Here is a 72,089-nt window from a genome sequence, read left to right on the forward strand (position 1 = left end):
CCTATGTAATGAATGAGGAGAAGGGAGAATGCAGAGGTGATAGCAGGAAAATCAATTGTCCATTTCATCCTAATTTACTCCTAACTTTTGGTCCTCTTGATTCTCACTAAAATTATGAGAAAGAAAATAATAAGAAGGGAAGCACATGACTCAGGATTGCATATTGGTAGCATTTTCACATAAGGTACAATGTGTGTGCAATTTCATTTACTCATTCCTATTTTATCAGCAGCTATTATGTTCCCACTAGAGGTACTGAGATAGGCAGCTGCAATCCCTGTCTTCAAGGAACTCACCATCTAGTTGGGGGAAAAGATGAATAACATGTAAATTTCAAATGTCAGAGTGTTAGTCAGAACTTTGCTTTTTCAATATTCATCATAAAATGTCAAGTTAATCATTTGCTTATTTTCAAAGTATAAAATTCCACCCTTTTTCCCCACAATATAGAAATCTACTTTTCAGATTCTTATTATAGATTGTAATCTCAAAATTACTTTTATACTGAAATTTATGAAAGCCCAAATTAGCAACCAATGATTTGTCTAAACTGGGTGACTCTCTTCACTACTAGAAGAATCACGTGGAGGGAACTGACTTTGACCATGTCAGTCTAGACACTCTCTTGAATGGTACTTCAACTGCACATTGGTAGTTTTTCCACTTAATGAAATTGTTAATTTTTAAGGTCCAGCTAAACATGCCATCTCCTCCACTGAGTCCACGATGATCCTCTTCGGTGAAACTTCCCTAGTAGGTTGTAATTACCTCTGTTTCATATATTTAAAGATATATTGAATGCTTCCTTTTTAGGTAATCAATGGAAAACATTAATGAAGTAAAAGAGTTGCCCAGTTATACGTTTTGATCACCTACTGTGTGTTACTGTGTGTTACAGGAAAGACAAGGCTCCTGTATTTCCCTTAAAGTTAACAGAATTTCTTGAGAGATAGTTAATATTACATCCATTTATAAAGAGGCTGATGTTCAGAGTTTCTAAATGATTTTACCTAGAGTTACATAGTTAACAGTATAAGATCTAGGCTTCAACCTTAGTTGGGTTTGGCCCTTGTGGTACATTGAACAATGCCCCCCACCCCCATTTATGTCTACTTGGGATCTTAGAATGGGAACATATTTGAAATTAGTGTCTCTGCAGATGGAATTAAGATAAAGATAGAGATGAGGTCATGTTGGATAAAGGTGGGCCTGACATCCAATGACAGTTTCCCTCTAAGTGTTGGGGTGGGGGAAGTACAGAAAGACACAAATGGAAGGAGGTCATGGAAAGATGGGTAGAGACTTTAACTATTTTGTCCATAAAATGCTAGGATCCACCAGAAGCAGGAAGAGACTAGGAAGGATTTTCCCCAAGAGTCTTCAGAGGAATGGTGGCCCTGCTAACAAATCAGTTTGACACTTGTGGCCTCTAGGACAGTGATAGAACACATGCCTATTGTGTTAAGCTTCCCAATTTCTGGGTCTTTGTTATGGCAGCCCTAGCAAACTAATGGGCTTTCCTGGTGGCTCAGACAGTAAAGAATTTGCCTGCAATGTGGGAGACCTGGGTTTGATCCCTGGGTTTGGAAAATTCCCTGGAGGAGGGCATGGCAACCCATTCTGATATTCTTGCCTGGAGAATCCCCATGGACAGAGGAGCCTGGCAGGCCACGCTCCATGGGGTTGCAAAGTGTCAGACAAGACTGAGCAACAAAGCATACAGCAAATGAATACAGCCCTAAGGCGCATTCAGTTCAGTTCAGTAGCTCAGTGGAGTGAGCTTTGCGACCCCATGGACTGCAGCCTGCCAGGCTTCCCCGTCCCATCATCTTGTCCTTAAACATGTCCATTGAAGTGAAGTGAAAGTCGCCCAGCTGTGTCAGACTCTTTGAGACCACATGGACTATACGGTACATGGAATTCTCTAGGCCAGAATACTGAAGTGTGTAGCCTCTCCCTTCTCCAGGGCATCTTCCCAACCCAGAGATCGAACCCAGGTCTCCCGCATTGCGGGCAGATTCTTTACCAGATGAACCATAAGGGAGACCCAAGAATACTGGAGTGGGTAACCTACCCCATCTCCAGCAGATTTCCCAACCCAGGAATTGAACCAGGGTCTCCTGCATTGCAGTCGGATTCTTTACCAACTGAGCTATGAGGGAACCCCCCCAAAAAAAGTCCATTATCTTGTTCTTAAACCCATTAAAGCCTATTATCTTGTCCTTAAACCTCTTTCTATTCCAGGACTGCACTTTGATTTGTTCCAGGATTTTAGGGTAACCTTTTACCTTTGACTTTGGACCTTGAACAATATCACCTCCTGAAAAAAATGTAGGAATGATAGAAATATTTCAGGAAGATTGCTATTGCAAGTTGAAAACATTCAACTTAAACTAGAGTACTTAGATTAGGAAATTTATTGCTTCCTATCCCCAAATGGAAGAAGAGCAGGGATGCAGGGAGGCCACCATTAAAACAAGAACCAGGATTTGGAGCTCCACCAGGCTTCTCTCTGCATCCCCCATCCCCCCTTTCTTCTGCATCTTGCCTTCATCTCTCAGCAAACTGAGAGACAGACAGGACCTGTGGCTTGTGTGTGTGTGTTAGTTGTTCAGTTATGTCTGATTCTTTACAACTGCTTGGAGAGTAGCCTGCCAGGTTCCTCTATCCATGGAATCCATGGAATTCTCCAGTCAGGAACACTGGAGTGGGTTACCATATCTTTCTCCAGGATATCTTCTTGACCCAGGGATCAGTCCCGTATCTCCTGCATTACAAGCAGATTCTTTACCATCTGAGCCACCAGGGAAGTCATACATCTTGCCAAGTTAGACCACTGTGAGGAAAGGGACGTTTTCCTGATTTCCAAGTTGAAAATTCCTAAGAAGGGTTTGTGACTGGTTCCGAGATTCATTATTCCTCTAGGACCATGTGGTTACAGCAGGCTCAAGAAACCTTCCCCCAAGAATTAGGAAGCTATTATCAAAAAAGAAGTGTGTAACTGAGGCATATATAAACATAGATATTAGTGTAGTTCGTTTCTATGTAGATAGTAGTCAGCTGTGTTCTCAGATAAGACGTCTGCTTGCATAAGACCCAAAAGAAGTAAAGCCAAAATGCAGACTTAATGACTACAAGCTTCCAACCCACTCAATATGAGTATCAATAAAGATGTTAGACTGTAATATAAGGCTTTTTTTTTTTTTTCAAAAGAGCTAGTGACTGGTGAGAACTCTTTTGAATAGACATGGAAATGCAAGCAGTAGAAATTTCATTATCCAGATTATATCACAGAGACTTAGCTAGTAGAAGAGCAGTTTTAATAAATAATAGTGATTTGATCTTTTTTCAAATATTGCAGATTACAGTATCTTCAGAGGTAACTTCCCCTCTGATTGCAAAGAAAGCACTGAACATAACAAAAGAGAGAAATGAGGGGGTAAAGGACTGCTTTCCAGCAATGCCTGGTCCTCACAGGACTTGGCAGCCTGGCCTGGGCTGGAGACAGAATCCCTGCACCAAGGCATCTGCTTTCCTTGGAGGGTCAGGCAAGCTTCCTTTTCCCAAATGTTGGACAAATTCCAAAGCATTTGCTTCTAGGGTAGATTTGGTCATCTCTGAAGAAGAAGAAGATGGTTTGTGTCCAGAAATGAATCAACCTTACAAGGGCCTTTCCTCTAACCTGCACATACAGGTGCCCCAGACTAAAAAGCAGCAGTCATGCTTGATGCTATTTTGGAGCAGAAGTGACATCAGGCCGCCTCACATTATGAGCCGGAAACCATGTCACTTTCCCAGAGAATCTTTTCTCTTGTGATTCTGGAGTATGTCATTATACAGCTTAAACTGTAAGTGTTTACCTTTTTTTTCTTCCCATTAGTCTGACTATGTGTCTTCACGTTAGGGATCTTTCCTTCTTTAGGTTAATGTCACAGTCTAGCACCAAGGTCTGTACATAGGAATGACTCAATGCATTTGTTTCAGTAAAAAGCTGAAAGAGACAAGAAACTGGGGGGAGACAGAGAGAAAAAGTTGTCACTTTTTTTTTTTTTCTATCTCACTGGAAGGGGGGGGAAATAAGCAAAGAAGAAAGATTCATAGGAAATTATTTTATATCTCATTTTAGACATTTAGATAGGCGGTTTACCCTCTTTGCCTCATTGTATCATCCCCAAAGTGCCTCATTTCCTGAATTATTTCCATGATATTAATATATAACCCACTGGAGTTTGTAGTATTGTTTCTACTTTGCAGATGAGGAAACTTAGGCTCAGAGAAATTAAGAGAATAATAGAAGTTCACAGAATCAATACTTTTTTTGCTTTATTTTTTCAGTCTCTGGCCCACTAAGGATTTGAGATGACCTAGTGAGATTAATGAATATGTAACAGAAATATTGACCAATACTAGGAGCAGGGAGATGGCCTGTCAGTTAGAAGTGGGCCTGAATTTCCTGTCTGGCCTTGGAAGACTGTGAAGTCCCTTTTGTTTACCAGCATCACAGTGGGAACCGTGCAAATAATTGGACCCTACGTTGTGCAGGGCATCATTACAGACTAGAAACATATGAAGAGGATGCCAGGGGATATGAAATTAACCATGTGTTTACCCTGAATGAGTGACACCTACTTGGGTGTTTGAATGATTTTCAGTAACTTAGATTTGATTTGTATGTAGATGGGTTATCATAATGAGGAGTGTTAAAACATTAATCTAATGGCAGACACTACACCCTGAGTACTAGCTACAGTTTGCCATTGTAATAAAATAATCAGCCATTCCTTAAAGATGCCATGATTACAGTGGTAGTCAGATGAATGGCTCAGAGTCTCCAGGCTTCTAATAGGTGGTCCCAGCACTGCTGCTTTCTTACCTGAAGGTCTTTGCAAAGTCTAAACAGCTACCACCAGACTGAAGCCCTTTAGATGATGTTTTTCATGTTTAGGAACACTGTTCTCTGGCGGGAATAAAGAGAAAATTTTATATATGTATCCACGCACATACATATGGGCTTCCCAGGTGGCTCAGTGATAAAGAATCCGCCTGCCAATGCAAAAGCCATAGGAGACGCAGGTTCGATCCCTGGGTTGGAACGATCCCCTGGAGGAGGAAATGGCAACCCACTGCAGTATTTTTGCCTGGAGAATCCCATGGACAGAGGAGCCTGGCGGGCTACAGTCCCTGGGGTCAGAAAGAGTCAGACATGACTGACAAGTATGAAGCACCTAACTATGCATACACACACACACACACACACACACACACACACACCACACACAACACACATACACACACATACACACACACCACACACACATACACACACAACACACACACACACACACATACACACACACACACACAGACACACACACACACAGACACACACATACACACACAACACACACACACAACACACACACAACACACACATACACACACATAAATTCATATACACACATACGCACACACACACATACACACACACACATACACACACACACACACACACACACACATAAATTCCTATACACACATACCCACATTTACACATACAAAATTCTCCTGACTCCAGGCTCTTCTTTATTTCCCTCCCTGCCCAGGGCCACATCATGGGTCTTGGGACCAAGTACTATTCCACCTGGAAGGCCTAAAACCCCTATCACTGACTCTTTTGGTATCTTCCTCTCCTCGTAGCTCTGCCTCCAACACTCTGCTATGTATATCCCTGCTCTAGTAGTTATCGACTCCATCACTAATTCTAAATTTACTCTCTAGATGAGTGCCAGAGGACTGAAAATTGTCTAAAAAGCTGATTTCGAACCACACTATATAACTTCTTAAGTTTTGCTTTTGACATTTCATTGAGATGGATAGTGGGTGGCTGCTTCATATATAACTGTCTCATCCACTATTTTTATACACATTTCCACAGACCTTTCATTTCATGGGATGAGGTGATGATTGTGGTGAGGAGGATAATACTAGTGATCATAACAAGTGAAAATATAAAAGTTAATGAAGTACTCTGTGCCAGGCACTGCATGGGATACTCTTGATATTCTATGTCCCTCTATCTTCCAGAAAGCTTGTGAAGTGGTAATTATTATTCTCATTTTGATAATAAAATCTGAGGCTGTCAAAGGTTAAGTTACTTACTCATGCTGACTTGACCTTAAAGGTGAAGAGGTGGGATTTAAATTCATGAGATCTAATTCTAAGCATCAAATTCCTTCAGCATCCCCACACTTTTCTCTAAGGTTCTATGCATTTAATGGACATTTCCTTCTTAGAGGCTAGAATGAGAGACGGGAGTTTGTATTTCTTCCCATGGCTTATAGGAGTCAGGCCACTAGAACAAAATAATGAGCTTGATTGAGGTCAGGACCATGTCTTGGGCCCTGAACACTTATGTGATAATAAGAGACATGATGATGAAAAGAAAAGTCAGTGTTTCTGACATGATAGGCTTGCTCTTTAGTGAGGGAAACTCATCAATCAATAAATATGAAGAATTTCATTGCAAGAAGGAATGAATGTTAAAGACTGTGATGAGTGATCTTGACTAGTTGGAGAATCAGAAAATAAATGGATTGGGGGGAAATAAGTTTTAAATGTGGGAAAAGACAGGTGAATGGGAACTTGGTGGTTCCAAAGAAGGTGACTATCATTCAACAAGTAAGTTAAAGAACTTTTCAAGATAAAAAAGGATCTAGGTGGGGACCAGCTCATGTAGGGTCTTAGTATTGTACTCCTGAATCTAAGATCATTGAGAAACCATCACAGAATTTTAAACAAGGGAGGGATGAGGTCTGACTTTGGTGAGTATTTTATGGAGAACTGATGGGACATAGGAATTGACAAAGTAGAGGCAGGGGACAAGTTAGGAGGGTGTGATGATCAAGACCTCAGCTAACTTGATGGTGATAAGGGTGGATAGAATCTATCCTTAGTATTGGTAGTATGCTCAATGAATATTTGGCATGTGAATGAATAAATTATGGATGCATTCTAAGGTCTCAGTAAGCCTGCCAGCTCTCATTTTGCCACATATCTTTATAATTAGGGTCAATAATTATCAATTCAGTTGTCTTTATTAGCATCATTACTACTACTATAATTAAAAACTTGTTTATTTTATGTAAGGCTCTTGCAGTGCATGCTAAGCATGCTACATATGTAATTTGACTTAATCATTCAATAACTGGGTGTTTTAAAGCATTTTGTTCCCATTTTATAAATGAGGAAATCATAACTGAGGACAAGTTAAGAGCAAAATCTTATCCAGTCAACTATATCAGTCAGTAAGTGAATGCATACTTAAATTCAAAGAAGGTTTATGTTTAGGGAACTTATTATAAATGTATAGACAAAATAAGTTATTTGTTTTTCTGGTGGCTTAGATGGTAAAGAATTTGCCTGCAGTGCAGGAGACCCAGGTTCAGTCCCTGGGTCAGAAAGATCTCCTGGAGAAGGGAATATCAACCCACTCCAGTATTCTAGCCTGGAGAATTCCATGGACAGAGGAGCCTGGTGGACTATAGCCCATGGGGTCACAAAGAGTCGGACATGACTGAGAGACTTACAGTTTCACAAGGACAATGAGGAAAGCCAAGGGTAGCAGAAAAGGAGATATGATCCTACTTTTGAAAGGTTTAGGGGAGGAATGGATTACCAAGGCCTGGAATGAGACAGAGGCATGTTGAGCAGCCCATCTTGAAAAGTACTGTGAGCCTTGATCAAGGCACACAGGGACCCCAGAGGAGCTTTCTGAGAAAATAAACATTCTGACCTCATGTTACTCCCTCCCACTGATCTCCTCGTGGGGTTACTCACTGGTTGAACCCAATAGAAGCCAGAACACACAACAGCCCTGTTCATGTGGTCCATGCAAGACAGTCTCCTAGGACAGAGGGCAGAGTAGAAAGAAATGGAGGGTAGATATTGAAGAACAAACAGCAGATACATGGCGTATAAACCAATATTTGTTAAGAGTCTATTGGGATGGTTAGTTTTATATGTCAACATGGATAGGTTATGTTGCCCAGATGTTTGGTCAAACCCCAGTATAGATGTTGCTGTGAAGGAATTTTTAGATGTTGTGAACATTTAAATCAGTAGACGTTGAGTAAAGCAGATTGTTGTCCATAGTGTGGGTGGGCCTCATCCAATTAGTTGAAGGCTTGAAGAGAAAATTGGTAAGGTCTCTGGACAGAGAATAAATTCTGCTTCAAGATTATTTTCAGATTCAAGACTAATACATCAACTGTTCCCTGGGTCTCTTGCCTGCCAGCTTGCCCTGTAGATTTTGGACTTTCCAGCCCCTAAAATCACTTGAACCAATGCCTTAATATCATCTTTCCCCTTCCCTTCTCTCTCTCTCCCATTCTCTTCCTTCTTTCTGTCTCTCTCCCCACTTGTTCAAGGAGATGGTTTCTGTCTCCCTGGAGAACCCTAATACACCACTATATATCAAGTGCTGTGCTAGGCTTTGGTGATATAAACACAAATCTTCACAGCTCTGTCCTTAAGAAACTCACTTTCTGGTGCTGTGATAAATCACATTACAAGGGTAATACAGGATGTGTTATGAGCAGAAGGAGGGACCTCCTTACCCAGCCAGGGCAGTGGTTGGGAGGAAGGCAAGGGGAGGTCAGGGAAGGCTTCCTGGTGTTAACTCTATTGAAACACAAAGTTATTAATCAATCAGCAGAGCCCCAATACTAACCGTGATGGTCTAATTCTGAAACCAGAGCTATTTTCACCACTGTGATTTTTGCCCTTCTTCCCCACCCACCCCCTTCACCCTTGGCCATTTGAGCTAACATTTGATGTCCATGAACCACATGTGGTCTCTGCTCCATTTATGGTAGTGATGACTTTCAAATGGGTACAAACTTCTGCATCTAACATAAGAGGAAATCATAGTTCTTTATTCTTACGAACAGCAAGATTTTCTCCTACCCTACTAGTATAAACACAAATGTTCACAGGGGCCATGCAATTGGAATAAAAAGCTAACAATTTGGTTTAGGCGAGCTGGACTCAAGTCCTAGTTTTGCCACTTTCCAGCTTTGTAATTACAGGTAAATCAATTAACCTCCCTTGTTTTTATCAAGGACAAAAATAAGAAAAAAAAATAAGGTAGTATTTTGTAAACTTTAAAGTTTCTTACATGTGGAGTTAAAAATTAGTGTCGAATAATTTTTTTCTCTTTTACTTACTCCTAAAAGGCCCTCACTGTGATATTTCTATTCCGCTCATTTTGCCTGAAAACTACCTAAACACCTAAAATACTCATTATTTGATTCTTTGAGGCCTGGGATTTATCTGTGATTAGAAATCTTAAAGTAAAAATTTCTGCTGGATCTTTCCTGAGATGCTATTTCTAAGGGTTGATTTGCTTGGTTGGGAAAATGTGTTTTGTTAACCTACAGTTAGTCACATACTTAAGAATAATTTCCAGCAGAGAAAGAAAATAAATAAATAGATAAAGCATCCCACAATCTGGTGGGATGCTCTGGTCTAAGAAGAAAGTCATAGGCCTGAAGACAGCATATCAGTTGAATTCCAGTCTCTGAGTTTAGCCTCAGTCTCAGAGCTCCCTGCTCTTAGCTGGGACGTAGCTACCTTTCCAGAGGCGAGTCTATGAGGCCAGACCCAGGCGCCAGCAGCCCCAGCACCTCAGAATTACTCGGCACCAACTTGCCTCCCAGTTCCACTGCTCCAGGCCTTATTTCCGTATTGAGGCCGGTCTTACTTGACCTCCTACTGTTACACGGGCTTTGAGTCTCATGCTTATTTTGCTCAAATGTCATCATAGTGCGTTTTCTTTGTGCTCAACCACATATCTGGTTCCCTTCTTGTCCTGTTTCAACATCTGGGCCCTGGCCTCACGTTAGGAGCCTCACACTTTAGTTTCAGCCCTGATCAGCCTTCTCACATGATGTGATCAGAAGGTGACACTCAACATATGACCCGGTATGTCCTTCAACCCCCCTGCACTGAGCTTCCTCCTCCAGGTGGAAGTAAGTTCCTTCCATCTCTGAGCCTGTGAGTCTACTTTGCAACCATCCTCCTTGTGTCTCCCTGCATGGCTGTGTTCCTAATATATGGGGGCGGGGAGCTGGCCCTGATGAGAAGGTTATGCAGCCTGTGCCCCATGCCTGTTGTCATGGAGTGATGCTCCATTTCTGACTCAACAGCAGAAATATCCCATTTGTAACTGTGCCAAACTAATGCGTATTAGTCTATCTCATTTGAATGAGGCACTTGTTTGTTTTCAAACCAGGAAGGCAAAATGCAGGTAATAAAAAAGCCCCAACTACTGCTGTTTTACATTTTTTACTGTATCCTCTGCCTGCAAAGTCAAAAGTGCATTAAAAAGTAATATTGTGCTGAGCTCAGACATATGCAAACGTCTCTAGATATCTTGTCTCAATAAAGTTTATAGAATGCATTCCCAAAGGTCTGACAACAAAATAGAATAAATCGCAAGGCTCATAAAAATATAATGCATGCTTTTTTTTTTTTCCCCACTTACATAAACACGAGCAGATGCAATGAGAAAGGGACTCTCTGGGCTTAAGAGGCGGCCCTTTCTTATAACAACCCCTTTTATCATTAGCTCCCAACAAGGCATGAATTGGCTCTGAAAGACACACAAACATGGAAACATAGGAAAAGGAAGGGAAAGATTGAATATATTGTAAATGATTTGGATCCTCCAGACATTCTTCACTTCTTTCATTAAATCACCTAGTCAATTTCTTACTCAACCTTTAGACCAAGTTTTATTGACTATCTGCCCTGCCACACTTAACAGTAGGCACTCTGAATATGGGAGAAAACTATACTGTCTCTGTTCTCAAGGAATTCAGTCTTCTAATAAAAAGCACATACAGAAAAAACTAACCACAATTAAGTGCTACATTAGGAACAGAATTTCTTTACATTTTTCAATTCATTGATTAGACATTCATATTTGGATTAACACAAAAAGGATTCAGTCCAGTTCATCAAACTAAATTGTATTATTGCATGTCAGACTAGCAGGTGTCTAACATGTTTGAGACACAATGGACAATATGGATTGAGTACTTGCAATGTGCTGAGCTATTCTCAAAGCTCTTTACAGAATTAACTTCACACAACCCCAAAGATTGGGTACTATTATCTTGCCCACAATTCAAAATGAGAAAACTTAGGCTGAGGGAAATTAAATGACTTGTTCAAAGTTACATGGCTTCTAAGTGGCAGAGGTAGGACCTGAACCTTGACAGTTCAGCTCCAGAACCTGCACTGTTGGACAAACCGATCCACTGCTTCTCACGGACTCTTGGATGTGCCATGCAACATCCCGTTTGTGAGTAACTTCTCCCCCTTTCTTGTTCAGTCTCTTGGCTGATAAGGAATAGAGCCAGGATTTGATGAGGCAACTTTAGTTATGTGGGACAACACCTTCCTCTGTACTGACTCACTCTGAAATGGAGGGGAAGCCTTATGCATTCACTTATATGCTAAGTTGCTTCAGTTGTGTCCCATTCTTTGCAACCCTACAGACTGTAGCCCACCAAGATCCCCTGTCTATGAGGGTTCTCCAGGCAAGAATACTGGAGTGGGTTGCCATGCCCTACTCCAGGAGATCTTCCTGACCCAGGGATCAAACCCGCGTCTCTTATGACTTCCTCATTGGCAGGTAGGTTCTTTAACATTAGCGCCACCTGGGAAGCCCCTTCATCCACTTAATCTTCATTCTTTTCCTTAACAGGTTGACTCCGAGACAGAACTTGCCAAGGGAGAAATGTCACATAGCTTTATTATGTTATCAATTTCCCATCATGTTGTATCAGGATCTCCCTGTATTAGCATTACTTTTCTCTGAAAGATCATATTACTGCATGTTTCCATCAAACAAAATTCTGAGTGTCTTGTAAACCCAACTCCTGGGTTGGTTGCAGTCTTGCAGAAGCATAGCAGCTTCCTTGCTGAAAAAAATACATGGGCAGAAAGCCGTGGACTCTATTTGCCACAAGTTAGCATCATTTGTAAGGTTGTAGACACTTCTAGATTACAAAGACAATGAAAATAGTGTTAAAGGAGCATCGGCCAGTATTTCTATCCAATTAAAGGGAACCAAGCGTAAGTTCTTAATCTGCATTTCCTTATTTAATGCTGAGTATGGCTTCAAGGGGTTATTGAGCAAAACCCACTCCATAAATAAAAACTTAAGCTAATATCAAGAAAAAAGAGATTTGCCTACTGCCATCCAGCTACTAGTTTACAGACTCCAAGTTGTGCATTCATGTCCACAACAATCTATAACTTAGCTCCACCTCAACCTAAGCCCAATCTAATTTCTTAATGTAAACTTCAGCTGACAAGGCCTGAAACAAGTGTGAGGCCATTACCACTTATTCAGGCATCAGCGCCCCAGCATGGTGTGATAGGCAGACTCTGTAAGAGTGATGTACCAGTGTTGCTCCATATAGAGTAGCAATGATACATTAGAATGAGGATAGGCTTTCCTCCTCCCCTCCAAATATACCTCACTGGACAAAAGAGTTAAACACAGAAGCCTATCCATTCATTGTGCCGGCCTGTGTGCATTTCTCATCTTTCTGAGGACTTCTAAGAGAGTTCTGTGGGCCCGAGGGAAAAATGCCTGCTGGGAAAATCCAAACTGGCACTTCAGAGTCCTCACTGCCTGGAATCCTTGCACCAAAACCAGAGAAACTGACACCTTTCATTAGGGATCGCTGTAATTTTGTGTCCTTAATCTTCAAGTGTCAAGCAGACAGAAATAGATAAACGGAGAGTTAAAGACAAAAGAGATAGTGTACATTCTTTTGATTCCCTGAAATAAGTGGATAACTCTTCCATGTTTGGACAGGAGGAGAAAGATAAGGGGAAGGGCTAGCATGCACTATGTGTACTTTGGAGTCCATCCCATCTCATAGCAGAAAGCACATGTTTCTACTGGAACATTGAAGGTGCTGGAAGTTTTGACGAGCTCGCAGGCATACAACTGCCATTATCATCAGCAATGAAATCATTATACTGGATGGCAGTGTGATTTTTCACAGGAGTTTTAATTTGCATATTCTATAAATTCCCAGGCTCCTGCAGGTATTTAAAGCTGAATTATAGGGTAGTTGTAAAGGTCTCAACAGGCTGGTTGGGGCTGTCTTAACACCTGTGCCTGATAAGACACCTTGGCATAATTCAGTTTTGAGGGCTCCCACTGTTTGTTCGGAAAGGCGTATGAACACAGGAGTTGACAATGTGTAGACACGTTGGTTAATATTCCTAAATAGAGAGGCACAGCCAGATAAAGGGCTACTGGAAAGAAGTTCAACTAAAGAGAAGGAGAAAGAAGATATCTTGAATTACTTCCTTACATGCTAAGTGTCAAGCACTGCGGGGTGACAGGACCAGTCGTGGGTTTTGACATCAGACAGACCTCAGCTCATATGCCAGGACAGCTGTCCCCATCTTTGGTCCAGATATTTAGAGGTGATAAGCCTTAGTTTTCCTGTCATAAAAAGTATAACTGTGTCCTAAGTGTATTTTGCAGTTTTTGATGGTAGTGGGGATGGGGAATGAGAAATATATGATGAGTGTTAGGAAGAGTTTGAGAAATGTATATTCTATTCCTTTCTTTATACATGTAATTTAATTTACCTCTATAAAAATATTGATAGGTGCTTTAAACCCCATTTATAAAATAAGGAACCAAGATTTATCAGAATAGTTGACAAACTTATCCAAAGTTCACTTCAGTAAGTCCTGGGACTTCCTTAAGCCTCAAAATCTTCAACTGTTTTACTGGAGTAAGGATTTGGGCAGAAATCACTCTACTTTTCTGAGCCTCTGTTTATTCATTGGCATAGTAGATCACAGAGGTTATTGAAGATTATTTTCAAAAGCAAGGTAATTTAAGTACCTAGCATGTAGTACTTAAATGCTCAAGCAGTGATCACTGTTGCTAGTGGCAGAATCAGTAGAGATACCCTTCTTGTCCTCTTCATCAAGTCGTTGTGAAGATGAAACACATAATATTAATTGTGAGGGTTTCAAAAGCGCTAGACATTCATAAATCAAGAAATTCTGCCACTAAATTTTAAAGTATCTCCTCAAAATAGGTGGATAAGGACCTTTATTCCCTCAGTGTGATGTCAACCAAATTATGGTTGGTAAAGATCTCCACAGTCCCGAAGAGGATGGTTAGGATTCTGAAGGCAGCATTTCTCAAAGTTTGCTCTGGGGCAGCGGTGTCAACATGATTGACACCGGGAACCCATTTTGTGGAAGACAATTTTCCACAGACTGGAGGGGCAGAGGATGGTTTGGGGCTGATTCAAGTGCATTGCATTTATTGTGAGCTTTATTTCTATTACTGTTACATCAGCTCTACCTCAGATCATGAAGAATTAGATCCTGGAGGTGGAGGACTCCTGATCTAGAGGACACTAATCAGTCCAGTCACATCTTCCATTAAGTAAAGTTTTAAAAATGTGAGCTGCCAGATAAGCCCATGTAAAGGATCAGATAAGTTTGGATTATCAGTATATATAACGTACTGGCAAAAGAAGGAATACAAACTGAAAAAAAACGTTTCCAATCAAGGGACATTTACTTGTAAATCATGTTAGATGTTCTTACCACAAACAAGCAAAACCAAAGGACACAAGGAAACCCTGGGGCGTGTTAGTTTTGTCTGTTACTTTGATGTGATGTCAATGCTGTGGGCGTTTGCGTGTGTCCACACTCACCAAGTGTACCCATTAAATATGTCCAGTTCTCCATGTGTCAATTACACCTCAGTGAAACTGTTTTACAAAAGAAACATTTACATGAGTTTAGCTAAGACTCCAATTTCACTGAGCCTAGGAGTCACTCATTTATAGAATAGCCATCAAGTGCCAAAGGAACTTGTTTTTGCTTAAATGGATGGACTCAGGCTTATGCCCCACCCACCCCACAATGGTTCGAGCAGATACTCAGTAGAATGTAAGCATGTTATGTACCCATTTTTTTTAATTTTATTAAAGCCATGATGATTTTTTAAATGGAGAGGAAACCAAGAATTTCCTTGAATAGATATTTTGGAGGCTGGAGGAATAACAGCTCAGGAGATGGGTCTTGTAAAGAATAAGGACATGTGAGAGTCACTTGAGTATGACACCTGTCATCCTCTTCTCATCAGGACACTCAGATGTGACTGGCCAGGTAAGTGTCCTTACTCCAAATAGTAAAGAGAAGGAGGTAAGACAGACAGGGAAAAAGAAGGGAATGCACTGAACTTTGAGGACTTCTGCAGACTTTTAACACAATCATCATATTTCTCTGTTTGTTATTTAAAGAGTGTGTATTATCAAGTGTAGGTGATTGTTGATGTATTTTATCAGCATTAAAATATCTATTTAATCTGCTCTGTCTCACCCTGTTTAATGGAGTATCAAACAGTAAAAGAGAGAGGAAAGAAGAGCAGAGAAAGGAGAAGTGATAGAGAGGAGAAGATAGAGTATTGATTTTTGCCCAAGTGAAATTAGCCCACAGAATAACTGAGAAGAAAGGCAGCAGTGACCTCAACTCTTTCAAAAGATTTCCAAGTGTCTTTCTTCCCTACTGGCCATCCAGTTTTGGCCTTACCTTCTGAGTGACCCTAATCCCAGCTTTGCTACAGCATCACACCTTGGGCCAGACCTCCTGGATTTCAGTCTCAAATTTTCTGAATGTTGAGCATGCTTTGGAGATCTTCCAAACATCATTATTAAGAGGATAACTTCAAGGATTTGTTTTAAAATTTTACTTTTTTATTTGTTAAGGTAGTTCCAAATACTTACTGTAGAGCTTAGAAATATTTTAGCATTTTACATTGGGCAAATAGGAGTTAGAATCCTGACTGTTAACATATTTTAATTACAAGACACTGGGGAAATTGCTCAGGACTCCTCATCTTTGTAAAAGTTCTCAGGGCTTCCCTCATAGCTCAGTTGGTAAAGAATCTGCCTGCAGTGCAGGAGACCCCAGTTTGATTCTGGGTTGGGAAGATCCCCTGGAGAAGGGATAGACTACTCACTCCGGTATTTTTGGGCTTCCCTTGTGGTTCAGCTGGTAAAAGGATCCACCTGCAATGTGGGAGACCTGGGTTCAATACCTGTGTTGGGAAGATCCTCTGGAGAAGGGAAAGGCTACCCACTCCAGTGTTCTGGCCTGGAGAATTCCATGGACTGTATAGTCCATGGGGTCACAAAGAGTCGGACATGACTGAGTCACTTTCACTTTCTTTCCTGATCTTTACTTTCCTCATCAGTTGATCAGGATAATAACTACTTTATAGTGTGATGGTGAAGACTAAGGACTGATTTATATAAAGTGTCCAAGTTGGTGTTTGTTACATACTAGATCTTGTAGATATCAACTCCCCCCTTTCTGCAACTCACTGTGGATTGCTAGCATTTTCTCTCCTGCTGGTCATTAATGGCAGACAGCTTGTGATGATGTCAAACCGGAACTATGGAAGATTCAATTCTGTGTGCCCCATGCAGTAATCCCCAAAGATATTCCAATCTATTACTTTCCTCTTTTTCCCTTTCCCCTGCCTCTCTCTCTCTCTCTCTCTCTCTTCTCTTTATTTCTCTCTCTCCCAGCCTCTCTCTCTCTGTCTCTCTTTTTCTCTGACCCTCTTTCTCTCTTTATCTGTCTCTTTTTTGGTCCATAGCCTGAAAAGGGAGCTGGTGAGGCAAGTAACACAGAAGAGAACTTTTGCGAAGAGGTTGGGAACCTAATGTCCGAGAACTCCTGGCGCTTGTACCTGTTGGCCTCCTGTCCTTGTTTGTGACACCAGCCAGGGTCGCGCTGGCAGGAGTCCGCCCCAAGCTTCCCAGCTCTCTGAAGTCCAGACAATCCTGATTTTACTCCCTCACCCTTGCTGCCATTTGGAGGAACTTCCTGAAAAATGTTTGCGACTAAGTCATGAGTGGGTGGCCAGGGCGTATTTTCCATGCCAGATCCCAGGTGTGTGGAAATTGTAGAGCTGATCTGCAGAAGGAAACACCAAACCCAGCGCGGCCCTGAAGAAGGATGCGAGTCTGCCTTGCACGGCCTGGTCGACACCCAGCGTTGACTTCTATTTCCATCTGCCGTCTGTACAACAGCCACCGAAGAGGAAGTGCCCACAGAGGACACAGCACAGCCAAGCAAGCCCTAGCTTTCATTTCTACATGCTGAATGCGAGTAAACTCATCATAAAAAGCATCTTTTCAGTAAAAGAGCAATACATCCCCATGCGTTTCAGTAAGAGTAGGTGGCATTTTTACTTTGCATGTTGGCAGATCCATCATGCAAGTAGACAGCCCACATCACATAACCTGAAGAATAGAGGATGCATCTGATAGTTGGACCAGCTTCATTTGGAGCTAAGCAAGGGCTAGAAGAAGAGCCATAGGTATTTAAGAGCCTGTCTCTGGGCCACTGACAAATGCAATCTCTTTCTAAACCTTTATTCACTTGTCTGACATCCTACACTGCAATTTATCATACTTACTTACAACACTAAATAAAGGGAAAGTATCAGTGGATATCACCATGAAAAACAAGAAATAGAAAGAAGAAACCTTTCCACTTCTCAAATCTTATTAGTAAAGAAATACTGTGTATTATATTTTTCCACAGAGAGCCAACACACATATTAACAAAGGCACTCTTTATTCTGGCAAGATGAGGTGGAAGAATTCATTTGAGCTGCACTACATGAAAGTAACACTTTTAAAAACAACATTATATTGTACAAGAGTGCATTACTCCCCCAAAACAAAAATAAAAGAAGACAAAAGTAATATGTATTGTAGTCTGGCGTGGCAACTTGTTTTCTGCATTTTAGTGAAATGGGATATCTTAAAATCCTGTAGATGATCTTAGCATATGATCCTTAATGGAATCATAAACAAAATCTCATTTTTGAGATTTTGTGTCTAGCTAATTTGGTTGTACCTAAGTCTCTAACTTTGCCTTTTATCTCCTGTAACCCATGTCACCTATATCTGGTTAAAGGCTCTTAATAGGGTTTCTTATAAGAGAAAAAAGACAGACTTTGTGGGAAAAATAAGAAACTCTAAATCAGGATAAAAAGCTTTTTGGACTAATTGGAAATTGATAAAGGATGAATCAATGGTAGCAATAGCAGTGTCTATAAGTCAAGTCACAGAGTTCGAAAGAGATCTCTGAAAGACAACACTGAAGTATAGACAAAAAGGGCAGCAGAGGCTTCAACAGCCATGCCCAGGGGGCTGGCTTCCGGGTGACGGGCTGAAGGGGGTTCAGGGCCAGCAAGCCTGTGCACATAGAGTAGTGGGATAGGGCTGCGTGAGGACAGCGCTCAGCAGGCAAGGGGCGCAGTGGGTACACCAGGCCCCCTTGCTTGCATGGCACAGTCCTTGCTCTCTGGGCAATACCAGGTCTCATGTAACTGATCTCCCAGTGTCTCCACGGCTTCAGTGGTTTGTGGAGCCACAGTTCCCTAGAGAAGAGGTCAATGAGGAAACAGACCTCATCTCTAGGTGAAGATGCTCTTTCCCCTACAACGTGCCTTCTCCGTAAATGAATGATGAGTGAGACAGGGAATTCTACTTTCTAGGAACATGCATTTGTCTAACTTACAAATACAAATGGTGTATTTAGTAATAGAGAAGGAGCATATTTTAAATGAGCTTTTAAATTTTAGACCAGTTTTATTTTTACAGAATTATTGTGAAGATGTTGCAGAAATTCCCTGTATACCCCACACATTTCATACCCAGTTTCCTCCACTATTAACATCTTACACCAATGTAATATATTTATCACAATTCATGAACCAATCTTGATACATTCATTTCATGTGACACCCATTTTTGATATGACTTCCTCAGTTTTTCCCTACTCTTCTTTTTCCATCACAAGATCTCCTCTTGGTTGTGACAACTTCTCAGACTCCTTGTTTTAGATAAACTTCATAGCTTTGAGGATTACTGGTCAGGAACTTTGTAGAAAGTCGCTCATGTGGGAAGCTTCCCAGGGGGTGCAGTGGTAAAGAACCTGCCTGCCACTGCAAGAGACACAAGAGATGTGGGTTCAATCCCTGGATCCAGAAGACCCTCTGGAGTAGAAAATGGCAACCCTCTCCAGTATTCTTGCCTGGAGAATTCCCTGGACAGAGGAGCCTGGCAGGCACCAGCCCATGGGGTCACAAAGAGTTGGACATGACTGAGCACAGCACAACAGCAGCCTCGTGTGGGATTTGTGTAATTGTTTTTTCATGATCAGACTGGGTTAATATGTTTGGGGGACGGGGGGTGAAGAACACAGAGATAAAGTACCATTCATATCACATCTTATCAAGGGCATATACTATCACTGACTTATCTCTGTTGACGTTAGTCCTGACCCTCTGATTTAAGATGGTATTAGCCAGATTTCACCTCTGTAAAGTTACTATTTTTCTCCTCCTTTCCATATTTCACTCTTTAAAAGTAAGTCACTATATGTAGTCCACACTTAAAGAGTGAGGAACTCTGCTCTTTCTCTTTAAGTGGGGAGTACCTTTGTAAATTATTTGAGATGCTTCAGCCTGAAAAATGTGCCTATTATCTCCTATTTTCTATTCAATCACTTTTATCAGTATGGACTCAAAGGTATTTATTTTATACTTTGGGTTATAATCTAATACTACCTATTTATTTTCTTGCTCAAATTCTTCCAACTTTGGCCTTTGGGAACTCTTTCAGTTGTTTCCTGTATCCCTTTCACATATACTTAGTATTGGAGCTTATTTGCCTTTCTCCTTTTTTCCACTATAAGACGCTGTAGGCTCATCTTGTGTATTACCCACCCTAGTCCTAGAGTCAGCCAGCTCTCCAAGGAGCGCCGGTTCCTTTGACTGGAGTCTGGTATTAGAAACCAACATCTAGGTGTTGGTTTTACCATTGCTACAGAATATTGTTGCTTCTGGGCCCTGTCAACTGACAGATCAAAGAAGTATATGCGTGTATATCACTGTACCTAGCACTTACTAAAGGGCATGTAAAAATTATTGATTTTATTATGGTTTTAAAATTTTATCTAATAGCAAGAATTTCTAATTAATAGGCAGGATCCATGAGTAATTTCACATCCTAATTTATGAAAGGAAGATGACTTAAAGAGCCTCATTTATAAAACCAGAAAAATCACTGAATATTTGCACAGAGGACTGGAGCCTCATGTACCCCCCACATACACACACACAGTTGTCCTATTGTATGCAAATAACCTACAGATACATTAAATTTATAATTGCTTCATAATAATTATAGGCAATCCTGAAGCATTTCCAAACATTAATCAATGATAACCAGAAATTAATTCTCTTATGCTTATTATTGCTCAGGTGTATAAAAGGCTACTGATTTTTAAATATATAACTCTGACTTTTTTGTGAAACAAATTGTGTGTGTAGTCTTTTATCATATTCTTGACACTTATAGCAAGCTTCTATACTGAAAGAAATGTTTTTAAAATTAATATAGTGCTCTTTTTCTTTTCTGAATGAATGGCATTTGTCCTAGTAAGAAAGACATATCTATTTTCCTAGTGAAAATTTAAGACTCACTGTGGAAGAATGGGCTTCCCCAGTGGCTCAATAGGTAAAGAATTCACCTACAATGCAGGAGACACGGGTTTGATCCCTGGGTCGGGAAGATCCCCTTGAGAGGGAAACGACAACCCACGCCAGTATTTTTGCCTGGGAAACCCCATGGACCGAGGAGCCTGGTGGGCCACAGTCCATGATGTCTCAAAGACTCTGGCACAACTGAGTACATACATACACACACACAGTGGAAGAGTGATGAAGTAAAGAATGAGGAAACCAGAGAATAAGCAAAATTTCAGCCTCCAATATGCAAAAAAAACAGGATTTTGCTAAGTTTTATGAAAGAAGAGATTTTCCAAAATCTTTAGTTTCTATTAATGTAGCAAAAGCTGAGAGTGGAGGATGCAGCTCTAGTCTGCCATAATGAATGTTCTTTCCACCTGTGGCCAGAGGCAGGCATGAGATAAAGGAGGTAACAGAAAAGACTGCTCCTTCTGCCCCAGAGTGTGGTAAGAAGAAAAATAGAACATTTATTTCACCTTAACTCTCTCCTGGCTTTGGCTGAGAAAGGCATCCCTGTACCAGCTTCATCAAGGATCGAGATGTCACCCCCACTTAATGTTTGGCACTTTGGGAGGAAGTCACATTACAGGCTGAACCTTATCGGAGAGTGTGACCAGGAGGGATTTATTTTGAGGTTTAGATTTCACAGGTTGCTCCTGTTTTCCACGTGGTGTAAACTCAGAGCTATTGAAGCCAAGGCACCCTAACCACAAACGGGTGATTTCGCTTTATCATCATAAGTTTTGCTTGGGTTTTAAATGTTTAAAACTTATTGTCAGTATTGTAAGAATTTGAGTCAGTTGAGTCTTAGACCCATTCTTTAAGTTGCATGAAAGAAAGAATATGGGATTTCAAATCCAAAGGCCTAAGTGATGCTTGGGTTGTCACTTGTGTGTCGTGTGACCTTGAAGGAGTCCCTGAACCCTTCTCCCCAGCTTTGCCACTTGTAAATGGAAGCCATAAGGGTAATCATCTCTTATGTCATGAAGATTCAGTGAAATAAGGCATGTGAATTGATCAACACAATCCCTGAGCCCCAGATAAAGACACGATCAAGTAGAAGATATTTTAATCATTCAAAAATAACTGTTTAGCATGTGCCAGATACTATTCCGGTGCTTGAAACACCAAGCACCATTCCTATTCTGGATATGTTCTAAACTTGCAGTGGGAACAAACAATGGTAATGACAGCTAACTTTTGTTAAATACTGTGTCCCAGGCACTGTTCTAGCATTTCATTCATATTAACTCATTTAAATCTTACAGCGGTACTTTTGGATGGAACTCCATTTTATTTTGCGAAAATAGAGGTACAAACAAGTTACACAACTTACTTTAAACCACAGAAGCGCGCCGGCTGCGACGGACCGCGCAGAAGCGTGGCTGTGAGGAGCTACCCCTCGCCCAAGGTCGGGGGTAGCGACCGAGATGGCCAGGGGGCGACAGCCGAGAGGAGCTACCACGCCCGAGGTCAGGGGCGGTGGCCGAGAGGAGCAACCCCACCTCCAAGGAGCGGCTGCTGTGGGGCACAGGAGGGCTGAGAGGAGCTACTCCACGTTCAAGGTCAGGAGGGGCATCTGTGAGAAGATACCCCTCGTCCAAGGTAAGGAGGAGTGGCTGCGCTTTGCCAGAGCAGCCGTGAAGAGATACCCCACGTCCAAGGTAAGAGAAACCCAAGTAAGATGGTAGGTGTTGCGAGAGGGCATCAGAGGGCAGACACACTAAAACCACAATAACAGAAAACTAGCCAATCTGATCACAGGACCACAGTCTTGTCTAACTCAATGAAACTAAGCCATGCCGTGTGGGGGCACCCAAGACAGTTGGGTCATGGTGGAGAGGTCTGACAGAATGTGGTCCCCTGGAGAAGGGAATGGCAAACCACTTCAGTATTCTTGCCTTGAGAACCCCATGAACAGTATGAAAAGTCAAAATGATAGGATACTGAAAGAGGAACTCCCCAGGTCGGTAGGTGCCAAATATGCTACTGGAGATCAGTGGAGAAATAGCTCCAGAAACAATGAAGGGATGAGGCCAAAGAAAACTAATACCCAGTTGTGGATGTGACTGGTGATAGAAGCAAGGTCCGATGCTGTAAACAGCAATATTGCATAGGAACCTGGAATGTTAGGTCCATGAATCAAGGCAAATTGAAAGTGGTCAAACAGGAGATGGCAAGAGTGAATGTCAACATTCTAGGAATCAATGAACTAAAATGGACTGGAATGGGTGAATTTAACTCAGATGACCATTATATCTACTACTGTGGGCAGGAATCCCTTAGAAGAAATGGAGTAGCCATCATGGTCAACAAAAGAGTCCGAAATGCAGTACTTGGATGCAATCTCAAAAATGACAGAATGATCTCTGTTTGTTTCCAAGGCAAACCATTCAATATCACGGTAATCCAAGCCTATGCCCCAACCAGTAACACTGAAGAAGCTGAAGTTGAATGGTTCTATGAAGACCTACAAGACCTTTTAGAACGAACACCCAAAAAAGATGTCCTTTTCATTATAGGGGACTGGAATGCAAAAGTAGGAAGTCAAGAAACACCTGGAGTAACAGGGAAATTTGGCCTTGGAGTATGGGATGAAGCAGGCCAAAGGCTAATAGAGTTTTGCCAAGAGAACGCACTGGTCATAGCAAACACCCTCTTCCAAAAACACAAGGGAAGACTCTACACATGGACATCACCAGATGGTCAACACCAAAATCAGACTGATTATATTCTTTGCAGCCAAAGATGGAGAAGCTCTATACAGTCAGCAAAAACAAGACCAGGAGCTGACTGTGTCTCAGATAATGAACTCCTTATTGCCAAATTCAGACTTAAACTGAAGAAAGTAGGGAAAACCACTAGACCATTCAGGTATGACCTAAATCAAATCCCTATGACTATACAGTGGAAGTGAGAAATAGATTTAAGGGACTAGATCTGACAGACAGAGTGCCTGATGACCTATGGATGGAGGTTCATGACATAGTACAGGAGACAGGGATCAAGACCATCCCCATGGAAAAGAAATGCAAAAAGGAAAATGGTTGTCTGAGGAGGCCTTACAAATAGCTGTGAAAAGAAGAGAAGTGAAAAGCAAAGGAGAAAAGGAAAGATATACCCATTTGAATGCAGAATTCCAAAGAATAGCAGGAGATATAAGAAAGCCTTCCTCAGTGATCAATGCAAAGAAATAGAGAAAAACAACAGAATGGGAAAGACTAGAGATCTCTTCAAGAAAATTAGAGATATCAAGGGAACATTTCAGGCAAAGATGTGTTCGATTAAGGACAGAAATGGTATGGACCTGACAGAAGCAGAAGATATTAAGAAGAGATGGCAAGAATACACAGAAGAACTGTACAAAAAAGATCTTCATGACCCAGATAATCACAATGATGTGATCACTCATCTAGAGCCAGACCTTCTGGAATGTGAAGTCAAGTGGGCCTTAGAAAGCATCACTACGAACAAAGCTAGTGGAGGTGATGGAATTCCAGTTGAGCTATTTCAAATCCTGAAAGATGATGCTGTGAAAGTGCTGCACTCAATATGCCAGCAAATTTGGAAAACTCAGCAGTGGCCACAGGACTGGAAAAGGTCAGTTTTCATTCCAATCCCTAAGAAAGGCAATCCGAAAGAATGTTCAAACTACCGCACAATTGCACTCTTCTCACACACTAGTAAAGTAATGCTCAAAATTCTCCAAGCCAGGCTTCAGAAATAGGTGAACCGTGAACTTCCAGATGTTCAAGCTGGTTTTAGAAAAGGCAGAGGGATCAGAGATCAAATTGCCAACATCCGCTGGATCATCAAAAAAGCAAGAGAGTTCCAGAAAAACATCTATTTCAGCCTTATTGACTACTCCAAAGCCTTTGACTATATGGATCACAATAAACTGTGGAAAATTCTGAAGGAGATGGGAATACCAGACCACCTGACCTGCCTCTTGAGAAACCTGTATGCAGGTCAGGAAGCAACAGTTAGAACTGGACATGGACCAACAGACTGGTTCCAAATAGGAAAAGGAGTACATCAAGACTGTATATTGTCACCATGCTTATTTAACTTATATGCAGAGTACATCATGAGAAACGCTGGGCTGGAAGAAGCACAAGCTGGAATCAAGATGGCAGGAGAAATATCAATAACCTCAGATATGCAGATGACACTACCCTTATGGCAGAGAGTGAAGAGGAACTAAAAAGCCTCTTGATGAAAGTGAAAGAGGAGAGTGAAAAAGTTGGCTTAAAGCTCAACACTCAGAAAACTAAGATCATGGCATCTGGTCCCATCACCTCATGGGAAATAGATGGGGAGACAGTGGAAACAGTGTCAGACTTTGTTTTTTGGGGCTCCAAAATCACTGCAGATGGTGACTGTAGCCATGAAATTAAAAGACGCTTACTCCTTGGAAGGAAAGTTATGACCAACCTAGATAGCATATTAAAAAGCAGACATATTACTTTGCCAACAAAGGTCCGTCTGGTCAAGGCTATGGTTTTTCCAGTAGTCATGTATGGATGTGAGAATTGGACTGAGAAGAAAGCTGAGTGCCGAAAAATTGATGCTTTGAACTGTGGTGTTGGAGAAGACTCTTGAGAGTCCCTTGGACTACAAGGAGATCCAACCAGTCCATCCTAAAGGAGATAAGTCCTGGGTGCTCATTGGAAGGACTGATGCTAAAGATGAAACTCCAGTACTTTGGCCACCTCATGGGAAGAGTTGACTCATTGGAAAAGACCCTGATGCTGAGAGGGATTGGGGGCAGGAGGAGAAGGAGGATGAGATGGCTTGATGGCATCACCGACTCGATGGGCATGAGTTTGAGTAAACTCTGGGAGTTGGTGATGGACAGGGAGGCCTGGCGTGCTGCGATTCATGGGGTCGCAAAGAGTCGGACACGACTGAGTGACTGAACTGAACTGAACTGATAGATCGTGGTTGATGGAACTGGGATTCAAGCTCAGGCAAGAAGTGTCTTACAGGCATGGTCATAACTGCTGTGTTATGGTATATCCCTAAAACAAGATTATGCACCTATGGTGCTAGTGGTAAAGAATTTGCCTTCCAATGCAGGAGATAAAAGAAACACAGTTTCGATCCCTGGGTTGGAAAGATTCCCCTGAAGTAAGACCCAGCAGCCCATTCCAATATTCTTGCCTGGAGAAGCCCATGGACAAAGGAGCCTGGAGAGTCACAAAGAGCTGGATACAACTGAAGTGACTCAGCATGCACACAAAATGATATAATGACCAGAACGGATTTAATGTATTTTGATCATGATTTGGCTTAAAATATTTTCATCAGGATATTACCCCTAGATGATTATTGGAGGGGCTGCATGCCATGCAACTTGTGGGATCTCAGTTCCTCAACCACAGGCTGAACGTATCTCCCTACTCCCCTATCCTCGGCAATGAAAGCCCAGAATCCTAACCAGTAGGCAATGAGGGAACTCCCCTAGTTGACTATTTTATTTGATTCTTGGACTAGTTAAAGGTGTGTTGCTTGATTTCAAAATATTTGAGTTTTTCCAGATATATTATTATTAATTATTTCTAATTTCATTCAATATTGATGAGATAACATATACCATATGAATTCAATCCTTGCAAATTCATTGAGACTTATTCTAGGGCACAGCGTATGTTCTATTTTAGCAAACACTAAGAGTTGTCTTATGTATTACATCTCTGTATGTTATAATCTCTATAGCCTAATTTTTTTTTCTTTAAACAGCCATATGTATTTTAATGGAAATATAATGCTTTTTTATTGACCTACATGCTTACGCTTGCCAGTGGTTTTTTAATTCCTTTCTGAGCTTTTCATAAGTCTTAATTCCATTTCATTCTTGAAGAATTCTCCTCAGCATTTCTTGTAGTATAGTTCAACTGGCAGCAAATACTGTAATTTATCTGCTATGCCTATTTTCAGCCTCCTTTCAGAGTATACAGTTGTTGCTGCAATCTGGATATAGTTTTTAAAAATCTGTTTCCCCAAGTATCATGCTTCAAACAGTGTAGTTCATAAACTGTAGAAATGCTAGATTCTTTTATGTTCATTTGATGTGTATTTATTTGTTTAACAGACCATTAAGTTGACTGAACTCAAACTCCAAACTTTAGCTTCCCTCTGGTAGGCATCAAGTGAAATCTCTGCTTCATTTACCTTGTTTGGAAGCCAAGATCTACTCTATACCTTCATAGTTCAGAGGACAGCCAGAAATATGAATAGAGTTTTATATGCTTCCAAACTTAAGATTTTTATATGCTTAAGAACTTAAGATTCCTCTTCTTTGGCTTTTTCCTTTCTCAGTTTTTCTACTTCACTTTTTTCTACTCTTTTCATTACAGTAACTTCTCTCCACTGGTTCTTCAAGACATTAAGACCATGTATTTTACAACTGATATGATACCAACAGGGTACTGATCTTTCACAAAAAAAGAAAAAGAACTCCTTTTGGTTGCTCTTGTGTGCCTCCAGTATCCCTTACTCCAGAGTTTATAGTTGTCATCTAATAACTTTTATCTAACAACTTGATTAACTGCAATCAGAACTGGTCCTTCCAATGTTTTAATGTGTATGATTATTTCTAAATACATCTTATTATGATTTCCCTCCAGGGTGCATTTTGAAAAAGAGTGAGGATTTTAAAACACAAAGAGGAAAACAAAAGGAGTTTGAGTGGAGAGGTCAGGGGATTTTTTTAACCCTGGAGAGTGCAAAGGACTGTGTATATGTGCATGACCATGAGTCATTACAGTGAGATGCGTAGAATTCTGGCCCGTGGGTCTGCAGGCAGCAAGGACCATTAAGCTTAAGGCTTAAATATCTGAAATATCAGAGGTTCCTGTTGTACAGAATGGACAGAGGGTTATTTATGATAAAAAGATAAAAGATAAAGTTCATTGCATAGGCAAACTCTCAGACAGAGAGTGCAGAGATTTAGACTCATTCTGAACAGTTGCACTTATATTCACAAGCTTATGGATAAGTTAATAGCTGAGGAATAACATTATTTCATGAGTGTTTTAGTAAGTTCCTATAGACAGCTATACAAAATGAAAGAGACAGCATGAAACTCAGACCAAAGGCGAAGAAACCAGTTAGGAGATTTCTGCTATGTCGCCCAAATGAGCAAACTGAGTTCTAATGATAGAATTTGGTAATCCCAAGAAATAGAGATGTTAATTTTCTTGATAAGAATCAGGAAAAAATTCACAATAGATGCAACATTCAAACTAGAAGGAAATGATATGATATTATAGACTGAATTGTGTTCCCCCACCCATGACAAATTCATATATTGAATCCTGATGACTATATTCAGAGATGGGGCCTTGATGGAGGTTCAGTTCAATTCATTCCCTCAGTCATGTCCAACTATTTGCAACCCCATGGGCTGCAGCATGCCAGGCTTCCCTGTCCATCACCAACTCCTGGAGCTTACTCAAATTCATATCCATTGAGTCAGTGATGCCATCCAGCCATCTCATCCTCTGTCGTCCCCTTCTCCTTCTGCCTTCAATCTTTCCCAGCATCAGGGTCGTTTCTGATGAGTCAGGACTTTGCATCAGGTGGACAAAGTATTGGACCTTCAGTTTTAGCATCAGTACTTCCAGTGAATATTCAGGATTGATTTCCTTTAGGATTGGCTGGTTGAATCTCCTTGCAGCCCAAGGGACTCTTAAGAGTCTTCTCCAACACCACAGTTCAAAAGCATCAATTCTTTGGCACTCAGCTCTCTTTGTGGTCCAACTCTCGTATCCATACCTGACTACTGGAAAAACCATAGCTTTGACTAGATGGACATTTGTCAGCAAAGTAATGTCTCTGCTTTTAATATGCTCTCTAGGTCTATCATACCTTTTCTTCCAAGGAGCAAGGGTCTTTTAATTTCATGGCTGTGATCACCATCTGCAGTGATTTTGGGGCCCCAAAAAATAAAGCCTCTAACTGTTTCCATTGTTTCCCCATCTATTTGCCATCAAGTGATGGGACCGGATGCCATGATCTTAGTTTTTGAATGATGAGTTTTAAGCCAGATTTTTCACTCTCCTCTTTCACTTTCATCAAGAGGCTCTGTTGTTCCTCTTTGCCTTCTGCCATAAGGGTGGTGTCATCTACATATCTAAGGTTATTGATATTTCTCCCAGCAATCTTGATTCTTGCTTGTGCTTCATCCAGCCCAGCGTTTCTCATGATGTACTCTGCATATAAGTTAAATAAGCAGGGTGACAATATACAGCCATGATGTACTCCTTTCCCAATTTGGAACCAGTCTGTTGTTCCATGTCCAGTTCTAACTATTGCTTTTTGACCTGCATATAGATTTCACAGGAGACAGGTAAGGTGGTCTGGTATTCCAGTCTCTTGAAGAATTTTTCACAGTTTGTTGTGATCTACACAGTCCTAATGTGAAGGGCTGACTCATTTGAAAAGACCCTGATGATGGGGAAGATTGAAGGCAAGAGGAGAAGGGGATGACAGAGGATGAGATGGTTGGATGGCAACACCGACTCAATGGAGATGAGCTGGAGTAGACTCTAGGAGTTTGTGATGGACAGGGAGGCCTGGCGTACTGTGGTCCATGGGGTCACAAAGAGTGGGATACGACTGAGTGACTGAACTGAACTGACACAGTCAAAGGCTTTGGCATAGTCAATAAAGCAGAAGTAAATGTTTTTCTGGAACTCTCTTGCTTTTTTGATGATACAATGGATGCTGGCCATTTGCTCTCTGGTTCCTTTGCCTTTTCTAAAACCAGCTTGAACATCTGAAAGTTCACGGTTCACGTATTGCTGAATCCTGGCTTGGAGAATTTTGAGCATTACTCTACTAGTGTGTGAGATGAGTGCAACTGTGTGGTAGTTTGAGCATTCTTTGGGATTTCCTTTCTTTGGGATTGGAATGAAAACTTACCGTTACCAGTCCTAAATGAGGTCATATGGTAGGGTTCTAATCTCATAGAGCTAGCCTCCTTTTAAGAAGGGGAAGAGATACCAGAAATGTGCGTACACAGAAAATGAGGCCATGTGAGGACCCAGTAAAAAGGCAGCTAGGGAGAAAGGCCTCAGAAGAAGTCAATCCTGTGAACAACTTAATCTTGAGCTTCCAGCTTCCAGACTGGGACAAAATGTCTATCATTTAAGCCACCCAGCCTCTGATATTGTCTTATGGAAGCCATAGTAGACTAAGTCATGGATAGTTCTTAATTTTTAGAATTTTTCACCATCCATGCAGCCATCTCATCTACCATGCATTTGATAATTCTTTATTAAGGAGTCATTATTTGCCAGCAATAATGAATTGCTGTGTTCCACCCTAGGACACATAAATGAAGAGGACGTGGTAGCTGACATGTAAATATCCTGTCCCTTACTCTCTCCCTCACCATCCTTCCTCTTTCGCTTTCTCTTTTTCTCATCTCTCTCATTCCTCCTCCTACTCTCAGTAGTAACAGTAAGTGGCATTTGTGCTCTCCCTTCACTGATGGTAATCATTAGCACTGGCCCACAGTGCCATCCAAGGGGATAGAATCCAATTTAATTACCCCCGACCTGCAATTCCCAGTAGATACCTCAATCCATCTCCTCTTACAGCTGTTTGGGAAATGATCAAAGTTATCTGCTGAAATTCATGGGAAGATAGCATTATACCAGCACACTATCATTGTACTTCCCTTTTCAGAGGAGGTGTGTATTGAGGCTGTATACGAGCATTTGTAATCACACACCACGCTGTCATGGTACCAGCTGGCCATCTTAGCTGAATGGTCACAGAAAAAATAACAAGCCAAGCGATAACATTTCTTTATCTCAATCCTAGCTATCATCCACCTACGGTATTTTCAGGGAGAATGTGTCCATGTCAGTGCTATTTAAATAATAATGGAAATTTTTGATATCTACTTTTTTGTTGTTGTTTAATGGTTTACCTTCAGTGTGTGTTGCTAGGGAATCCAATCATGGAGCAAGGGATTAAAAGACAAACAATCTGTTTCAGGGGGGCAGGCTATTGCAATGTTCAGAACAAGGATTTTTCTATTAGAAATCTGGATTCAAATACCTACTGGTCCCACCTTGCAGTAGTGTATTTACACTTTTCAGCATTGATTTGCTCATCTATAGAACGGGGATCAATGACATATTATTTGTAGAGTACAATGTCTAACACATGGTTGTTATTGTTGTTCAGTAGCTAAGTCACGTGTGACTCTTTGTAACCCCATAGACTGTAGTCCACCAGACTCCATTGAATTCTCCAGGCAAGAATACTGGAGGGGATTGCCATTTCCTTCTCCAGGGGGTCTTCCCAGACCGGGAATCAAACTAGCATCTCCTGCATTGGCAGGTAGATTCTTTACCACTGAGTCCCCAGGGAAGCTCCTAGCATGTGGTAGGTGATGCAAAATTATTACTGTCCTTCCTCCTGCTTCCTTCCCCACAAGCCATTCCTAGCATGCCCTATGGTTGAATCTGTTTGAATTATACTGAGATTAGCTTAAGGGAACTTTCTCACCAGCCTGATCAGCAAAAGACCCAGGGGGCTGAGGTTAGCTCCATTCAGCAGACACGTGTTTGTTCATTATAAAGGCACCAACGCCTTGAAGGCACCTCAAACCTCTTTCTCTCTTAGAGAATTTGATATTCATGCTGCTACATCAAAAGGTTGGGGCAGCTATTATGTATTAAAATGTGTCATTTTAAATTGCTTTTTTTTTTGCTAGCACTAGCAATATAGATATTGAAATTTCTTCAGAAAGTGCTTATCTCATCAAGACTAAAATTATAGTATATGAAATACTAATTACAGTATTATGAAGAAGGTTGAACTTTTCTGTGACATTCTGTCTATTAGGAGAATACTAATTTTCTCTCTTTCTTAAGGCAGATAGAGGTACCCATTATGAGATATGTGATCCCCCATTACTTCTTCTATTCCCCAGTGCCGTTTTCACAGTGTAGCAGGATAAGGGTTCTGATTCTGGGTCTTGGCCGAACTCATCTGAACCTTTTCATCCGCTTCCAAAGAAGTACTGGAAATTGAAACCAAATATGCCCCAGACTGACTTCTCATGCAGTGGAAAATACTTTGGACAAGGAGTTTTAATCAATGTCCACACAGGCTGACTGTTTATAGCTCAAAATGTATTTAAAGTTACATGAGTTAATACTTTCAAAACACTTGCTACCTTGCCTGGCATAGTAAATGCTCACTAAATATTATCTGCTATTAGGACTTTATCAGCATTATTTTAATTTTATGCAACTTCACAGCACCTAAAACCTTTTATGCCCACTGATGTTGTTTCAGTTAGTCACTAAGTCATATCCGACTCTTTTGCAACCCCGAGGACTGTAGCCCACCAGGCTCCTCTGTCCATGGGATTTCCCAGGCAAGAATAGTGGGGCAGGTTGCATTTCTTTCTCCAACTCAGGGATCAAATCCAAATCCAAGTCTTGCGTTGGCAGGCAGGTTCTTTACCACTGAGCCACTATGCCCATTTGCCAACATAAATGACTTGTTTGAGGACAGAGAGCTAGCAAGCTGGGGAGACAGAGCTTGAGCGAGGATCCTATGAACACAACTTTATTTAGTCATTCATTTATTTATCAGACACTGTTCTTGCTGGGCACACAAAGATAAATGAGACTCAGTGCCTCTTCTCCTAGAGCTCCCCAGCCATGGAAAAAAATGATCCAGCAGCCATCTGATGGGATGCCATCTGGTTAGAGCCATAACAAGTCAGAGCAGAGCCACAAGCATCCATGTTTTCCTGCTTCCCAGGATGAGTAAGGACCACATGAGGAGGGGGCCCTTTCCTCTCTAGGTTAGGCAACTATTGGTCTGCACTCATTTTCTCATCTGAAAAACAAGGATTTGGAAATGGTTGATATTCATGGTTCCCCTTAAATCAAAAGTTTCCATTTCAATAAAAAAAATTATCTGCCCAGTGCAATGTTTTTCTCAGAGTGGTTCTGAAAAAAATTGAGGTATTTTGAAAATCGAAGGGTAAGAGGGCTGACTGACTTCTGCTTCAGACTGTGTTTCTAAGCTTTTGCACACCGTGGCATACACAAGTGATAATGGCACAAATAAAGGGAATGGGATCCACTTCCCTTAAGAACTGAACAGATCAATATCTTGGCACATCAGTAGCCCACTGAGGCACACAGCTGTGGCCACTGGACCCCAGGTAGAGAGAATGGAATTAAAGGATGATGGGATAGAAAAGCAACCCTAAGAAGGCTGAGAATATTTTGAATCTCTTATGAGACAGACTTAGAAACCACTGCCAGCCTCACCACTTACCACTGTGTGAACTTAAGTAGTTTATTAAACTCCTTGGTGCTCAGATTCTTCATCCCTAAAAAGAGGGCCATAATTTGTCTCACGCAGCTATTGTGAGGAGAGGAGTGGCAAGAATAAGCCTAGTACTTAGGAAACACTGGGTAAGTGTTACCCGGTTTGCCGTCTTCTCTCCCAGTTAGAAGCACGGGCAAGTGTTTTTCTGGACTCCTTTCAAGCCATTGCCTTATTTTGACTGATGTCACTACTATTATTTTGAGCAACTGATTTTCTTCTTATTCCCTAAAAATCAAAATAAATAATCCAAAAGGGAGAAACTATTCTGGCATGTAACCAAGATGAACAGCAATGATTAGAAATTTCAGGGTTCTCATTCCAATAAGCTTTACCTACTTACTTCCCACTGCACAGAGGTTTCAGTTGTAGAAGATTTATTTAAAACTCCCAAATGCTCAATGGTCTATGAAGGCACTGCTTCTGTGCATATATGATTCCATGATTCATGTGATATGAATAAGGCAAAGGTTTAATGACCAAGTTTTATAGTAATATACATTTTGCATCTCAAAAAGGGAAAATTTTTATTTTAATTTTTCTGTACATGTGGGCACGATTTAAGAATTTAAATAGTACTGAGCGGATTAAAATAAAAAACCTTATACCTGTCTCATATCCTCCCAAACTTCTCAAGTTACATGTATTTTACTTGTCTGTTTTCATTATTATTCTTACCAAACTGAACGTGAGTTTGCTTACCCAGATATGGCAAAACCAATCTACTGACACTGGATTCTGCTGAAGGAAAGTACAGCATTTATTTGTAGGGTGCCAGGAGAATGGGCAGCTGGTGTTCAAAAGACCCAAACTCTCAGATGACTTTCACTGAAGAGTTTTGAAGGGCAGTCTTTGAGGTGAGAGGGCTTCCCTGGTAGCTCAGCTGGTGATTGACCCTCCTGCAGTGCAGGAGACCCCAGTTCAATTCCTGGGTACAGAAGACCCACTGGAGAAGGGATAGGCTACCCACTCCAGTATTCTGGCCTGGAGAATTCCATGGACTATATAGTCTACAGTCTGACTAAAGAGTCAGACCCAACTGAGTGACTCACTTTCACTTGGAGGTGAGAGGTGCAGCTCATGGACTTCCTTCTGATTGGTTGGTGATGATGTGGCAGGGTGATGTTTCAGGAATCTCAATCATCAACCTTCTGATTCTAACCAGTCTAGGGGCTACAGGCTTGTGGTCAGTATGTACTCACTCCTCTCCCTGGGTGAGGGTTTTAGTTTCTGCAGAATACCTCATAGGTTTGCAGCAGATTGTTATGTATATCCCTTGAGGAGGAACTAAGACTATGTTTTAGCACCTAAGTGTTGTCTAAGATATTGTTGCTTTTCTTGCTTGACTGGTTTTTCTTTGTTTCTGCGTTCTCTCACTTCCCTAATTAGAAACTCTTTGGGTCTGCTCTTTGGAACTCAAGGAGGACCTAGGATACTAAAGCCTTTTATCTATATAATCAAGAAATGGGGAACCCAGAGAGGCTTTTGGACCCAAGAAGGCCCTGCAGGATCCTGTTTGATTACAGTACTGATCTGTATATACCTAAATAAATCACTTACATCACTACTTCTTGATTTATCATTTTAGATACTTTTACTCCTGTTATAGTAGATAAGACTTTGGCTCTCTTGCATATATAGTTCCTCATTTTTAAGCTCTAAAAATACTTTGTGACAGTGTTTTTAAAATAAAGTCAATTCAGTTCAGTTCAGTCTCTCAGTCATGTCCAACTCTTTGTGACCCCATGAACCGCAGCACCCTAGGCCTCCCTGTCCATCACCAAATCCTGGAGTCCACCTGGATCCATGTCCATTGAGTCAGTGATGCCATCAAACCATCTCATCCTTTGTAGTCCCCTTTTCCTCCTGCCCTCAATCTTTCCTAGCATCAGGGTCTTTTCCAATGAGTCAGCTCTTTGCATCAGGTGGCCAAAGTATTGGAGTTTCAGCTTCAACATCAGTCCTTCCAATGAACACCCAGGACTGATCTCCTTTAGGATGGACTAGTTGGATCTCCTTGCAGTCTAAGGGACTCTCAAGAGTCTTCTCCAACACCACAGTTCAAAAGCATCAATTCTTCAGAGCTCAGCTTTCTTTATAGTCCAACTCTCAGATCCATACATGACTACTGGAAAAACCATAGCCTTGACTAGATGGACATTTGTTGGCAAAGTAATGTCTCTACTTTTTAATATGCTGTCTAGGTTGCTCATAACTTTCCTTCCAAGGAATAAGCGTCTTTTAATTTTCATGGCTGCAGTCACTATCTGCAGTGATTTTGGAGCCCAGAAAAATAAAGTCAGCCACTGTTTCCCCATCTATTTGCCATGAAGTGATGGGACTGGATGCCATGATCTTAGTTTTCTGAATGTTAAGCTTTAAGCCAACTTTTTCACTCTCCTCTTTCACTTTCATCAAGAGGCTTTTTAGTTCCTCTTCACTTTCTGCCATAAAGGTGGTGTCATCTGCATATCTGAGATTATTGATATTTCTCCCGGCCATCTTAATCCCAGCTTGTGCTTCCTCCAGCCCAGCATTTCTCATGATGTACTCTGCATATAAGTTAAATAAGCAGGGTGACAATATACAGCCTTGACGTACTCCTTTTCCTATTGGGAACCAGTCTGTTGTTCCATGTCCAGTTCTAACTGTTGCTTCCTGACCTGCATACAGGTTTCTCAAGAGGCAGGTCAGGTGGTCTGGTATTCCCATCTCTTTCAGAATTTTCCAGAGTTTATTGTGATCCATACAGTCAAAGGCTTTGGCATAGTCAATAAAGCTGAAATAGGTGTTTTTCTGGAATTCTCTTGCTTTTTTGATGATCCAGCGGATGTTGGCAATTTGATCTCTGATCCCTCTGCCTTTTCTAAAACCACCTTCAACATCTGGAAGTTCACAGTTCACGTATTGCTGAAGCCTGGCTTGGAGAATTTTGAGCATTATTTTACTAGCGTGTGAGATGAATGCAATTATGTGATTTGAGCTTTCTTTGGCATTGCCTTTCTTAGGGATTGGAATGAAAACTGACCTTTTTCAGTCCTGTGGCCACTGCTGAGTTTTCCAAATTTGCTGGCATACTGAGTGCAGCACTTTCACAGCATCATCTTTCAGGATTTGAAATAGCTCAACTGGAATTCCATCACCTCCACTAGCTTTGTTCGTAGTGATGCTTTCTAAGGCCCACTTGACTTCACATTCCAGGAGGTCTGGCTCTAGGTGAGTGATCACACCATCATGATTATCTGCGTCGTGAAGATCTTTTTTGTACAGTTCTTCTGTGTATTCATGCCACCTCTTCTTAATATCTTCTGCTTCTGTTAGGTCCATACTATTTCTGTTCTTTATTGAGCCCATCTTTGCATAAAATGTTCTCTTGGTATCTCTAATTTTCTTGAAGAGATCTCTAGTCTTTCCCATTCTATTGTTTTCCTCTATTTCTTTGCATTGATCACTGAGGAAGGCTTTCTTATATCTCCTGCTATTCTTTGGAACTCTGCATTCAAATGGGTATATCTTTCCTTTTCTCCTTTGCTTTTCACTTCTCTTCTTTTCACAGCTATTTGGAAGGCCTCCTCAGACAGCCATTTTGCTTTTTTGCATCTTCTTCTTAGGGATGTTCTTGATTCCTCTCTCCTGTACAAATCAAGTCAAAGGCCTGATAAAAATATAGTTAGTATAACACAGAAATACTGTCACTGACATTTCAAGCTGTATATTGTCATTTGTTTTATATATGTTATTTTAATAAATTAGTATTTTATTTAGAATTTTCTATATATTTATCAACAGTTATTCAGAATCTCCTGGGGGCTCAGATGGTAAAGAATCTGCCTGCAATTCTGGAGACCTGGGTTTAATCCCTGGGTTTGGAAGATCCCCCAGAGAAGGGAATGTCTATCTGCTCCAGTATTCTTGCCTGGAGAATTCAATGGACAGAGGAGCCTGGTGGGCTACAGTCCATGGGGTCACAAAGAGTTGGACATGACTAAGTGCCGCACTTTGACTTTCCTTCTCCTCCACGGAGGGCTCTCTTTTGGACTCCCCTTTTTTCTTGGTCCTATATAGCTGATTGCATTCCCATTGGCCTAAACGTTCTAACTCCCCTGTTCCTGGGGGAGATGGCCCATTCCCTAAATCATGCACATCCTTCTTTATTTAGTTCCTTGTTTTTCTGAAGTGCACCCTCTAATTACTAGAGGATGCTTGTAGCTGTTAAATCAATTCCTAAGAGGGAAGTCATTTTAATTCTATTGTTGTACCTGATTGAAAATATGTCTGAGGACAGACATCCAGGTTAGAAATCATATTTCTTTAGCAATTGAAAACATTTCTCTGTTAATTTTAGAGTTCATTATTGCTGTCAGAAGCCTGATTCCATTCTGACCCCTGATTGCTGAGAGGTGACTTGCTGTTTGTTCTCTCTGGAAGCTTCTTAGGATCTTGCCTTCATTCCCAGTGACCTTGACGTGGGTGTTTCTTCATCTGCAGAGACAGGCACTCTGGCCCATAGTCTGCAGACTTTCCTTCTTTGCTTTTGTGACAACTTGTATTATTCTTATATAATTGATTTCTCTCCATTGACAAAGAAAAAAAAAAAAGAGCAAGTAAGGAAATTGATTTTTTTCACACTATAACAGCAAGAAGAGCACTCCAGATTTGAGAATTAGAGGGTCTTGGCAGGGTTTTCTGTTTTTTGTTTTTTTGCTGTATGCTTTTTTTTTTTTTCATTTATTTTTATTAGTTGGAGGCTAATTACTTTACAATATTGTAGTCGTTTTTGTCATACATTGACATGAATCAGCCATGGATTTACATGTATTCCCCATCCCAATCCCCCCTCCCACCTCCCTCTCCTCCCGATCCCTCTGGGTCTCCCCAGTGCACCAGCCCTGAGCACTTGTCTCATGCATCCAACCTGGGCTGGTGATCTGTTTCACCATAGATAATATACATGTTTCGATGCTGTTCTCTCGAAACATCCCACCCTCGCCTTCTCCCACAGAGTCAAAAGTCTGTTCTGTACATCTGTGTCTCTTTTCTGTTTTGCATATAGGGTTATCGTTACCATCTTTCTAAATTCCATATATATGTGTTAGTATGCTGTAATGTTCTTTATCTTTCTGGCTTACTTCACTCTGTATAATGGGCTCCAGTTTCATCCATCTCATTAGAACTGATTCAAATGAATTCTTTTTAATGGCTGAGTAATATTCCATGGTGTATATGTCCCACAGCTTCCTTATCCATTCGTCTGCTGATGGGCATCTAGCTTGCTTCCATGTCCTGGCTATTATAAACAGTGCTGCAATGAACATTGGGGTACACGTGTCTCTTTCAGATCTGGTTTCCTCGGTGTGTATGCCCGGGAGTGGGATTGCTGGGTCGTATGGCAATTCTATTTCTAGTTTTTTAAGAAATCTCCACACTGTTCTCCATAGTGGCTGTACTAGTTTGCATTCCCACCAACAGTGTAAGAGGGTTCCCTTTTCTCCACACCCTCTCCAGCATTTATTGCTTGTAGACTTTTGGATAGCAGCCATCCTGACTGGCGTGTAATGGTACCTCATTGTGGTTTTGATTTGCATTTCTCTGATAGTGAGTGATGTTGAGCATCTTTTCATGTGTTTGTTAGCCATCTGTATGTCTTCTTTGGAGAAATGTCTGTTTTGCCATATGCTTTCATTGGGAGGAGTAGGCAAGTTTTAGGTGTGCTGACTTTTAGTTGTGGTTGTTGGTGTAACCTGTGAATATCTCAGTCAGCTGAACAGAAAATATTTACCTCTGTGTCAGGCTAGTTTTGAGGTAACAAAGTTCTAATCTCAGTTAAATATCTATTTGTTGAAAGATAAATCACCTATTATCTCCGATGGTAACTTCCCAAATTTGCTTTTCTGTTCAACTACTGGAAGACATTTTGGAACTTTTGAAAAATCCATCTTTTTTTTTTAAAATTAAACAATCATAATTTTAATTTTCTGGAAAATTTTCTTTATCTTCAGTTACATTGTTTTTTGTTTTAAATTGCATCCTCTGCTTGTTCCAAGAGTTCATTCTTATGTTTTCTTATTTAGAATTTTCTCCAGCTTCTGATCCTTGGGATCTCTCTCTCTCCCCTCTCTCTCTATCTCTTCCATGGCATATTTAAAGCATACCTTCATTCAGTATATATTTCTTTACATTAAGCTATGAGACACTAATAGGTGGATTGAAGATTTTCCAGGCAGGGGAAAGGGAAGTGGGTAAGATTTGCCTTTGACTCTTGAGTTTCACTTTGGAGAAATGAGATGGCAACCACCCCTTCCCCCACTGTAGAACCTCCATATGCTATCATCTATATGTTTTATTCCTGGGTTTTCTCTTTTATTTTTTACAGACAGAAATCCCCCAGCCTCTAGCTTTGGAGAGATACACCTTTTTCCCTGCATTTAGGAGTAGCAAAGGGAAGAAAGCTGGGACTCTGATTGAAAACACAGACTCTCACTCCATCTCCCTACAATTGTGACCCCACGCCTCATCTCCATTCTGCCTGTGCCTGGTGTGAATGGTTCCAGAGCCTCCAGGGTTCATCTCCCTAGAATATGAAGTTCTAGCTTCATGGAGGTGAAGGCACGGCAGGAGCGGGGAAAGGGAGAGGAAATAAACCCTGATCACAGAAGCACAGAAGACAGAAGGCAGTATGAAAAGTAACTACTTTACACACCAACTTTAACAATCCACTTATTCCTATTTCTTTCATCACTGACACCTTCATAGGTGTTGCAAGCTACAAATCTTCCTTGGCATCCTAGTGGGGACTGCTGCATCCTCCTTGGTATAGCTCTTTAGGTTCAGAGGTGTTTTTTTTGTTTGTTTTTTTAACTCCTGCCACACTATGCTATGTATTACCTCCCCATCTACTTCCAATTTTTAAAAAAAATTTTTTTAGAAAACCCTTGTCTGCTCTTATTCCCTCCTTATTCTCTTTGTAATATTGCTTTTTAACTACTAAAGAATGCATTTAATTTTATTTTAATAGAGTTTTAGGAGAGAAAGAAAATAAATGTGTATAGCCATTCCATTCTGTTATAACTGAATTCAAGTATGACATTTATTATCTACTTACTTTTGCTCTTTCATTCTTTTTTTAGACACATTTAATAGTCTTTGAGTGACTACTATAATAGTAAAGTTATAAGAATAACATTAATAACTTTCATTCTTGAAGTAATATATTATTTTAGGGTTTTAAAAGCCCTTTAGCATTTAATCCTCTATGTGGAGTAAACGTTTTTATCCTCATAATACACAAGATAATTGAGGTTAATAGAACTTAAATAATATGTCTATAGCCACATAGTTAGTTGTTAAAGGGCTCAAAAGTGAACTCAGAATTTTGGACCCTTACTCTGGTACTCTTTTTACAACATTATAAACGCGTTTTTCTACCCATTTATATGAAACTTAAGTAGGAACAAGACCTAACTTTTCCCTCAAGGACTTCTTAATCTAAGGGGAAATCTGATGATATTTTAATTTTACTATAAAAAATAACAGAAAGAGTATTTCGATGTTAATAGACTGTGCTTCCTAGATAGCATCTTTGGAGAATGAAAGGAAAAAAAAGTCTTTTCTGGATAGAAAAATCCAAGAAAATGGGCATGTGAGCTCTGAACATGAAAGAAGGGTATGCTTCTATAAGCGGATAGAAGAAGGAATTTTCTGAATGGTAGAAAAGAACGAACAAATACATTTAGGGGGCAATCCTTAGGGTAATACGGGAATAGGAGCTCTAGCTGCCTACTGCAGGATGAGTGGACAGAAGTGGGTTGGAAAGGTAATTTAGAGCAATATCACAGAGGTCTTGAATATCTTGCTAATGAATTCAGAGCTGATTGATTTTTTTAATTAATTTATTTTTCATTGAAGGATAATTGCTTTACAGAATTTTGCTGTTTTCTGTAAAACCTCAACATGAATGATTTTTTTAAAAAGGAAACTAAATTAGTGACATAAAAATGTGATTGCTTTTTCTGTTTTCTTACCAATTTTTTTTCAAATGATTTCATACTTTTTAGATATAAACTTAATCTTCAGAACTTAAATAGAAAGAACTGGAGGTTTTTGTTGCTAAAGTTGCCTCTATGTGCTTAGAACTATGGGAAAGGTGAATAGAATAGACTGGGAAAGTATCAGAGAAAGAGGCTTTAAAAACTTCCCTCACATGCACAGACTTCAAAGATAAGGAAACTAAGGCCCAGGGAGGTTATAAGTTGTAATTCTTTCATATTTGCTATAATACTTAATTCTTACTTCTAATATAAAAACAATAAGAGTCAACCACTTGTAAAAGAATGAAACTAGAACACTTTCTAACACCATACACAAAAATAAACTCAAAATGGATTAAAGATCTAAATGTAAGACCAGAAACTATAAAACTCCTAGAGGAGAACATAGGCAAAACACTCTCCGACATAAATCACAGCAAGATCCTCTATGACCCACCTCCCAGAATATTGGAAATAAAAGCAAAAATAAACAAATGGGACCTAATGAAACTTAAAAGCTTTTGCACAACAAAGGAAACTATAAGCAAGGCCTCAGATTGGGAGAAAATAATAGCAAATGAAGCAACAGACAAAGGATTAATCTCAAAAATATACAAGCAACTCCTGCAGCTCAATGCCAGAAAAATTAATGACCCAATCAAAAAATGGGCCAAAGAACTAAACAGACATTTCTCCAAAGAAGACATACAGATGGCTAACAAACACATGAAAAGATGCTCAACATCACTCATTATCAGAGAAATGCAAATCAAAACCACAATGAGGTACCGTTACATGCCAGTCAGGATGGCTGCTATCCAAAAGTCTACAAGCAATAAATGCTGGAGAGGGTGTGGAGAAAAGGGAACCCTCTTACACTGTTGGTGGGAATGCAAACTAGTACAGCCACTATGGAGAACAGTGTGGAGATTTCTTAAAAAACTGGAAATAGAACTGCCATACGACCCAGCAATTCCACTCCTGGGCATACACACTGAGGAAACCAGATCTGAAAGAGACACGTGTACCCCAATGTTCATTGCAGCACTGTTTATAATAGCCAGGACATGGAAGCAACCTAGATGCCCATCAGCAGATGAATGGATAAGGAAGCTGTGGTACATATACACCATGGAATATTACTCAGCCATTAAAAAGAATTCATTTGAATCAGTTCTAATGAGATGGATGAAACTGGAGCCCATTATACAGAGTGAAGTAAGCCAGAAAGATAAAGACCAAATACAGTATACTAACGCATATATATGGAATTTAAAAAGATGGTAACGATAACCCTATATGCAAAACAGAAAAAGAGACACAGATGTACAGAACAGACTTTTGGACTCTGTGGGAGAAGGCGAGGGTGGGATGTTTCGAGAGAACAGCATCGAAACATGTATATTATCTATGGTGAAACAGATCGCCAGCCCAGGCTGGATGCATGAGACAAGTGCCCGGGGCTGGTGCACTGGGAAGACCCAGAGGGATCGGGTGGAGAGGGAGGTGGGAGGGGGGATTGGGATGGGGAATACATGTAAATCCATGGCTGATTCATGTTAATGTATGGCAAAAACGACTACAATATTGTAAAGTAATTAGCCTCCAACTAATAAAAATAAATGGAAACAAACAAACAAACAATAAGAGCAATGTGTGTGCGTGCTAAGTTGCTTTAGTCATGTCCGACTCTTTGTGATCCTATGGACTGTAACCCACCAGGCTCTTCTGTTCCTGAGATTCTCCAGGCAAGAACACTATAGAGGGTTGCCATGCCCTCCTCCATGGGATCTTCCTGACCCAGGGATCAAACCTGTGTGTCTTAAGTCTAACTGCATTGGCAGGTAGGTTCTTTACCACTAGTACCACCTGGGTAGCCCAATAATAGCAATAATTTAAATTTTTATCAGGCTTCCCAGGTGGCACGAGTGATAAAGTACCCACCTGCCAATGCATGTAGGTGTAAGAGAGGCAGGTTTGACCCCTGGGTGGGGAAGACCCCCTGAAGGAGAGCATGGCACCCCACTCCAGTATTCTTGCTTGGAGAATCCCGTGGACAGGAAAGCAGCCTGGCGTGCTACCGTCCATAGGGTCACACGGAGCTGGACGTGACTGAAGCGACTTAACACTCAAGGAGATTTTTATCATATAATACAACCATTAGGAATAGGTTTCTGCAAAACACCACAGAAGGGCGGGTCATATTCCAAGAACTTGAGACACTATGAAAATAAATATTTAGTGGGAAGGGGATTAGGAATAAAACCTACGAAAGACTTTATGTTTATGTTTAGCAAAATAAAACAGTAATGACAGAATGCTCAATAGATAGCACTAATGATATTTTATGCATGTTAACTTAGGAATGGTGGCTTCGGTGCAATTAATTTTCATTTATTACCTCTTCAAAATGTTCGGAGTTTTACTCCCCTGCGGTTTCTAGGATAGCCTTGTTATTTGTTTGTGTGGATATTATGCAGGGCAAGAGGCATTCGTTTCTGTGTTTTCTCTCCACATAAATATCTCTTCTGTTCTTTTTTTTTTTTTTTTTAAATTGAGGTACAGTTGACATACAATATTAGGTTTCAGGTGAACAACACAGTGATTCTACATATATACATTAGAAACTGATCACCACAAAGTCTAATAACTGTTATCATACAAACTTATTGCAATATTATTGACTATATTTCCGGTGCTGTATATTTTATCCTGGTGACTTACTTCTTTTATATAAGAAGATTGTAACTCTTAATCCTTTCATCCTTCCATATATATATATATATACATATATATATATATCTCCATAATCATGGGAGATAGTATTATGTAGCAGTTATTTGCACAGATTCAGTATGTTCTTGCGCTTGAATTTTGTCTGTACCATTTATTTACTTGTAACTTTGGACACCATCATGGTTATCCAGGTCATTAAACTCTTTTTTGTATAGTTTGTCTGTTTATTCTTGCCACTTTTTCTTAAGATCTTCTGTGTCTCTTAGGTCCACACCTTTTCTATCCTTTCTTGTGCACATCTTTTCATGAGATGCACAAAAGAACAATACAAAAAAGAGCTTAATGACCCAGATAACCACGATGGTGTGATCACTCCCCTAGAGCCAGACATCCTGGAGTGTGAAGTCAACGGGCCTTAGGAAACATCACTACGAACAAAGTTATTGGAGGAGATGGAATTCCAGCTGAGCTATTTCAAATCCTAAAAGATGACAGTATTAAAGTGCTGCACTCAATATGCCAACAAATTTGGAAAACTCAGCAGTGGCCACAGGACTGGAAAAGGTCAGTTTTCATTCCAATCACAAAGAAGCGCAATGTTAAAGAATGTTCAAACTACTGCACAGTTACACTCATTTCACATGCTGGCAAGGTTATGCTCAAAATCCTCCAAGCTAGGTTTCACCAGTATATGAATCAAGAACTTCCAGATGTACAAGCTGGATTTAGAAAAGACAGAGGAACCAGAGATCAAATTGCCAACATCCATTGGATCATAAAAAAAGCAAAAGAATTCAGGAAAATCATCTGCTTTATTGACTACTCTAAAGCCTTTAACTCTGTGGATCACAACAAACTGTGGAAAACTCTTCAAGAGATGGGAATACCAGACCACCTTACCTGCCTCCTGAGAAACCTGTATGCAGGTTAAGAGGCAACAGAACTGGACATGGAACAATGGACTGGTTCAAATTGGGAACAAAATAAGTCAAGGCTGTATATTGTCACTCTGCTTATTTAACTTTTATGTAGAGTGCATCACGCAAAATGCTTGGCTGGATGAAGCACAATCTTGAATCAAGGTTGCAGGGAGAAATATCAATAACCTCAGATATGCAGATGACACCACCCTTGTGGCAGAAAGTGCAGAGGAACTAAAGAGCTTCTTGGTGAAGGTTAAAGGGAAGTGTAAAGATCTGGCTTAAAACTCAACATTCAAAAAACTAACATCATGGCATCTGGTCCCATCACTTTATGGCAAATAGATGAGGAAACAATGGAAACAATGAAAGACTATTTTCTCGGGCTCCAAAATCACGGCAGATTGTGATGCAGCCATAAAATTAAAAGACGCTTGCTCCTTGGAAGAAAAGCTATGACAAATCTAGACAGTACATTAAAAAGCAGAGACATCACTTTGCCAACAAAGGTCTGTGTAGTCAAAGCTATGGTTTTTCCATATGTATGGATATGAGAGTTAGATCATAAAGAAGGCTGAGCACCAAAGAATTGATGCTTTCAAACTGTAGTGTTAGAGAAAAACGCTTGAGAAACCCTTGGACTGCAAGGAAATCAAACCACTCCATCTGAAACGGAATCGACCCTGAATATTCATTGGAAGGACGGATACTGAAGCTGAAGCTCCAATACTTTGGCCACCTGATGCAAAGAGCTGACTCATTGGAAAAGACCCAGATGCTGGGAAAGAAAAAAGGCAGGAGGAGAAGGGGATGACAGAGGATGAGATGGCTGGATGTCATCACCAACTCAGTGGACATGAATCTGAGCAAGTTCTGGGAGTTGGTGAAGGACAGGGAAGCCTGGCCTGCTGCAGTCCATGGGGTCGCAAAGAGTCAGACACGACTGAGTGACTGAACAACACTGACTACCTTGAGCAAATCTGTTAACTTCACAAACACTCTGTTTCCTCAACCAAAAATGTAGACAGAATGCATCTTACAGGGTTATGGTAGTTACTAGTGGATCCCTATTGCATATGCTTCATTTATTTATTTTTAATGCACAGAAAACACTCAAATGTTAACAATGACAAATATAATGATTTTTTAAATTTAATTTTACATACAAGCTTATGAAACATGACGGGGAGATTTTTGTTATTTTTATTTTGTAGGTGGAACATATTGTAACTGAGAATTTAGTGCTTAAGTAACTTTCCAAAGACCTGATTACTTCTTGAGTGTAGAAATTAGATTCCAGGTTTTCAGATTCTGAATTTAGCCCATTTGTAATATATTTCCTACTATCTAAAATAGAGCCCTACTGTTCTTTCTTTGGTTTCTACTCTTTGTAGCATCAGTCCTTGCTCACATTTAACGGATGTAAGTGAAGGGGCAAGGAGGAATTTGTGTTCAAATGAAACTAACCATTCATCCCTACTGAGCAATTTTGAAGGGAAGCAGTTTTCCTATTCTCTGCAAACCATTCCCAGTTACAATGAACAGTTGGAGAAAAAAATGTTAGTCTCACTACTTTATTAAACATCTTTTGAAAGGATATCAAAAGGGCTTCATTTATAAAATGTTGTAAAGGTATAAAAACATCACCAACTACAAAGATAGATGGTTGAAGTAAAACAGAAACCAATCCTTTTTGACAAGAATTTCTAGTCTGATGACCCTGTTCCTCTCTGAAATGTAGCTTCTGATAATTTTACATTAATCAAACTACACTTTAAACAGACTGTTACATTAAGGAATGCACATTTGTCCTCAGAGATAGTGCTGAATCCTTTTTACTCTTTATCGAATTGCATTTTAATTGACTAGCAAATTAAGAAATACATTCCCTGCATATAACAAGATAAAATGTTAGCAAACATAAATAAGAGATTCCTATCAAAAGGATATAGATTTGTCTAGCTATGGAGCTATACAGACCCTCTCTGTTTAAGACTACATCTAGGTTAGTATTGCTGGGATCAACTTTAGCAATATTATGACACTGTAGAGAAGTCATCAGAATTTTATATATGCATAAACATATGTTTGTGTGATATATGTATAAATGAATATATGTTGTATATATAACATATACTATAGCATTAATATTTTCTTCTTCTTTGACCAGGAACATTAGTTATGTCTGTATCCTGAAATGTGACATAGTAGCTCATGTCTATAAACAGTCCTCAACCTGTTAAGCCCCACTGATCTCAGTGAGTGAAAGGAAATCATACTTTAGTCTAAGACTTTTACTAAAATGACTCAATGTTGAAACTATGGTATTGTGCCTAATGTTTTCTAAAAGGGAAAAATGGCAGAAATAATAATGTGTGCCTCTTGCCCTTAAGAAACATAAATTTATAGTTATGTTGAATATGAAATAATAAAAATTTAAAATGGCATCAATAATTTATATTTTAAGGTACCTTGTCATTTTCAAAGTATATTTATAACCATTGTTCCAAGTGCTCTCTCACACCAACACCATTCAGTATGATTTGTCTCGATACTACTTTGCTAGGATATGACTAATGAAAGAAACTATTATTAGTTCCATTGTATATGTAAAAATTTTAAAGAGAAGTTTCACAGAGGTTAGGTAGGCTTGCCCAAAGTAAGTTTCTAATAAATATCACAGTTTAGATTTGAATCCATTGGACAATGGGATTGTTAATCCCACTGCTCTGGTTAGCTGGGAAAGTCTAGAAATCAAGAAAACCCATTTATCTTGTGAGTATAAATGGCACAGCCAGATCCTGACACTTTTCAAAATTAAATGCTTTTCTATGTTACCATAGTATATTGTTCATTTCTCTGCTATATAGCACCCAGTATAGAGTGACATGTAATATATTTAGTTAACTATCTATCTTTCTCCCTGAGACCTGAGTTTCTGAGGGCAAAGACCAAGCAGTTTATCACTGTGTTCCCAGCACAGATCCTAGACAGTACTTTCTGATCATCTTCCTAGTCTAACAATGGTACCAAGGCAGAAACTGACAGTTTTTCTACCTCTAGTGGGCAGTTTGCAATTTGTGCTCTTCCAGCCATTAGACACTGTACTGACCCAAGCATCACACTCAAATTTTGAGTTAGAGGCTCATTTTCAAAGCCGAGTGCTCCTCTCCTTGAGTTTTTCTACTTTTCAGCAAGGATGAGGGAGCCCTTGTCTACTGCCTTATCCCTTATTGAATCTTCTCCAAACTACATGTTTCTGTTCTATTAATCCCTTCAAGAATGAAAACCTCACCTTTCTCCTTTGGAATTATATAATGGTTATTCACCTGCAGGAATTAAGTTGGAAGTGCAAGCACTTTTTTAAGGTAAAATAACAACTTTGTTTTTATTATTCTTTTTAAGCCATTTTTGTTGATGTATAGTCAATTTACAATGCTGTGTGCATTTTTCAGGTATGCAGCAAACTGATGATTTATATACACATATATATGTTCGTTTTCAGATTCTTTTCCGTTACAGGTTGCTACAAAATACTGAATACAGTTCCCTGTACTACACAGTAGAACCTCATTGTTTATCTATTTTATATATAGTGGTATATATATGTTACTCTCAAACTCTTAATTTATCTCTTACTCCCTCCTCACTTTCCCCTTTGGTGACCATAAGTTTGTTTTCTGTGACTGTGAGTCTGTTTTTGTTTCATGTATAAATTTGTTTTATCACTTTTTAAAACTCTGCATATAAGTGTTACCATGTAATATTTGTCTTTCTCTGCCTGACCTATTTCACTTAATATGGTAAACTCTAGGTCCATCCATGTTGCTGCAGGTGACATTATTTCATTCTTTTCTATAGCTAATAATGGAGTAATAATATTCATACACACACACACACACACATCTTCTTTGTCCATTCATCTGTCAGTGGACATTTAGGTGGCTTCCATGTCCTGGCCGTTGCAAATAGTGCTGTAATGAACATTTGGGTGTGTGTATCTTTTCGAATTATGGTTTCCTCCCAGATATATGCCCAGGAGTGGAATTGCAGGACAGTATGGTAGTTCTTTTTGCTTTTGTCTACTGTTCATAGGGTTCTCAAGGCAAGAATACTGAAGTGGTTTGCCATTCCCTTCTCCAGTGGACCACATTTTGTCAGAACTTATGACCCGTCCATCTTGGGTGGCCCTGCACAGCATGGCTCACAGTTTCATTACAAAGGCTGTGATCCAAGTGATCAGTTTGGTTAGTTTTCTGTAATTGTTTCCATTCTGTCTGCCCTCTGATGGATAAGGATAAGAAGTTTGTGGAAGCTTCCTGATAGGAGGAGCTGGCTGTGGGGGAATCTGGGACTGACTAATTAGAAAAGACCCTGACGCTGGGAAAGACTGAAGGGGGGAGGAGAAGCAGATGACAGAGGATGAGATGGTTGGATGGCATCACTGACGCGATGGACGTGAGTTTGAGCAAGCTCCGAGAGTTGGTGATGGAGAGGGAAGCCTGGCGTGCTGCAGACCATGGGGTTGCAAAGAGTCAGATGTGACTGAGCGACTGAACTGAACTGGTGGTAGTTCTATTTTTACTTTTTAAAGGAACTCCCATACTGTTATCCTCAGTGGCTGCACCAATTCACGGTCGCACCAATTCACGGTCCCACCAGCAGTGTAGGTAATAATATGCATGCACTTTTTAAACATGCAGTTCTAAGTAATGTGAATCTCATGTGCATAATACAAAGAGGTATAATCAGAGGTTGTACCTTCTACCTTGTCCTTTAGCCATTCAAAATGGCAGCCCATTTCTGACCTATAGACCACTGATAACTTTGACTTAGCTCTAGTGCAATTCACTGTTCCTTTTCAACATTGAGTTCTTCATTTACCTGCTTAACTCTAGTCAAAGATTTAAAATTGTTTGACTTTTTTTAATAAAAAGTTTATTTTTAGATAAAGTTTAGGTTCATAGCAAAATTGAGTGGAAAGTACAGAAGTTTCCCATGCACTCTCTTTGCCCTCACGTGTACAACCTCCCCCATTATCAACATCCACAGTGATATATATGTTTGTTACAATAAGTGAACCTACACTGACACATCATTACCACCCAAAGTTCATAGTTTATGTGAGGGTTCATTCTTGGTGTTACACATTGTGTGGATTTGGAGAATTTTATTATGACATATCCACCAGGGTAACATTATACAGAATAGTTTCACTGTGCAAAAAATCCTGTGTTCTGCCTATTTATTTCACCCTCTTCCCTAACTCCTGGCAACCACTGATATTTTTACTTTACTGTCTTTATAATTTTGTCTCTTGTAGAATGTTCTAAAGTTGAGATACAGTATGTAACCTTTTCAGGCTGGCTTCTTTCACTTGTTGCTTAGTGTCTGTCATGTCTGAATCTCTTCAACCCCATGGACTGTAGCTCACCAGGCTCCTCTGTCCATAGGATTTCCCAGGCAAGAACACTGGAACGGCTTGCCATTTCCTTCTCCATGTTTCACTTAATAATATGCATTTAATATTCTTCCTTATCTAAAAGACTTGATAGCTCATTTCTTTTTAATGTTGTATAATATTTCATTGTTTGAATGTATCACAGTTTATCCATTCACCTACTAAAGGCCATCTTGGTTACTTCCAAGTTTTGGTAATTGTGAATAAAGACTGAAAAAGGAACATGTGATAGAGGCCTGACAGTCTGCAAGGTACTTTTACTTCAACAATCTTAATAATTCTCAGAACTACTTATGAATATTCTCCAAACATTTACCATCTGAGAAGTGAGGTGACATGTGGCAAGTCAGCAAGTTGGTGAATGTAACTGTCAGAACTCAACACAAAATCCACAACCCTATCTATTGCCCTGGCATGACATACATACCACTCCTCCACGCTCACTTACCCATGGCAGATATCACTGGTTGACTACAGCTAGCTTTATCTTGAAGCCCAATTCAAGCCGCCAATATTGATCAATTAGAGTTGGCATACAAGGCAAAGCTAGCTGACACCCCTACTATGAGAAGGATGTCATATGTCTCCTTAGGGCATAAACATTCAACTTTTGACAACATTTGACAGACAGCAATGAGGTATAGATTTCATTACCATTAATATAATGCCCTAATTCAGGAACAAATCATACATATTTTATGATACTTCTAATAATCTTATGATACAATAGTAAAACTGCCTTCATTCTGTTAAATCATTGATATTCAGTCCTTACCAACCTTCCTCACTTCTACCTACATGCTTAGCAACAGACAGAATGTTCTGTCTTGTTCTGATTTGGCCTTTCTTTCTTATATGTACAAACATTCCCCACACATGTAAGAAGGACTTGAGCTGCTGTTACCTTTCACACAGAACAAAGTCTCTGTCGTTGACAGGGCTGCACACCAGGAGACAGAGTCTGACAGATCACAGTCAGTCTAGGCCGTCTTGTGTTGGACACCTCACACTTTTCTATCTTGATTAAGCTGAGATTCTGATTATACCAAGGCTAAGTATTTTTTTGCCAATATATGTCTGCAGACTCATTATATAGTTTTACTATTTTGATGTATTAAAATTCCAGACATTTCTATAGGAGAACTATTATTTTAGGTGATGCGTCACAAACTGCCACACATTTAGCAACTTAACACACATTTATCGTCTCATGGTTTCTATGGTCAGGCCACCAGGCGTGGTTCAACTGTGGCCTCTGCATAGGGTCCCTCAGGGCTGGAATGAAGTTGTTGACTGGCTTTACTGTCCTCTACAGATTGAAAGAGGGAATTTGTCAGAAATTACAAGTAAGTCAGCTAACATGAGAGAGATACGAAGCAACTCAATCAAGGGAGTAATATTTCACAACGTTTGACATAGTCTGTTGGTTAAAAGTAGTTAATGGATCCCATGCACTCCAGGCAGGAAAGTGAAAGTTTTAGTCACTCAGTTGTGTCCGACTCTTTGTGATCCATAGACTGTAGACACCAGGCTCTCTGTCCAGGCAGTTCTCCAGGCAAGAATACTGGAGTGGGTTGCCATTTCTTTCTCCAGGGGATTTTCCCAAACCAGGGATGGAACCCGGGTCTCCTGCATCGCAAGCAGAGTCTTTACCATCTGAGCTTCAAGGCAGGAGGACTGCACAAAGACATGAATACCCAGAGGGGATAATTAGGCCACCTTAGTCTGCTCACCACCAGAAACTAGTTCAATATTATAGAAAGGAAACTGGTGAGAATTCAAAAGACCTGGAACCTCATTCTGCCTCTCACACTGAGTACCATTTGGGATGTGGGACAAATTAGTATCTCTTTATCTGTTGTATGCGTGGTTTGTTAGATGATCCCCAAGAGTTATATAAATTCTAAAATTCTGTAATAGAATGAAAGCCCAGGATGGTTAAAGCTTCTTCAAAGGTCAGTGACTGAATCCTGTCTAGTTTCTTAACACACTGGTCTTTATTAATATACTCACTTCAACAAAATGATTCAAGTGGTTTTAACAAAGCCATCACATAATGCCTGTACATCCAAGATAACAAGAATATGCATACTGTCAGAAGTTTTCTTCTCTATTGTTACCATGCTAATCACTCTTCAGTAAGGAATTTGAAACAGAGGAATGTCTCTGGTTGCTTCTTTTGATGTCCACCCACACCAGGACAGTGGTCAAAGCATAATAAGCATTTGGGAAATTCATTTAAGACCTGTTCTTGAATTATATGACTCATCAAAGGAAGTTTTAATGATTGTCTTCACAATTGTCTTATATGGAATCACAGAGGGGTTGCTTACACAACCTTAGACTCACCTCAATGCCATGCCAATATTAATTATGGCCAGGGAAATATTGGGAGATCTGACATATTACTTAGTGGAGTCTGAAACAGAATACATGGGGAAAACCAACGTGTGTGTGCAGTCTCATGAATGCCTGCTAGGTGCCAGCTACCATTTTGAGACAGAGCCTTCAGAGATAAACACATTATGTTCTCTGGATAACACAGTCTGGACAGGAAAATAAAGTAGTAAAGACAATAAGCAGGATGAAAGAAAGCTATAAGTGCCATGATAAAGGTAGACAAAAATTGTTCTAGAAGCAGAGAGGAGGGACGTATGATCAAGCTGAGGAGAACTGTAATAAAGGAGTTTCTGGACTAGGTAATGTGGAGCTAGATATACAAGAAGAGAAAGAAGTCAGTTCACAATATAAGGTGTGTGTGTGTGTGAGAGATGTATGGAAAAAGAAAATATGAAATAACTAAAGATCTAAAAGGAGTAACATGAAATGGGTAGAGATATGAGATAACTTGGTGACTTCAATGGAAAACTGTGATCATATGGCTAAACTATAGAGTGCTATGGGGAGGAAAAATAAGGCTTAAAGGGCCAATATAATTAGAGTAAGGAAGGGCCCTGCTGAAGAATGCCAGGCTAGTGTGGTCTGTACTTTCATCTTAAGGAAAATGGGAAATCTCTTTTGCCCTCTCCAAAAAATTGTCTTAAGGAAATAATTTAGATATTCACCCAAAAATAAATTGATGTAGAAATGTTCCTGATATTTTTTATGAAACAGTGAAAAAAGTTGAAAACAGTTACATAAGGGGCTTTTAAAAATAAAATATTATACATCTATTAGACAGACTGTTATATAGATCTTATGTTGATATGGAAAGATATAAACAATATATTATTATATAGGCAACATAGGTTATATGACAGTGTAAAGAGTTCAATCTCATCAATATAGGCATGTGTAATTTTATGAAGTGATAAATTCCAAACCACTTGGATTTGCACCTATTCTATACGTTTCTGTTTGGTTTGAAATCTTTCAATGAACAGAACAATAAAGACACTTTTTAATTAAAAAATTATATCTGGAGGATAACTGCAGCATCTCATAGGGATCGGTATGGAAGAATTTATTAGTTGGAACAAAAGCTCAAGTGTATGTAACAAAGATTCATAAGGTATAAATTTCAGACAAGGTACAAATTGATTTTGCTTTCATGTAACAGAGTCAGAAGTCTTTAGGTCCAGGAGCTGCCAAGGGCCTGAGCTAGCAGCAGCACTGTGCTGTCCTGAAAATTGGTATCTGAGATTTTCTAGGCCTTGCCATTTCCAGAGAGTGGGAAAGGAAAGGAGAAAGAAGCCAGGACCAGCGTCTTTTTTGAGTTGGCTTGGAATCTGCACACACCACTTCCTGTTACAGCCTGGAGTGAGGATTTAGTCATGGAACAGATCGAGGGTTGAAGGAAAGGTTACCATCCGTAGTGTGTGCCACAGGGAGCAAAGAATTCTAGATGAGGAACCTGGTTTGCAGACTGATATTGCCATCAAGCCACGAGAGGAGTTTTTGTTTTGTTGTCACTATTTATTTTCAAGTGAGTCTAAGGTGCATAAAATCGGATTAATTGTCATTTTAGGGTCACAGTATATGCTGTCATCATTGATTCATACAAGGTTCTCATTTGTTTGTTTGTTATCTGCTTATTGGGCTTCCTTTGTGGCTCAGCTGGTAAAGAATCCGCCTGCATTGTGGGGAGACCCAGGTGCTATCCCTGGGTGGGGAAGATCCCCTGGAGAAGGGAACGGCTACCCACTCTAGTATTCTGACCTGGAGAATTCCATGGACTGTATAGTCCAGGGGGTCTCAAAGAGTCGGACATGACTGAGTGACTTTCACTATCTCTTTATCATCAACTAAATCGCCCTTCTACATAAAAACTAATTTAGATGGATTTTGCCATCGAATAGAGTACCCCAAAACTCAGTGGCTTACAATGGCAATGCTTCATTAGTTCATAATAGATGATTCTGTGGTTAGCCATTCCCCTATGCTCACCTGGTGGTTGGTCCCTGTGATCTGGGACGGTTTAGTTGGATGGTCTAGGACAGCCTCACTCACATTCATCTGAGCGCTGCTGCTTGCTGTCGGTCAGTACTGGCTGTCAGCTGGGGCGATGGGACTGGCTGGACCTTGTTTCTCTGCCAGGCTAGTTATGTATTCACGTGGCAGTGGTGGTGGTGGTTCCAAAATCAGCAAGAGAGGGCAAGCTTAATGTGCAAGCTTAATCCAAATCACGCTCCATCATGTTTGCTAGTATCCCACTGGGATGGAGTTTGCCAAGCCTATAGGCAGTATGGGAGAGGACGACTCAAAGGTGTGCATATAGGAAAACATGGACCCCTTAAGACCATCATTGCAACTGTTACTACAGCATCCTTCCATAGTGAATAAAACCTACACGGACCTACATGGTCCTCAGCTACCCTGAAACTTGTATTTATCAGCCCCACATTTTACTTTATATGAAGTATTTTTTTTTACTTGGTTTTATTTCTACTTTAAAAAGGTTATCATAAAATGTGTCATCTTTTGGGATTACTTGCTTTTTAAAAAATGTATTTATTTATTTTTGGCTGTTCTGGGTCTTTGCTGATGCGCGGAGGCTTCCTCTCATTGAGGCGAGCGGGGGTGACTATGCTATGGAGCACGGGCTTCTCACTGTGGTGGCTTCTCTAGGGGTGGGGCACGGGCCCGAGGTGCAAGGGCTTCAGCAGCTGAGGCTGTGGGCTCTGTAGTTGTGGCTCTAGAGCGCTGGCTCAGTCGCTGTGGCACACAGGCTTAGTTGCCATGTGACAGGTGGAGTCTTCCCAGAACAGGGATCAAACCCATGTTCCTGCATTGGCAGATGGATTCCTAGCCACTGGACCACAAGGAAAGCCTTGGGATTACTGTCTTATGTAATATTATATTGCTAAAATACAACAGTGTTGTGTATAACCATAAGTGATCTGCTTTGATGCATATAACATTTCACACTATGAATATACCATAACCTGTCCTTTCACCTAAGGATGGCATTTGCGCCGTGTCCAACTTTTGCTACTATGAACAGCACTGCTGTGAACATGTTGAACATGTCTTCTATTATGCACATGTAAGTGTTTCTCTTGGGTAGGTCTGGGAGTGAATTGTGCAGACCTGTGAACAGGTCTGGAATTGTGAATATTCAATGCAGCAAAGAATTGCCAAATTATTTTCCAAAGTGGTTACAGGCCAATTTATATTCCTGCCAGCAAAGTATGAGAGATCCTATTGATCTTCAACCTCCTCACCTATTCGTGTAATAGTAAAAGTCTTGACTTGTACCATTTAAAGGGGTGCAAAGTTGTATCTCATGGTGACTTGGATGACAGTGATTGAGTAGACTGTCCCCCGTCATGGTGGTTGACACAGGACACCAGAGCCTAGTCCTGGGCCTGACTGGTACCCTGGTCCCAGGCCTACTCCTGCTCATCTCCACCTGTTCCTATTTCTCTGACAATCCCTGTAAGTGATGACTCACGAGGCCCCATGACAACCCTCTGTATTGTTATGACATCAAGTTCCTTCCACATCTAAGATCCTGCTTTTCTAAGTCTCTTGTCTTTCAAAGCAGTCTCTTTCTGGAAGCCCAATGCAGAGAAAAGAACATGAGATTTGGAATTGCACAAACCTGATATAAATTCTACTTCTTGTGCCTAACTAGCTGCTAGACCATAGACGAGTGACTTAACAATATCTCCACGCTCCAGCTCCCTCACATGTAAAACAAATGTATCTGTTCTCATTTAGGCACTAGCATTCTAGGTGGTGACATATGCAAGAGGACAGGCAACACGCAGTGTATAGTAAGTGCTCCCCATTGAAAGCATTGATGGCGACTCAGCAGACCTTCGCTCTGGATTCCAAACGGAAGGTCCCATCCCAGCGCAGCACCAAGATGCAATAGGCTAGCCTTGCCTGAGGTTAAATAGCTGTCTCAGGACTCATTCATATCAAATGGAACTGTGGTTTCACCGTGGCTTGGGAAAACGTAGTGAGATATGACAAATCCAATCAGCTACTTTTTAGGTAAAGTCTCAGTGATGATAATGTAGATCATTAGTCACCATTCCACCTGCACAGGACAGATTTCAGTGTCAGGCGTTTTCACCACGAGCAGTAACAGCAAGGAAACTAAGGTGATTAAGGCCCTCAGTGCTACTCTGCTCCAAGAGAAAGGGGTGGAGAGGTGCTGGGGGATGGGCCAGGCAGTGTGTTCCCCTGAGGGTCACAAGACATGTCTTGTAAACCCAGCTCTGTCATGAGCTCACTGGTTGATTGTGGAAATGTCTTGACTTACCTGGGACTCAGTTTCTTGAAATAGTTGATATTCGAATACCTATCTGATAAACATTTGCTGAGTTGAAGTGACTAAGATCCTAAAAATGGCAATGCTGGACTAAGTCACGCCCAGGATCCCTATTGCCCTGTTGCTCCCCTACACATTGCCCACACCCCAGGTGAAGCAACAGTCCCAATTCCATGAAGTTTTCTCTGACTTCCCCCAGCTGGCAAGTCCGTCCTCATGAGCTTGCAGCCTCCTGGTGAAACCCTTTTCACAGGACATTGGGCCATAAAATGGTCCATTGAGGCCTGAAAGGAGTACAAAGGTTATAGTCTCAGAGGAGTCCACACTCCTTTTACAAGTGATGTTTTGAGGCTGGGATTACCTGGATCCCATCAATGGATGTTCTTGGTGAATGAAACTCAAGCCTCTTTGAGACAGCCTACGGCTCTCTTTCTAGAGTCTCATGGGTCTGCCTTACGAGAGACAGGCATTTCCCTAGAATAATCTTGTTATTTGAAGCTAAATCAGACATTGCTGCCACAACAACCTTGCTTTGTGTTTAGAATGTGTAATTGGTTTAGAGGAATTGTTTGAAGGCCTGTCATTTCAGCTCCCCAAGACTCAGATAGTATGAACAAGACAATAAAGTGCACCTATATCTCTTCAATTTAATGCGAGGTAATAAGGTCTAAGGTGCTTCCCTGGTGGTTCAGCAGTATAGATGGGTTTGATCCCTAAGTAGGGAAGATCCCCTGGAGAAGGAAACAGTAACCCAGTCCAGTATTCTTGCCTGGGAAATGCCATGGACAGAGGAGCCTGACAGGCTACAGTCCATGGGGTCGCAAAAGAGTCGGGCATAACTTAGCTACTTAACAGCAACAACAATAAATAAGATCTAAAACTGTATCCCAAGACTTAGGGCAAAAAACCCAGCTTATCGACTGATAGTCCATTTGATTTTCAGTGAATACCCTATGTTTTCTGAGCTTCCATTCCCTTATTTAGAAAACAGGGACAATCATAGTGGTCCTGCGTCTTTTGCAGGACCATTGAGAGGCTCAAAAAATATAATGTGTGCGAGACCGTCCTGGTGTTACACAGAGGGTGGTTATTACCAGGGACCGTCTCCATCTGTTTCTGCGGTGGCCCCTGGTTCCCAGCTCCCAAGAGCCCTCACTAATCCTTAGCTGACGGGAGGTGCTGTCATAACCATCACGCAGATACTTTGTTTACAGAGAGCTTACTCAGAGGAGCTAAAGGCAATGGGGCTTCTCTTCTGCACCGTCCCTTGGGGACGCTCATATTAGACCATCTCAGAAGTTGCACATATTTTGCAGGATAATCATCTCCAATCCTCTTCTGGTTGGTTTCAGCCCATTTCCCTTGCTGCATTCCTTGGGACCAAACTTCTCTCCTCAACGGGGGGAAAGCAGTACCAGAGCCAGATGATCCAATTACAGAGCTCGGAAGACAACTGCTGCTACACACCGTGCAAATATATCTTGCTGATACTGATACTGATTTCTGGGACGTCACACCGCATTAGTGGGAGGTGTTTTCTCCACTGCTTGGCACCTGGCTCCAGCCCTCCTAGTGGAATGGAGACAGGCTGCACCCTAACTGGGATGTCAAGGACACAGTTTTGTCCCTTTGCAGCCATGTATCACAGTGATTAAAAGCATATCTTTCCAATCCTAAGGGAACAGAGGTTGAAATCTATCTTTGCAATTTACTACTTCTGTGATCTTTCACAAGTCACTAACCATCAGCTTCCTCCTATGTAAAATAAGGTAATAATATATGCCCTCACAGGGCTGTAGTGAGTATGAATTATCTATTTAAAGTGTTTAACATAGGGCTTGGTACATAGTAAGAACTCAATATTAGTAGGTACCATTATTACTGTATCATCATTTAATCTGTGATCTCCTTCCCAAGTTCTGCCTCGGTTACGTTCATTTACAATTTAGCAGTTAACTGAACAAGTACTGGTGTGCCTTTTTGACGAGAAGTCTGATATTATCCCTTGAGTTCTTTCCTGATATTCCACATCTCCCCGATGGATTGTCCAAGAACCCTGGTGTCTACCAACACCAAGAGAGAGGACCGGAGTCTGATGGGTCCCCTTCTGCCATAACTTCTTGCTGCCACATGGTGGCGCTGTGGAAGATGTGTTCTGCACAGCCTGAGCTTGCCCCCCAAGGTGCCCTTGCAGCCAGGTTTATTCCGTTTGCCTTCTGCGCTGTTCTCACCTTTTCCTCTGCTCTGCTCTGAACAGCAGGCTGGAAGGACTGATTATAGCAGGTGGGAATTTCCAGGTCTCTGTGCCTGCTGCCTTCTAAATGGCTTCAGCCAATGGAAAGTGCTAGAAAGGAAGTAGCCCGAGAGCTTCTCCCCCTTTCTCTCTGCCACAGGCTTCTCCGTCAGATGACGCCTCCTGCTCACCCTTCTCTTATTCTCTCCACAGTTGCTCATCTCTAGGTTGCCCCACGGTGCTCTGCTTGTCTTCTCAGGACTCCATCATCTGCATAACCAATCTCTGCATTAAGACTTGGAACGCTGTCCGTTTTCTGACGAGACCCTGACTGGTACAGTGTGCTGACCCCCTGTTAGTATGGTGCGGCTCGCCTGTATGAACTGCGGGGTTACAGGTCCCATCGCCCACGTGTTGACGCTCACCTATTGCTTTTACAACTAAGACCCTGAGTCAGGGTGACAGGCCTGAAGAGCTCCCAGCCTCAGCCCTGGGCAGTGCTGGGCCCGGGATTCTCCTATATCCCTGGGCCCTGGGCCAACCGGCTTCACCAGTCACACTCCCCTGCTTTCCTGGTGAATTCTCCTTAGCAAATCTTGGCCAAGATTTTTCTCCTTTTAATTTCTGAAACAGGGTCATGTCCCCTCTATCCTTTGAAGGCTTTGAAATCCTTTTGCAAATTAATCTGTCAGCTCTCCAGCACCCAGCCCACTGTGACAAAGGCCATGCAATTTTCTATTCCAATCATCCCCCTGGACTATGGATGCCAAATGCCCTGCCTTATAATTGCATGACTAAGCACAAAGCAGAGAGCGCTTCTCAGGGGCCTGATATTCACTGAAGATGAAACTGGAGCTCAGCTCCTTGAAGCATGTCTTGCTTCCCCCAGGTGGTGTTTAATCACACACCCATCCGTGTTACCACAATCGCCTGTTGCTGCGTCTGTGGTAGCACCCACCACCATGCTGATAATTGTGTGTACATATGTGCACATGCGTCTTGTTGTACCGTGGAGCATGAACTCTGAAGACTAGGATTGGGTCTGTATCTCACATACAGATCACAGGGCCTGCCCCGGAGGAGGTATTCATCACATGTTTAGTCAATGAAGGAGAGAACACATAAATATTCAAGTGAGACACTCAATAATGATTGCATAAATGAATGAATGAGTGAGTGAGTGAAAGTCAAGGAAGCAAATGAAAAGGGAAGACAGGACTGCAAGATGCCTAGAGCATTAAAAACAGGCAAGTTCTAATCCTGAGACGGTACTCATTCTTTACAATCCAACACCAGGGACTTGCATTGTAAGTCTGTTTGAAAGAATGAATGAGAAATATGGAAACCTTCTAAAATAGTTATGAGAGCTTTCCAAAATTTGAAGACTGATACTCAAGTCTTGGTCCTCCAGACTGCATTTCCTGTTGTCTCCCAGCCCTCACCTAGAGATCAGCTACTAAAAGCCATTCAGTGCTCCCAACAGTGGTATTCCTGGCCAGGGATGGTCTTCCCAGTTTATAGATAGCAAATCATTTGTAGATAAGAAGCACGGAGTAGATTTGTTCAAGATCCCTTGACTGGTTAAGGGGTATAGTTTGAATTTGCACCCAGACCTTTGCAAAGGCCAGGGTGGCCTTTTCTACTCTGCCAGGCTGCTTGTACTGAAATGTGCTATTTACCATTGTAGGCAGGACTGTGATTTATCTGTGCAGCTGAAGGGAGGGAGGTGGCTGGCCTCATGGAAGACGCTGGACAGGGGACACCGCTTTGGATAGAATGTTTTTGTACATGAAATGGAAAATGGGGGGAAAACATAAACCAGAGGTTTCTACCAGGTACCTGTTAAAAGCCTCAATAACAGAATTGTATAAGCACACACTGTCTTTTAAGATTTTAATCCTCTTTTGAGATTTTTTTTTTTTTCAGGTCAATTGATTTTTTTTTTTCCCATGAGCAGCAATTTGAGTACCATCTGTCACTCACTACATTCTCCGTCAGGTTCTTAGCATCTGTCTCAGAAAAGTACCCTATGCTTGTCACTTCCACATCCACCAGTGGTCACAGGTCAGAGCAGGGAACCAATCTTTGTCCCACTGTTAACTCTCTTCTTCATTTCTCCCCTCTTACACTCACTTGTCCTCTGTGCAGACCTTGCATCCGAGTGTGGGGACAGAGAAGTCCCTTGTTCTCTCCCCTGCTCTCTCACCCATTCATTCATTCATGCCAGAAATTCTTCCTAAGCTCAGGAGGTGCATCCTGTCAGCAGAGCCTGGAAGCTTGGACACAGATGATTACGTTAGCACGTTCTAAGAACCTTCACAAAGTCAGGACGGAACAGCCAGCCCAGCTCAGTGGAGAGCAGAAAGCAGTTATGAAAGAAGAGAATGACAAGTGACTCTTAAGAGATGAACTAAGAGTGCCCCCAGTGCAGAAGAAGAGAGAAAAGGGGGTGCAGGGGAAGGAAGGCTGCTGTGGCCAAGCTTGGAGGGTTGGGAGAGGCTCATCACCCCCGTGGGGCCGGGAGGAGAGCCTGGGATGATTCTCACTCATGAAGGAGCCCCCACACCAGGCTCGGAAAGGAGAACATCATGCCATAAACAAAGGCAAGCCGCTGGAGTTTTAGGCATGATGGTGTTACCTGGAGTGCCAAACAGGAGCTCTTTGAAGACACCCAGTGGAGACAGCCCCCTTCCTTCCCTATCTTGTCTTTTCTTAGCCCGGAATTCCTGCTCCCTGTCGGTCATGGAACCTGGCACAGTGGTGAACAGCCAGCCAGAGCCTGGTTCTGGACCTCGTTCAGGGTAGTTGTGGCATCTGCCCTGAGCACAGAGGCTCACACGAATATTGCTTTCAGATACAGCAAAGCCCAGGCTAAGAGTAAGTCAGTCCTTACTGTAGTTTTTATGAGAACCACCTTCATACCTTTAGTCTCAAACATCCTATTGTGTTTTTGATCAAACAACTAATTCTCTCCTCCTAGAATGCCCTAGATTCTCCAGGTCCATACAAAGTTTTCCAATGAGTGTAAATGATGTGAGAGCATCCTTTAAGTTCTCAGCACACTTTACTCAGCACATAGGAAGTCATTTCTGCCTGGAGATAAAAGTGGAAAGTGAAAATGTTAACCACTCAGTCATATCTGACTCTTTGTGACCCCATGGACTGTAGACAGCCAGGCTCCTCTGTCCATGGAATTCTCCAGGCAGGAATACTGCAGTGGGTTGCCATTCTCTTCTCCAACGGATCTTCCCAACCTAGGGATTGAGCCCAGGTCTCCTGCTTTGCAGGCAGATGCTTTACCATCTGAGCCACCAGGAATCCCTGGAGATAAAGTCACAGCTAAGCAAGAAGCAGAGTCTTACTTGAAATGCAAACTCCAGGCACCAGAGTTCCCACCTCTCTATTTCTGGTTCGGGATAGTATCTGGCTTTTGGTGGCTGCATAAACCTCGTGCTCTGACCTAAACCCAGACTCGGGGACTTGTCAGGACTGAGTTTCAGTCCTGGCAGGAGCACTCCCTAAGTGTTATGTAATACTTGGTCACATCATTTGACCTGACAGATTAAGAGATCACGGAGGAAAAGCACCCAGCCCGGTATCTAGAACACAGGATGTGCTCCAGCAGTGGCAGCTACTCACAAATGCCCTTTCTTTCTCTTCTCTCCTCTTTGCCCCTTGCTGCATGGGAGCTTTTTCTTTTCTGCTACACTCAGTGCCTGTAGGGAAAAAAAAAATCTAAAAATCAAAACTCTAAATAAACTAGATTACAGAACTCTAACAGATTCCCTCCATCCCCATGAAAAATGATCACAGGGAACAAAAGTACATAATCAAGGGGAGAGATAAATATCACACAAAATTGTCATCTGAAAATAAGAGGCGAGCCACGCTGTACTTGTCCTTATAATCGCTTCGTGGAAACAGGCGCAGCGCTGAGCCGAGCCTGGAGTATACTATGAACCCCTGCAGACACAGAAATTTTGTGAGCTGTAGGTTGCAGGAACCCACAGAGCTGGGAACGCAGAGGTTTAATGGTATTTTAAATGTTTTGACTATGCAGAAGGCAGAATCTGCAGTCTAATCACTTTCAGAATACTCGATGTGCTTGCTGTTAGCATCCCTAGGTCCTGCGAACGCCCCAGCCATCCACCCTCAGAGCGAGGCAAGTTCAAGGGAAGGGAAGGGGACTTCAAGTGTATGCTGCACCCACCATGCGCCTCGTGCTTTTCTTCACTCATTTCCCTTGACTTCACAGCACTCCTGGGAGGCGGGTGATCTGGTCTACACCCCCAGGCCTGGAAGGTGACGGATACTCTCCACCACTTGTCCTGTTATGCGCCTGTAATCCACACCCACAGGGTTTCACAGAGGACCTGAACTCACACCAGCCAGTGTCCAAAATTGAGTTATGATAAAAATGCCCCTCAATTGACTCTCCTTTAAGTGTTAAAATTATATCATTCAGCACACCCATGTTCACAGCATTATTTGTAACAACCAAAAGGTGGAAGCAATGCAAGTGCCCACTGATGGATGAATGGAAAAGGAAAATGCAGTGTATGCCTACAGTGGAATAGTGAACATTGGGTGTGTCAGTCCCTCAGTTGTGTCCGATTCTTTGCGACCCTATGGACTGTGGCCTGCCAGGCTCCTCTGTCCATGGGGATTCTCCAGGCAAGAATACTGGAGTGGGTAGCCGTTCCCTTCTCCAGGGGGTCTTCCCTGCCCAAGGATAAAACCCAGGTCTCCTGCCTTGCAGGAAGATTCTTTACTATCTGAGCCACCAGGGAAGTAAATGGAATATTATCCCGCTTAAAAGGGACAGAAATTCTGACACAAGCTACCACATGAGTGACCCTTAAAGACATCATGCCAGATAAAATAAACCATTCACACCCATACACAAAAATACTCTGTGATTCCATTTATATGAGATACTTAGAGTAGTTGTAGTTATAGAACTGGAAAGTGGAATGGTACCCAGCCAGAGCCTGGGGAAGGGGAAAAGGAGGAGCTGCTTAATGAATGGGGGGTTTCCATTTTGCAAGGTGAAAGAGTTCTGGAGATGGATGGGACAGCACCATAAATAGACTTAGCTGTACTGAACTGTACACTTGAAAATAGATAAGATGGTCAAATTTATGTTGTGTATATTTTACCACAAGTTAAAAATAATTAAACCATTCTAACCGTTGGTGCTTCATTGTGTCAAGATAATTTACTGAGATATTTATTGTTCTTTGTTCCCTCTGAATGGAAAATGGATGGAAAGAATGGGGCTTCAGAGAGATTGTCTTACTCTGCTCCTGTCCCCATTCTAAAGAGGAGCCTAAGCTTTTTTGTGCCCTAGCCCCAGAGGAAACTGTTGTTCCTGGCTTTTATAAAAGCCAATTCTTTAAGGTGATTACAGTCATTGTTAAAGACAGAGAAACAGTCAAAGGCCTTTCAGAGTTGTCACTGGAGTAAAAGGAGAGGAAGAGGCAGAGACAGAATTACGCAGAGACAAGAGCGGGTTCTGGAAGGCCATGGAGGAAGGTCAGAGAGGTCTCAGTCTGCAAGTCCTGGGTAACTGCAGAAACCCTTTCTACGGGAACAGCCCACACTGAAGGCAGCAGAACCTTTGCCAAGACTAGGAGACAAGGTACTTGGAATGACACTACCACGTCTTCCAGTCTTAGCAAAGACCCAGGTGCCCAACACAATACAGAAGAAGTGGATTTGCTTAAATCCGAAATGTTATGAGCCCTGGGCAACTGCCTTTCTTAAGCACGGCTGGTTGGCCTGAACTCCTGAGGGCTCTCCTCAAAGGCTGTCCTCTGCAGAAGGGTGCTGGGAACTTTGCAAGCACTGAGGACAACAAATTCTAGTATTTACTGAGATTGGATGTTCTATCAGCTTTGAAAGATCAAAGTTGTACTTAAAATAATATTCAAAGCTGGTTTAATTTGATTAAAAAGATTAAGTGATGTGACATTTTTCTGTAGACTTCAGTTTGTGGAAATACATTCATATCCACTAAAATTTGTTACTTTTATGACCAACACCATACTTTATTTGTAAGTATATTATACTGTTGACAATAATTACGTTGACAACACTTTATACATTTCATTGTATAATATTAACATCATGCCAAAAAATCCACAGTTATAGTCTTGGTAATTTAAAATCTTTAAATACAAGTCATATTTGAAATGCTGAACATAAAAGAGAAATAGAAATGACAGAAAAAAAATAAAAATAACTAGAAGAAATCACTATCCCCCCAAAAATAAATAAAATCATCTGGTTACATGCTTTAAAAGAAAAAAGGAATCAAGAAAATCAGATGATCATATATATTTTAACAACATAAAGTTATAATTCTTTAGACCTATGTGAAAGGTAAAATTGTACCATACTAAATTCTATGTCCTTTTTAATCTAAAATTTATTCTCAGCAAATTATTTGCATACAACATTCTGTTGATTGTCTAGATGTGCCTCAAATCTTGATAATTCAGCTGCTCTGAATTAAGTACCCAGGCACCCCTTCTAGACACCCGACTTTGCTGTCTCCTCCAGAGCAGGTGGACCTTGCCTGCTCAGATGGAACTGGCTCTTGCCGGACTGGTTCAGGCTCTTGATGGTAGGTTCAGGTGTCTTGATGGTAGGACACTCAGGGAATTGCTATTCGCTCATCGGCAGGTTTCTTACCAGCTGGCTTCTCCTGTGTTCTCTCCTGAGAGCATTCCCTGCTCTAGACTCCAGCCCTGGAGACTCCAACTCTTGCTTTGTCCCTTAGAAGTCTCTTCAATTTGATCAATCCCAAGGGGGGTTCAATTTGATAACCTCCCTTTGGGGGAGGAGATAGAGCTCTTAAAGGATATCAAGGCTCTAGTAAGTTGGGACAGCAGCAAAGCCAGGACTGTAACGCCAAAGTCTATATGACTCCAAAGCTTGTATTACTTGCTTTTGTACCAAGCTGCCTCTGCAATCCCATACCCTACAAAGAGCCATAAAATCAATGTGTGTTCCTGCATTTTTAAAATTTTATACTGAAGTATATTTGATTTACAGTGTTGCGTTAGTTTCAGGTATATAGCAAAGTGATTTACTTATACATAGACATATATCTATTCTTTGTCGGCTTCTTTTCCCATATAGGTCATTATGGAGTATCGAGTAGAGAGTTCCCTGTGCTATACAGTAGGTCCTTGTTGATTATCTGTTTTCAAGCAACGTTGATTAAATAGTTTTAGGTTTCTTAGTGTAAAATATGTCAGAAATGCATGAAGAATGAGCTTGTGTCCCTTCTATGTTGCAGAGAAAAGCACTTGGGGGTAGAGAGGATAAATCCTCACCTCTTACCCCGGGTAGCATGACCTTGAGCATTTCAGCTCTCTGGTTTTCCTTGATCTCGTACACGATGGGTACTTGTAACTAAATGGTGTCTCAGAACCTTCCAAATCTGTCATTTTTGTAGCCAACCCTAGTCCTAGCCGGTCACTGAGACCCCAAACCAAGGATAAAATTCTGACAAGCGCAGGGCCCACAGCCCTTTCCCCCCAGGCCTTCTTGGCCATGGACAGGTGCTCCTCAAGGACAATGTCGTTTCTGCAGGAAAGGATGAGATATGTCAGGCTGCCACCAGGAATGACTTACTTTTCCTTCCCTCCCTGAGCAAAGCAGATGCATCTCTGTCACATGAATATTTCTTCCCTCCTCCCCAGACAGAACAACCTGGTCATCACGCAACAGTAACTCTTTGTTCTTTGGTTCTTCTTCACCGCAGTCAGGACAGGCTAACATGTGATTCAGTTTTTGCTGTAGGACCTGGTGTGGTGTCAGGTCAGTCTGATCTCATAAGCTCCACTTTAAGAACTTTCCTCCTCCTCCCTCTTCTTTCTCTCTGCCTGGCCCCCCTTGCATTCATCTTTTTCTTTTTTTTCTTAAACACTGGCCGGGGTAGAGATCCAGAGAGGAAAGCCCCTGCTTTCAAGGAGCTCAGAGACCACGTGGAGGAGAGGTCACCCAGGAAGGTGTGCAGAGAGAAGGTCTGAGCTGGGCGGAGGAGGGCAGGCTTCACTCGGTGGCTGGAGCTGAAGACAGGTTCCAAAGCATTTCTAGGGCAATGAGGATATTGAGATGGTGACAAAAGACAGGAGAGATGTTTGCCTGCTTGATGGCTTGATGGCAGGTATGTGGCGATGGAGAGGGCTTGAAAGGGCCTGAAAAGGCAGAGGGTTCAGCTTGCATAAGGGCACAGAGGCTGAACTTCCAGGAGAGGAGCACAGACAGGGGTGCTGGGGAAGCGAGTTGAGTTCATCCACAGCAGCCGTGGGAGGGGGCTGCCCCGCGCCATCCTGCTCATGCGCAGAGGTGAATAGATTCACTCCAAAGCCACCTCCGTTTTATATATTTTTATTAAAAATGGACCTCCTTATTGGCGTGGATGCACATGTGTATGCAAATGTGGGGGGATGTGCCACACAAAAGACTTGGGACTGCCTCTGTCCCTTTCTGCTGAGTGGAGGCTACTTTTTCACATGTGAGCTAATGAGGACAGAGAACCTGCAACTTTAAGGCAGGATTTGAACCCAGGTCTCTCCATCTCCAACATCCCACTCTTCCAGCGGCCAGGACCAGTTCTAGCACCTAATTGTATGTGTTAGCCATCCAGTCATGTCCAACCCTTTGCAACACTATGGACTGTAGCCCGCCAGGCTCCTCTGTCCCTGGAATTCTCCAGGCAAGAAAACGGGAGTGGGTTGCTATTTCCTTCTGCAGGGGATCTTCCCAGCCAGGGATCAAACCTGGATCTCCTGCCTTACAGGCAGATTCTTTACCATCTGAACCATCGGGGAAGCCCTTCTCTAGCACCTAGTGAAGTGAATGAATGCCTGTGAAGTGTGGGCTCCTCCTTCATAAAAGTGGAATCATAAAAATGACCTTACAGCATTGTGAGGATTTGTGAAATGATCGCACACAGCAGCACTGTCTGCATTTGTCTCCCCACACTTGCTCTGCTTTCCACCAGAGTGAATGTTTCGAAATGCAAATCTTACTCGTTTCCTCCACCCTCTGTCTTCCCATCCTTACAATTTCCATCAGAGCCCTGTTGCTCTTAGCATAAGTACCAAAGTCTTATTACGGCCAACAGAGGAGGGAGCTTAGATGCTACAGTCTTGCCAAACCCTTATCCATTCCTTAAATGCTCCGAGTCCCTTGAGTCACTGGCCTTTGCAATGCTCCTGCTTAACTCCTACTCATCGGTCAGTTTGGTTCAGTGGCTCAGTCGTGTCCGACTCTTTGCGACCCCATGAATCGCAGCACGCCAGGCCTCCCTGTCCATCACCAACTCCCGGAGTTTACTCAAACTCAGAGCCCACTCAAATGATACATCCTCGGAACCCTCCCTGGGGGCCCATATGAGGCTGAGTGTTCACATGACACCTTCCCCTTAGGGCTTACCATGTGTGATCAGTTACTTATATGACTAGTCCTGTCTCCCCACCAATTACAGGGTCCATCTTACATGTATCAAACATATTCTGTTTACCATTTTACTTCTCCTAATCCAAATTTTAGACCATAGTGGCCTTTCAAAAAAATATCTGTTGGATGAATGATGTTCAGGAAGTGTTAGATTCCTTTTACCTAACAGAGAGATGGCATGTCAGGAGATAGTGGTTACTGGTCAGGGGTCTAAGTCTTACTTTGCAGATGGAAAAACTTCACTTTGTCGGCATAAACTATATGGAGTCATGTTCAAGAGGACTGAGTTACAACGGACTGAATAGCGTAGACCAAAATGTCAACATGTCCATCCATAACAAGAGGATTTTTGCTCATATGTTCTAGACTAATTGTGTTAGTCTAGAATTAACAGCAACTAATTCTAGTCGCTAATTGCATGTGATATGTGCCTGAAAAGGAAGAAGAGGAAGAAAAGGTGGAAGAGGAGTAAGATAATATGGTGGAAAAAGAGTAGGTTTCTTGGTGGTAAATTTTTTTAAATAGTGCCTCCATTAAGCGCCTTACCTAATTAATATGGATAATGATAAGAACAATAATAATGAGCATGTAGCAACTAAAATTCACTGAATTCTTACTAAGTACCAAGTTCCTGCAATGTGCTTTGTTTTCTTTATTACTACAACCATATGACGGGCTTCTCTGGTGAATCAGATGGTAAAGAATCTCCCTGCAATGCAGCAGAAAAAATCTGGAGAAGGAAATGGCAACCCACTCCACTATTCTTGCCTGAAAAGTCCCATGGACAGAGGAGCCTGGCAGGCTAACTCTGTGGAGTTGCAAAGTGTCAGGCACGACTGAATGACCCAGTGACCCAGCATGCGAGCACGGCCATATGACATAGAAATGGATTGTTTTGCAGATGAGGCGTTTGAAGCTCAGAGAAGTTAAACAAGTTGCCCGTTATCACACAGCTAAGAAGTGGCAAGGCAAAGATTTACAGAATCTGATTTGTATAGAGTCTGAATGTTTTAGCTGATTTACTGGACTGAGTACATTGACAGGTTATGTGCTCTCTCTCAGCTTCAGTTAACCCTCTCTAGAATAAAAATTCTATCTGATTTCCCTTGTAGACTTTTGTGACAATTCAGAATGCCATTGGATCAGAAAGTGCTTTGTAACCCTAAAGGACTTTGCAGAGGTAATGCACTAGAATTATTGATATCACTGATTAAATGAGTGTTTGGGAGAATCAGGATATTTTACATTGAAAAGATACAGTCTGTATGTATATATGATGCCCCCATGTCACTGGATAAAAAAAGGAAAAAAAAATTGAAAAGTATATTGTCATGTGTTTACTATCTTGGAGAAGGAAATGGCAACCCATTCCAACACTCTTGCCTGGAGAGTCCATGGACAGAGGAGCCTGGCAGAATACAGTCCATGGGATCGCAAACAGTCGGACATGACTGTGGGACTAACTTTCACTTTCACTTCTTACTATCTTAACATGTGCCATCGCCATGCCAAACATGAATTTTTAATTTCATTTAATATGCATGTATATATTATATATATATATGTATACAGTATATACATTTAGTTTTCAGACCAGCTAGATGGTTATCCTTGTTTTGCTGGTGAGGAAATGGAGACAGAGAGGGTAAGGAACTTGCTCAAAGCCCCAGCACTAAGACGGGATAAAGGAAACTTCAAATCTGAGCAGTCCCAGACCTAGCCCTTAATTACTACCCAGCTCTGCCTCTCATCAGCAGAACAAAAATTAAGCTGTTAAGATTTTCAACAGAGTGTACAGAAAAGAGTGCTGTTTATCCTTTTTAATGCAATTCACCTGACAGACTTGGAAACACGTTGGATGAACCAATTTATCCTGACAAAAGGAGAAGGGTAATTAGTTAATGACAATTGATTTGGGGCCCCTTCATCATCTGCAGGAGGCTGATGCATCAGTTGGCTTCCCTCCCCGTCCCTTTTCTATTCTTTATTCATAACAAGTCGCACCCCATATGGACATCATTAGCTGGTGTTAGCTCGCCTCTTCTTTTAAACTGGAGTTGAGAATCACCACCAGCTTCATGTAGTGAAAGAAAATGGAAAAGGAAGAAAAAAAAAAAGAAAGCAAGACCCATCGAGCTGTTGAATAGGCCAAAAAATGAAGTGTATTACAAAGCACTTTCATTGTCTTCAAAACAACCTTTGTCCTCTGCTGGTTCTGTTATTGACCAGCTGCTTAGTTAACTGTGGTATCCATCTGCCAGCCCCACAGTCTTCGTTGGGAATGAGGGAAGGTGCTGACCCTTCCCAGGAAGCGCTGGTGACAGGTTTGTAATTTGATAATCTCTTGTTCAAGAAAGATTTCACTTTGTTCCTTGATATACATCCTGGCCACTGGTGTGCCTTTGAGGCTTCTGATAATGCCAACTTTCCCCTCCTGAAAGCCTCGGTGTTGGATAAATAGGGATAATGGAAGAACGCGTTTCTATCTGTTTGGCCTTACTTTTATTTTTCTAAAAATCAGAGATGAGTTATTGTGGTTCCGCTAAAAAAAATGTGTTTATTATGATTTGTGGGTTTTGCAGAAAAAGAAAAATAAGCAGATAAACTTTTAGTGCAGAAAGTGGGCAGTTGTTCTGAACTTGGGGGAGAAGACTTTAGATGTGGCAAAATGCATCTGTGTGGTAGCTATCAAATTGCCTGGCTTTGGAATGAAAAGCTGCACGCTGTGTCCAGTTTTAAGCTCAAAGCTTGAGCAGAGAAAAAGAAAAACATGATTTCTCCTATCACTTTGTGTTCTTAGCACAATAGAATAAGAGATGAGTGAGCCTGGATTTGTTGAACAGTAGGAATTATATTCTGACAGTGTAGGGTTTAGTAAAATCCACAAACATGTTTTTCATCCTGCATTTTCATTCTGACTGGTAAGCCTCTTGACATTTTAATAAAACTTATCATGGACTGCTGATTGAATTATATTTATCAGCGTATTGGCAAGGCCATGTAGAATAGAGAAAAATATCCAACTTAGCCTCAAACTGATGAGTTCCAGTCACTCAGTGTAGGAGTTTGTTTTCTTTCTTATTGTTCTTTTTGTAGTTGTTTCTGTAACAGTGTTACATGTTGAGCCTCACTTTGCTCTTCAGACACAAGTGGATAATACTGGGACTGATCACAAACCTTCAAGAGGGTGTGAGCTAGGACAGGGTGTCCTATTCTCCAGTATAAAATCACTCTAGGCTTTCTCTCTTCCCGAACAGCTTAGCATGGTTTAAAATACTCCATCTATGCATGCTATCCCTTTATCCTTTCCTAGAGAGGACATGAATGGATTACATAGGCCGCTATCTAATATCAGATGTCCTTGCATGCATGCAAAGTTACTTCTTCATGTCCGACTCATTGCGACCCCATGGACTGTAGCCTGCGAGGCTCCTCTGTCTGTGGGATCCTCTAGGCAAGAATACT

The sequence above is a fragment of the Cervus canadensis genome, chromosome 29 (assembly GCF_019320065.1).
Source record: "Cervus canadensis isolate Bull #8, Minnesota chromosome 29, ASM1932006v1, whole genome shotgun sequence".
Taxonomy (NCBI): Eukaryota; Metazoa; Chordata; class Mammalia; order Artiodactyla; family Cervidae; genus Cervus; species Cervus canadensis.